Raw genomic sequence first — 72089 nt, 5'->3', positions numbered from 1 at the left:
CAGGTCGAGGCTCGGATGACTATCCTTGGCGACTACATCTTCTTCTGTTGTCATAATGTTTTTTCTGCCTGGTGACAAGGGTTAATACTCCACCTGCCCATGGGGCGTAAGTTTAGTTTGGTCATGCGCTATCCAAGCGCACCCAGTGCACTCTATGCGCACAGTTCCAAAATCTGGGCGCGTTCCAAAAACGATACCAGGGCCTTCAGGGTCAGTGTTGGAAATCATGGTCCACCTATCACTTTTTCTTACTGCATGCTTTTAAAACACTGCTATAATAAATCATCCTAATTTGTCACCTCTCTTTTCTTAAACTCACACTTTCTGGCCACTTTCTTTCTCCAACCCTCGTGGAGCTGTGTTATCATCTCCCACAGAGAATTGTTTCCAGGCAAGAGGCCAGAATACAAGCAATTGAGGGTATTCTTCGAAAATGTCTCTTCACCTCAATTTTAGGAAGCTCAGACTCGCCTCTGGAGTCAGACCTAGGAGGGGGAGTCACTGTCTTTGGCCCACAACTCTGTGACATTGATGGAAGCCAACACATGTACCACTTTGTGTTTGGAACCAAGTGACATGTGGAAAGCTGTCAGCCTGAAGACTGAACAAATAGTGAAGGTGGAACTGGGAATATCCAGCAGATGCCACTTTTCAGGAGATCCTGATCTCACACCTTGGTGGGACGTGGAATCTAAGCGGGCTATGTTCACCTCATCCATTGTGGAAGTTCTTGAAGACTTGAAGTCCATTGAGGACTTAATTCCTTTGGCGTCAAGGTTCTGGGAAACCCACTGATGCCAAAAATATTCAAATTTAACAATTAGAAATCTGGTCCGGTGTATTTAGCGACAGCATTGCTGAAAGTTCAGGAGTTCAATAACTGTGTCGGACCAGAGTCTGTGCTCCGGTCATGCAGGAAGGACTGAACTCATCTTTTTAATTAAGTGATTCTAATGATTCAGTTACACTGAAAAGAGCCCATAAAAGTTTCTGTCTGTATGTGAAAACATAAAAATGGTTTTATTTTTAGAATGGATGGATTCATGTATACTTGATTCTTGTGTGTATTTTAGTGTGGGTTAAGTGAGTGTTTACTAAAACACTGATTGATATCCTTCAGTGTGGGATGGTGTTATATCTCCAGGTTACTGTCAAAGCACTCTATTTATGAGACTTCTAATTAGTTGTACGACTGCCCTTGTATAAAATATGTTTTTTTTTTCAGGGAAAACCACTTTGAAAGTGCCCAAGATTTATTACCTTTCCAACTTAATTATGAAATGCTTTGGAGAAGCTCAGTGACCGTGCAGCCACTGGAATATACCAGAAAAAACAACAAGACAGGTCATTTGCAGAAAATTGTAATTTCTTTGGGGGGGGTAATGGGAACCCGTTTTTGATTGGATTATCATTTTCTTTCAGCACTCACCACCTGATGTACTGAGAGCATTAACCTGATGGAACATGATGGTGAACGGGGGAAAATGACAACTATTTCAAACCACAGAAAGAGATAACCACATATTAATGATGCAATTGGTTTTGAATAAAAACAGGCCAGGCATTAAAAAAATCACAATTATTTAAACTTGAAATTATACCTCCTCAAAAAGGCCTGACAGGACGACGTGAATAACGAATGTCTCTCACATTCAGCCTCTTGGGAGGAACGGTCGATAGCTGGGCATACAAAGTGAAGATCGCACCTTATCACAACATTGTGACAGCATTGTTTTGCATTTTTTTTGGCCATCTATCTTTCACCAATCACAGCCAAGTAGACATAACACTGGCAGATCAAAAGGTTTGTAACGTGTGAGCCAAATAAAACGGTCACATCACCTCACATGGGTCGTTTGATTGGTGCAGACAAAACGGTCTGCTTTTTATTCAAATCATGTGAACCTATCTCTTCTGCCTTTGACTCTCAGAGTCTCTGGCGCACTCCGTGTCCTCCACACGGTGTATTCCCTTTAGAAAAACTCCTGGCACATAACTCACACCGCAAATGAAAAACTCCTCCCCTAAAAGTCCTTCATCTTCTTAACCACCAAATGCCCTGTCTCTTTCAGAACACACACAGTAAAGCTATCCTTGTGAGGACGCTACATAAAAACCTAGTGCTTGTCGACGGCACAATCAAAACCTTTTCATCAGTTTTAACCATAATGAGTTCACGCTCTAACCTTTACAATTCACTTACGCCTGGGTCATACTTTTCCAAGTTCTGTATCTGCAGAGCACACCTATATATATTTCCTGCAAGGACATATATGGCTGTTCTTCCATCCATACTTAAATAACATCCGAGTGCTCCATCTCACATTCCGCTCCAGCAGCAAGGCGTTTGCTCTCGTTTTGTATGTGTGGTACCCACCGGAGTGTCTACAGTTTCTGTCTTCTTTATTGCCTCTCGAGACAAAAGAATGCACCACAAACTGGACTTGAAAGAGCTGTGCTACAGTGAGCATGGACAGATAAGGACATTTATGACGGATCATACATGTGGACAAAAAAAGTGGCATTTTTCCACTACCCAGTTCCAGCACGGCTCAACTCGGCTTGGCACAAAAAGCTTTTTTGCTTTTCAATTAGCGATAGCACCTGCTACTTTGTCAGTACCTGCCCTCACGAGGGTCTAGGCAACGTCAACAGAGTGTCTGCGTTGGAAGTTCCATGAGCACGACATCCAAGACAAGAATCAAACGGAACAATGCCGAACTGTAGATCAGTTAAAAAGACTTGAAAATCCTGAAAACTTGCGTTAATCTCCAACATTTAGCAAGGAAATGTCTAAAATCTCAACATTTAACATTTAAGAGTCTGGTGTATTTAGCGACAGCACTGCTGAAAGCCTGTAATTGCAAGCGGCGAGCTATAATCACATCTCCTTCCACTGTATTTCAGTCCAGTGACTGTGTCTGTGCTCCGGTCATGCAGCAAAGTACTGAACTAATCTATTTAATTAACCGAGTCTAATGAGTCGGTTAAACAGAAAATAACTGCTTTACAAGTCTATAGTCACTAGTCCGTGTGCAGTCATGGAAAAGCAACCAAGCTGGATAGAATCGAGCCGTACCGCGCCATACCGTGGGGTACGTAAAGTGGAAAAGTGTCATAAGGGACCAGGTGTTGGACCTGCATTCCCTGGCCCATTACCCTAATCTTAACCATCATGACTAAATGCCTGTAAAAACTGTAACTAGAGCTGCAACTAACGATTATTTTTAGTAATCGATTAATCTGTCGATTATTTTCTTGATGAATCGTTTGGTCCATAAAATGTCATAACATGTTAAAAAAACGTTGATCAGTGTTTGTCAAACCTGGACATGACGATGATCTCGAATGTCTTGTTTTGTCCACAAACCAAAAGGATTTAGGTTTAATGATTTCTTTGTTACTTGGAGCAAAGAAATGAAGAAGCTAAAACAATCAGAAATCTTGTTTTAATAAAGAAAAAAAGCTTCAAAATGAATATCAATTACCAAAATAGTTGAGGATTAATTTAATAAATTATTAATAGTTGATAGATTGTTTCAGCTCTAACTGTATCCTTGTCATCCTAATCCTTACCCTAAAAACTAAATATCCACACTTTCCCTTCTGATGGTTTTTACTTGTGACATATACTGTACACACACACACACACACAGAGACACAATCGCACAACAGCAGCACACAGTCTTTTGCAAGTTTGACAAGGGGCTCAGCAGGAGGACAGAAGGAAGCAGGGAATGAGAGGATGATGTGATGGAACAGTGACGGGTAATGCTGGGAGCGAGATACTGTGTGTGTGTGTGATGAAAGAGCAGCAAAATTAAAAGAAATGGAGACAGCGCAAAAGAGAATAATAAAATGGGAATAGCAATGGTATCGAGGGCCTGCTGTGAATCTCTACACAGAGTGCTGATGTTAGATGGGGTATGGACATTGTTTGAGAGAAGTTAAATGATTTAAAACAAGCCTACATAGGTACCGCCTGACAAGATAAACCATCAGGCTGCAAGAAACATGAAAAACCGAATCGTAGATTCCCCGATGGTGACAGCACAAACTTAATAACCTAACACATCCTTCTCTTAGGCGAGCAGCATCAGAATGTCAGTCCCTGTTGTCCCACTGCTTCAGTTTATCTGATTATCCGTGCCTCTCAGTCATTAAAACAACTGGCTCGTGTGATTTCTTCGGAGAATCTGAATCAGACTGTTTTTTAAGGCTTTAGAGTTGACTGGAATACAAATGTGAAAATCCAAAACCCTTCCTCGCAGGTCCATTTACAGCCTTAATGTGTGTGTTTATGTTCCACTGGAGCGCAAACTCACCATGATCATATCTATAAAGGTAATCACAATAATAAGCTCTGCTCGCTCGACAGCGCTCTTGAGGGTCTTCGCTTTGTACGGCATGTGGTTCCTGGTGCAGTAGAAACTGTTTAATAGTCTTATTCTGACATAACACACTGTAAAAACTTGCTTTCCAGCTTGGCTTTGAGTATGAAAAAGAGGAAGGAGATTAGCAGAAGGCAAATAAATATTTCGGCCCAATAATTAGATTTATGCATTTCACTTCATATTATACATACTATAAAACAATTCAATGTGTTTTGAGTGCAGTCACATTACCTTGAACTCATGTTTTGAGTTTTAAAACTGAATTAATTGAGTAAAAACTCCACTAAATGATTATTTTACACAATGTAAATGGAGGAGCTGTTTTCAGACAGTTTGGAAAGAAGCAGAAAGAAATTGTCTGCACTGTCGTGTTCTTCACAGCAGGAGGATGTCTGAAGGGCTTTACTACCCGTCAGTTATGACATGCTTTACCTGCTTTGTTTTCACATGAGCTCACATAAGCAGACATTATCCAGAAAGGTAAACTTGAGAGAGCTGGTAGTTTGAGGGAACCAGCTTTTGCAGACATGCATTCTGATTTAAAACCCCTCCAGACAGTGTTATGAAAATGTCTGCACTTGACTTTTTGGCTTTAACTTGTTGTAATGATATTAGAAGTATTAAAGGGGACATATTATGCAAAATCAACTTTTAACATTTCTGGAAATGTTGTCTCGTGGCGCTCCCCCTTTGTCCGTAAAACACGCGAGAGTGCTGGCAAGGGCAATAGTATCCGAAATCCGGAAGGCCCGCAAAAAGTTCTATTCTTGGCTCCACAGTGCAGCACAGAGTTCTACACAAACTTCCAGCCTCGGAGGATTTATCTGTCCAGTGGATACATGTTACATATGACGGCAATGTGCCTGCTAGAGCCTGCAAATGATCACTTTTTCAAATGCTAACTGCTGTTAGCTCCCAGTAGCCTCTGTGGCTGATGTCATTTCCTGTCCCTTAAGGTTCATTGTACTTTTCTTTTATTCATTAGGACACCAGGGAACTAGGTTAACTTGGAGAAATGGGATATAATACGACTGCTCTAAATTGTGTAAAATTAATTGCTGCTGGCCCCCTAAGTCTTCACCATGCTATATCCTCTTGACTATACAGGAATGTAGTTTTGATTGAAAGACCTCTTACAGGCTGCTTATCCGTCTGCTTCCCTTTTGATAAAATTTGTTGCTGCTCGACTGCCTTTCAAAACATTGATATTCAAAGTCTACCAAATCAGTATCTGCTCATTGATTCTAATCTACATTTGCAATTAATTTCCCCTCCTGCTCGGCTGCATGTATTTCCCCATCACACACGTTATTTAAATAGTGCTCAAATGATCCAATCTGAACAGGATAAAAGGTGGTTGCTGTTACATTTCATGTAATGAGATTGTGTTTTTTTTGGTCTCTGGCACAAAGCCGACTGTTTCCTCTCTGCCCTCACATCTGATCAAATTATGCGGGAGGAACAGCTCACCAACCTTCAGCGTATTCTGATCAGAAGGTGGTTTCAGATAAAGTCAGTCTGCCTGATTTATTGAGTTTAGGGCAGCGTTCAAGTGTTGACATTTCAGTGATAGGCTTTATAGACTCTGGAAAGTGTGCGGAATAAATACTGACGTCGAGACGCCAAGTTCAGTTTGAGTCGAGCGAGAGCTTTTGAAACAAAAAAACCTAACCAATCTAAATCGAAAAAGATTTTAATGTGGTGCTTATATTTCAATAATGAGGCCATTTGTGGATGCTTTAGTATTCACTGAATCAACTCCATGACACTGGACGGAAAATAAAATAGAATATGCCGAAGAAAACAGAATATGCCGTTGAAGGGATTTTGTAACTCGGAAAGTTACCCTGACACACACAAAGTTATATTCTGTGGCATTATCTTTTTTTTTCTATTATATTACTGTGTCTCAGTGGTTGTCTTTTTCCATTTTTCTGTCTCAGATTGAAAAGTGGCCCCCATGACAAAAAAATGGACGATTAGATTGGTGAAGGGAACATGAAAAGGCAGAGATGGATGGAGAAAAAAGACAAAATATGAGAAAGAAAGAAAAACTGAGAATGAGACAGCACGGGGTTGGGGGTGATGTGTTGACAGCAAAATGAGGATTCATTTGCCTGTTAATAAGAAATCCAATCTCCTGTGCTGTCCACTGTGTGTTTGTTTGCCTGACGCTCAGGGCAACAGGACACGCGTGCTTCACCATCGCTCTGTGTTTAAATACAGAATCACAGAGTCAGATCTTATTCTTCTGACTCTGAACAATCAGATCATGTGTAGATATGAGGTTTCACACATCGGGCACATTTTGATACAACGCAGGGCCTGCGGGATCTTGGGTGACACACAACCTCTGTCAAAAGGTACAAAGATATCAAACGACGGCGACGACAGGATAATGATTGACCTGACTCTGCACAGAGGAACGATGGCCTGACACAGGTGAAGACAAACAATTGGATTTCCAGAAGCTGTGTATGATACGATTTAGAGAAAAGATGAACGAGTGTGGTGACAGGAGACAGTCAGTCATCTCGCTGTGCATCTGTCCCTCAACAAGGACAGGTTGAATAAATCTCTGGAGGTCAGTATTGGCTCTCTCTTAGCTATGATAATACTGACCTGACATCTATGATATGAACTATCATCACTTTATCAGCCTTTTTGCTTTCACACACCTCATAAAATGTGTAATAGGCTACATTAAAGGTGCCATATGTAAGAATGTGGCCAAAAACGGTTACTACATTCAAATTCAAAAATACCGAGGTTTTTGGTACAACCCGTGGTTGCTCGGCAGCTGAGACTCCACTGACTGCAATGATTGGTAGACAGAGGTAGGTGGCGCCACATGCCAAAACATGATTTCAAAACATAAAAATGATTTTTCAGTCATTTGTTTTAATGCAAATATTGTGGCTGTACTGTTGTTGTTGGTGAGTTCAGTTTGTTATATGAACATTATTCCTGAGTCTCTGTGACGTATTAGGAGGATTTTATAGTCAGTTGCTTTAGATTTATTACATAATGCACCTTTAAAGTAGTGAAAGAGACTTTGAGAAAATAATATTTTTGTAATTGCAGTAATATTGTTGGTTAATCGCACAATAAAACTTATGAGTCAAAGACCATGGAGGAAACAGAACGTCAAGTCCGACTCCAGTCCGATAAGAGTATACATGCAGGAGTAACTGGACTATGAATCCCATTATCTTGGTATGTTAGTCTGACTAAGGTTAGTCTGACTAAGACTAGCTCGATTTTAGTCGGACTAACGCATTTACATTAAGAAAACCAAATTGTCCTTTATATTGAAAATTTGACTTTTTCTGACCAACTTCCTTTTTGGATGCCTTCAGTAAGTAATACGTAATATAAAAATTTAGAGGTTGTTTTAGCACCAACCAGCAAGATATAGCAAAAAAATTCAGAGCCCCTGTGTTCATCACACACGTTATTCTCACTATTCTGAGTAAAAACCGAGCTTTATGCTCTTACTGTTATCAATCCTGCGTATCCTGTTGTATGTTAACACAAGTCAATATTTGCCTGCCATGTCTATTTTGTTTATTAGGCTGAAGTTGCATCCTAAACATGCAACTCAAGATGGTGCCTGAACACAAGCCATAAAGCCCCACATGGCAGAGCAGATGCACATGCTGCTTATGAATGCTGCTCACCTTTTCTCTGCAGACAGAGTCAGATGCTGGCATCTCTATAACAGCTGTTTGTGCGCGAGTGATGATAATACATGTTCACACTGACAATGCAACCAATCAATATGATCATGTTGAATAAATATAACGTTTAACCCGTTCAAAAACGGGAGGTAATTTGCAATAATGCAAGAGAAAAATTACTGTGTACATCATTATTGTGGCTGCACACACACACAATATGAATTTGACAGTAAACTAACAAAACAAATGAGAGAAGCTCTTGTTCAAACAGCCCATTTAACTTTTTTGTCATGAAGAACAATACTGAATTTTGACTCGATACACACAGAGTGATTAGTAGCTTAATTGAAAATTCATTGCAACAGGAAAAAATCCTTTTTATCTCGACGAGCAAGACAAAGCATCGGCTTTGTCCACAGTGAAGATTTACTGCAGTCACAGTGAAGACGAATGGCAGAAATTAAAGAGGACATTGATTTTCACACATGCTTCAGCATGTATGTTACATGTAACCCTCCTCTACACATAATGCGAGTATAAAAACATGTACATACACAACAGCTCTAAAAGTGCAGATGCATGTTAATAAATGCACAAAGAAGTGTGTGACCTTGAAGTGTACTGTGCTCAGGGAAATGTGTTAGCAGCGTTGTGTGTGTGTTGAATATCAACAGACCACTAATGTCTGTCACAGGCGGCTTCACGTCCATACCTTTGTTGATACTATATTAAGTGAATGTTAAAGAAAGCAGCACCTGCTCTGCTGTCACACGCTGCAGACGCCACATTTTTACTTCGCTCTTTATGGACAGTAGAAGTTTCCCCCTCAGAGTAAACGGTCCATTAACTCAACTAATGCTAACTGGCTAACAGTATATGCTGTGCACTGGGAGCAGCCGCATTGCAGTTGCAGCTGAATCCAGCGTGCTACGGACAAAATGGAGACAAAAGCAGAGATTACAGACACACTGGGAGAAGACATTTTCAGCAGTGTTGGCCCAGAGACAAAAAAAGAAGAAGCCTCGTTTCACCATGTCGTCACTTCACACACAAGCAGAAGTGACGTCACCTGTAAGAATTTGACCTCGCATTTTGAAGCCTTGACATTCGTGATTTAACAAGCACCATGCTGATATTGATATCGGAAATTCATACATTTCCTCTAAATGGGAGCTTAATTTACAAAATTGACTCAACGCATCATTGAAGAAGACCTTAAACGAGATAATGAGACGATAAACTCCTCCGAATGTTAAAATAAACGGGAAGTAGGGTCATGTTCCCATTGACCTCCATTCTAACAGACTTGGTTTTGCAACCAGTAAAGTCTGCAACCCTGGTGGCTTTTCATTTTTACTTCCAGATAGGCCTCCTCCAGCAAACTATAATACTACGTTCACTTTTTAATATAAGACCTATCGACTGTCGGGAGCGTAGTTAGAATTCACAACGCCTAGCAAGTCAGAGAGTGTAAAAAGCACAGCAATCCCCTGAAAGTAGAGTAGTATAACTCAGCTTTAGTGAACACTGCTAACACTGACTCAGAGAGGTGTAGCCTGAATTCACTCACAGGGTTTAAATGGAACAGAAAAAACTGTGTTTTTTAAAAAGGGAGTCAGTGAAAAGCACCATAATGTTGAATTGAACACCGTCAACAGAATTATAACCCTCATGAAGTGAATTGCGACGATGTTTGTTGCAAAGAAGGGAGCAGCCATCCACAGAGAAACCATAATCAAGACAAGTTAAGGCTCCAGTATTTCAGGTGCATCGCTCCACTACCATGGTTTCACGACTTATTACACAATTAAGTGCACACCTACAATCACAGTATGATCTGGCGAGATAAAAACACATTTATTCAGTCCATTCTCCTGCTGTTGCATGCGGAAGCAGTGACAGTTAAGATGTTTTAATTAAGTCATTTTTTACTTCTGTCAAGCTCAGAGAGCCAATGTCGTCTTATCTAAACGTAACAAGGAAATGTCACCGGGCGTTTAAATTTATGCTCTGAGAAAAAGGTTTTCATTTTGATTCCTGGGTTGAAAAGAGTTCACCCATGACTCGACTGCAGTTTTTTCTGCAGTGCACTTTTGTCCAGGAGATAGTGCAGAGTGTAGTTGATAATTGAACAGGTTGAGTGCGCCTTTGAACAAATTGTATCATTCATGACTTCTCGGGGAGAACAGGCCTAATAAATCGTTTGAAGTGTGGCTCTCTCTCTCTCGCTCTCTCTCTGAAGGATCACATGAATCACCACAGAGAAAGACTTTCCTGTACCATCCTGGGTTGTAGATTATTATTGCCAAAATTTAACCGTGGTTCTAGAGTGAAGTGTGGGTAATATTTTTTCTTCAAGGGCTGTTTAATTAGAAGTAACATGGATGCCTCCCTCACATGGAAAATAGCAGCTTGTCTAATATCAGCAGCTCTGCAGCATCAACAAAGCCCCTTCAAAAATGTTGTTTCTGAACAAGGTTTTGGCTTCTAAGCTATTCACTCACCACAAACTGTGTCATACGAGACTGTCTCTGTCTTCAATTCCAACTTATCCAGTGTTCAAGGTCTTTTTTATCATGCTATCACAAGAATATTTGCCACAAGATGCATAAGCCAAACTCCGAAGAAGTCAGTGTGTCAATCTGTGTGTTTAACATGCATGTTAAAGGTCTGATTTTAGTCAGACTAAGACAATAATTCAGTTTTCTTAATGTCATGTATACATGTTAGTCCTATTACTCCTGCATGTATATGCTTAGTCGGACTGGAGTCAGATTTCTGCACAGTAATTCAGGACTTAGGCAATAATTCAGTTTCGTTAATGTCATGCATAAAGGTTAGTCCGACTAAAATCGAGCTAGTCTTAGTCGGACTAACATACCTGGATAATGCGATTTATAGTCTGATTACTCCTGCATGTATAGGCTTAGTCGGACTGGAGTCAGACTTCTGCACATGCACCAAAATTTCCTCCCCCAGTCTTTGACTCGGAAGTAGGAGAGGACGTATAAACTGCAGTACATTTGCCAGAAATCACACAACACAGCAATCACAAGAGCCATGCTACGTCTAATTTGTATCACAGAGAACATGAACAGCAGACACAAAACATACAGAACCACAACACAATCCATCTCACCGACCCAATCTCGCCGTTCGCTCAGTCAGACGTACGCGGCCACTAAATCGATTTTCTCCTCTGCACGTATAATCACACTCAGCAAGTTGTCCGAATGTTCTTGTTCTTGCCACCGCGAGAACAAAAACAAATGTGAATCTGTTCTTGTGGAGTGCGTTCAGACCTTTAGTGTTTGTGTAGGCATGAATACAAGCATCTATCTATGAACATGTGCCTGATTTGTTAATGCTGTGATTCAACAAAAGCCTGTGTGCGCATCTTTTATGTCCCTATTGCTAGTGTTGCCATCTATTATTCTGTAGCTTCAAGCGCAACATCAATGTTTGGGAGTGAACCTTATTTAGTCAGCAAGGCTTGCTTGTTGCATATGTGTACGTGTGTATTTCTCACAGAATGATCAATAGTTTGACCTGAAGGGTAACTGCTGCACCTATGGACTCAGCATTCGGCATCGAAGGTTTGACAACCTACAGCTTCCACACACCTTTCTCTATGTCTGTGTTACCCCTTTAGTACCTTTTCTGGTATAAACAGTGAAAGGGCCAGGTGTCCTCATGAAAACCAAAACCTGGTATTATGATTTGTTTAGGCTGTCCAAATGAATAGAAGTATCCTGAGATGAATACCTACATCAATGATGTGTATACGTGTGTGTGTATGTGTGTGTTATAGTATATGTAATTCTACTATTCAGAACTTGATCAATCCTTAACTGCCGTTGTTCATCACTGTGGATCAAACAGCTGAAGAGGTGGAAGGTTCATTAAGAAAGAGAGCAGGAAACAAAGGGAATGACAGAAAGAGAATTAAGACAATTTATACCCTGCCGGAATTTGATTTATCATTCTACAGCAGTTTTTGGAGTCTGAGTTTACCGGAACCAGACTAACCCCCGATTTCCACCGGGTGCAGCACAACGTAAAGTGCCGTGGTCACCGGAGCTGACCGCTGGCTGATCATGGCAGCTGGGTAGAGGATATCGCAAAACCGCAGGACTGACTTTCTACACCACTGACATGCCTGGTGGAAATTTGGGGTAATCCTGTATCTCATCACATACCCATAATCCATTAAACTATGCCGTTTCATCCCATTTGGTTTGGTTGCTTTCACACCAGAGGAACCGTACCAAAGTAGGGCAGATAAAGTGGTCCGAGACCACCCCTTCAAGCAGGTCTCAGACCGGTTACTTGGTGCGCACCAAAGTACCGAGATAACATTCACACCTACGCAAACGAACCAAACCAAGAGACCAAACACGTTTGGTGCGCACCAAATGCTGTAGGTGTGAAAGCATCGTAAAAGTGCTTATTTTTGTCAATAAATGGTTCAGATTGTTGCTGTAAGAGTCTGACATCATTACTGAAGCTTAAGTCTCACTCTGAATGCCCACTAGAGGATCGTTTATTTACTTTTCGTCATGACTGAATATGTAGCTGAGAACATAGGGTCCAGGTAGAGAATATCAGAGTTTATCTTTAATTAAAACTGCCAAAAGACACACACACGTTTCCGCTTTCAGACACAAAGACACACACACAGGAGGATTTCAGTTGTAGTAGTTGTCAAACCAGGACTGCTAATAAAAGCCTATGACATGGAGTCCGAGGGGACAGATGAAGCAGGTGAAGAGATCTGTGGGAAGTGAGGTGGAGAGAGATAGAGAGAGACAAGGGGAGTAATTAGGAGAACTAATGTCTCCTCTTTCCCTGATGACACTCAGGTGCTCAAATGACAGCGACAAGGGCAGAAGCTTTCCATGACTCAATCACATTATCCTTTATTTCTCTATTTATTCCTGTCCAAATTGACCTTCTTTCATGGGTCCCAGAGGGAAAATTCAAACTTCCATTTATTCCGGTTGCTTTGAAACAAGGTAAAACCAGAGTGGACATGTCATAATGTCTTTAAAACGATTCCCCACAGTTCTTGGAGTTTATCTCTCTCTCTCTCTGACAGGTGTCACTAACATCAGGGTATTTGATGGTGTCTCTCATTTCATCATGTCACTCTTCATTCAGTTAGGGATGTGATGAAATGCCTCACTGAGCAGGCGATGCTCGGTGTGCTGCAGCTACCACGCAGACACATGAGGAACAACAGGAGTGGTTAAAGTTTGGACCATTTTCATCAAGTCTTTGAAAGAACTTTTATCAGAGCGGCAGCACCAATACATTTTCCAGAAAGGAAGACAAGAAAAAAATCAGAGACTACGTCCAGTGTCCAAGACCTGTGAGATCAGCTTGGGCGTGCTGTTGGTGCCAGAGTGACCGACACAACCACATCGGCTGACTTGCGACAAATGCAGGTTGAAGAATGGGATGCCATCCCTTAGCGGTGTCTGCTATGAGGAAGAGGTGCCAGGCTGTTGTGGCCGTGTATGGCTCTTCAATCGTTATACTGCCAATAATTATGTTGTGACTTCAATCATCCAATCCAATAAACGTCATCAAACAAGAGTCAATCGCAGAATAAGCTGTTTGGCATTGGTGGAGACAATTTGGCAAGTTTTCCTTGGGCGCAACAACCCACAGAGGCATTCTCCTTACAAATGTGGCACCATTTAAAAGGGGAATAAAGAGGCTTTTCAACAGTATGAGATTCACTGCCAAGAGGCATTTGTTACAACAAAGAAATAATCCACCAAACACAAACTTCCTTACTTTTTGTGCTAAGTTTAGATGAGGCGAAACCTTCATCACCTACAAACTTAATTATCAAATGCAGTAGGTTATTTGTGCCATACCATAATGTGAACGATGGGGGGAGGAGGAGGAGGTGTGTGTGTGTCCTTCAGTCTAATTTGTATCTTCATCATTTTAAAGTGGTGTCTGTGCTGTGAGGTTTTCCTGCCTCCATTGTCTCTTTTTTCATTGGCAGCAGAGTTAGTTGTTTGCTTTGTTTCTCTATTTACTGTTTAAATAATATCTCCTATCTTTTGTCCGCACGGCTCCTCTCCATCCTCGTGAAAACACAGAGACAATAATGTCCCTGCAACCCGAATCATCATCATCATCACCGTCTCTTTCTCTTCCCCATCCATCTCCCCTTTCTCATTTGGCCGTCCTTCCCTCTCTCTACCATTCTCTCTCTCTCTCTGTCATTAATTTTACACTTTCATTTTCTTTTAGCAACACACACCAATGCCGTCGCATCACCCTCCTCTCTTGGCACAGTCTGCATCACCCCTAAGTCCCTGTTTCCCTCCCCATGCGTTTTTATCTCTATTCCCTCATCCCCGTGTCCCTACAATCCCTCTGGCGCATGATCATTTGGCTACAGCAGATGTGCTCTTATACTCCAGGTGTGTGTGCTTCATTGAATGATGGCTACAGGAGGAATGCTCTCTCTCACACACACACACAGGCTAATAAACCCAACATTGCATTAACCTTCCTGTGTGCATTTCCTTTCCCCTTTCCTCTAGTCATGTTTTGCCAATTATGCTGTGCTATAACACATTATGGGCCTGTAAACACATACACAAACACATACTGTATGCTGCAAACACACCCACATGGGCCTCTGTCAGCATACAATGAATAGGTTTAATTATGGATTTGTGAATCTGCTTTTGTTTATTAAGGTGATTAACACCATTGCCATTGCCAGTGATTGGTCTGCCCTAGTGTTTTCAAAGTCAGAGGCAGAACATTTTTGTGTCTTTTACTGTAGTTTTTATATGAATCAATCGTTCCGTTTGATTCAAGATTGATTCAATTTAAACTATTGAGTGATGTCTCAAGTTGTAAAAAAATAAGATTTGACATTGAAAAGATTTGATTTGAAATATAATGGCAATAAAGTTGGAGTTTTATGAAAACAAAGTCCTAATCTTATGAGAATTAAAGGTGAAGTAAATAGTTTATAGTGACATCTAGAGGAGAGGCTGAAATTTACAACAACAAACTGCTCCTCTGCTCACCCCCTCCCTTCCCTGAGCGATACGGTATCCTCAGCCGGTCAAATGTCGTCCTCGTCGTCTTTCTCCGTGTCAGCAGATGCGGTTCGTGAGGCGAGGGAGAGGGCGAGCTACCGCGGCCGTAGCAGACGAAGCGGAGAGAGTGGAGGCGGGACTTCCGCTACAAGTAAAGCGACGCTTGATTTGTTCTCTCGCGTTTGTCTATACAGGCTCCCGTAGAAACATGGCGTCTCGCTGCCAACAGTGGCAATGCAACAGCGGCCCGCGACCAAGTTATTTTACATGCCTTTTTGAAACACTACGAAAATGAAACAAAAACTATCATACAGCGACTAGACAATGCAGGAGCACATATGTTTAAAAAATTGGATTTTGGGTCATATGGAGTGGAAAAGCCGTAATGTTATGAGAATAAAGTCGTAAATTTACGAAATCAAAGTCGTAATTTACGAGAATGATGTCGTAAGAGTAGAAAAGTCTTAATATTAAGAGAATAAAGTCGTAATGTTATGAGAATAAAGTAGTAATTTTACGAGAATAAAGTCTCAAGAGTGGAAAAGTCGGAAATTTACTAGAATAAAGTCGGAATGTTGTGAGAATAAAGTCGTAATTTACGAGAATAAAGTCATATTGTAGAAAAGTCAAAACATTAAGAGAATAAAGTCGTAATATTACGAGAATTAAGTCATGATTTTACTAGAATAGTCGGAATGTAAGATTCTTTATCATTATCTAATTAAAAGTATTATTATAGAACGCAGATGTAACAGCGATAGCCTGAAGTCGACCACTAGCAGCCATTTCCTCTTCCACAAAAGAGATGATTTCCTCCAAGTCTGTGTTTGTGATTCTTTCTTCCAAACAAACTCAGTTTCTTTCTCAATCTTCTCAAAGTCCTGATGCTCAAGATAATGTGGTGCTGATGTGACAAAAATCTTAAGTATTTATTTATTTGTGAATAATGCTCTGCGTTTCTCTTCTTGACGGAGGTTTGCTGCTGATCATCTGAGACTTTGCTTGAATAATAATTATGACTTTATTCTGAAAATGAAAATGAATGTGCATGAAAAACCTGCTTAAACTAAAGGTTTTTGACGAGTGGGAATGGGTCATCTCGTCTGTGCACACACACACTGAAGCACAGTGCAGTGTATTTTGAGGTTTTAAGCTCAATGTGGCAAATATGTATTCTATGCCATCTCCTCATCCTACGAGTCTTTGCCAAGCCATTACTGCTCCTCCTCCTCCTCTGCTCCTCTCCTCATTCCAACTGGATTAATTCCTCAAGCTGATTAAAAAGACAGCGCCATCAATAGTGTCCAAAAGTGCGCTATCATAATTTAGCCTCTGGGTTCAATGAGGTGTAAAAATGGCTATTATTACGTGTTGAGAAAGACAGAGGAATGACTGTATCTGAACGTAAGGTTCGTAAGGTCTTTCATGTTAGACGTGTGACTGCCGGGGAAAATTATGAATTAATTACTTGTTGTATTGATGTTTGTGTGTTGAGCCAGACTGGCGGTCAGATTTATGCAATTTCTACATTTATTAGACAACAAAAGGGAAATCGGTCGAGAAATAATGACTTTAATCAGATAAAAGGCTTTTAGATGGGTTAGAGGAAAGCAGCGAAACAATGGAGGCATAATATATGATCTCATTTATCATCCTTTTACCTCAGCTAAACAATAGTTTATCTCATGGCATTTATATTCATGTAGCAAATGCTGTTTAATGTTTGATAATGTATTATCAATGGTTACATGCCAACGTTTAATGTTTCCCAGTTATTCATTGCAACTTTAGTCTTCAGGACATGGAGTATCCTAACAAAACTATAGTCTTTGGGCTACATAAATAATGTATTAATCATTTATATGCATAGTCCATGCCAAAATAAAGCAATGCAAAGTGTCTATAGTGTAGTATTCTGAGAGCACTGTGCTCAGTTGCATATGAGGGTTCAGTTCTGTCTCGGTGAGCAGCTGCAGCAGTGTTTTTGTTTTGTGTTCCAGGGACTTGAGTAATAATATGACCAAGTTTAAGTGAAACGAATCACTGAGGTGTCCTCTCCCACTATGTTGCTCCACCGAGCAGAAAATACATCTGACTTCTGGATGCTCCACGTGTCAAGCTGCAAACAAGGCTGAGACTGAAAATGACAAGCTACCTATGCAGATATAAATAGACATTTACTGTTGAATAAATAACAAAGTTCACTCCTGTTTTAGCAACAGACGTCTGTTATTGTCATCTGGCCTGGTTTATTCTCATTCTCAATATTATATTTGGTTTCTGTATTGGAATGACAGGAATTGATTAAAAAAATATCTTTATTATCGACCGGGCAAAAGTTTCAGGTGTCGTTTCGGGGCCCGAGCCGTGGTCCGACCTTGACTTTGACGATTGATTTTTGTTTGTATTATGTTTATTTGTTCGGCGTCACCATGAATCCTGGATGCTGCAGGGTCAATGACTGTGATCTTTGTAATTCTGTCTCTTTTATGTGCTGCCTCATCCTTTTTTAAAGCTTGTGTTCTATTCTACAGCACAACAGGGAAGAGAGAGAGAGAGAGAGAGAGAGAGAGAGAGAGAGAGAGAGCCCGAAGGCCACGCTGCTGCTCAAACAGTCAAGGTCTAGCAATCCTCCCCATCCCACCCACAAGCATGCATGCAAGCAGTGTTGCAGAGTAGGTACTGCACAACTGAACATGCAATGAAGCAGGCTTTGTCAGTACTTTCACACACAAGTGCACACATGTAAACGTAAATGCAAATACAGACACACAAAATCTTACAGAGCAAGAACAAACACGTACATACTGTCGAGTATTGCATGTAAAGCCACATATGCATTTATGAGACTATTCAGACAATTTAGAAGCTAAAACAAGAATGAATTCATGCTCATAGTCATACTTTTCCCAATTTCAATAATTTCCTGTACTACTCTGACTAGAGATTAAGTGTCTTTAAAGTGTAATAGAACCACTGTGTGTGCATGCGTGTGCCTCTAAAAGCTTGTGTCTCCCTCGCTGAAAATACTGCAGTCTTCGTCATGCCTGGCCGGCTCACAGCAGTGTGATGTAAGGCTCCTTTCTTTTTTTTCTTTTTTTTACTTTCTACTCGGCTGCTTTAAAGCGATCGAGTCCAGTTTGGCCTTTTGCCTTTCGTTTAGGAAAATCGCTAAATCAAATGAGACAGACGACGGTCGTGCCAGCGTTGTTGTTTGTGCGTTGCGTTGCTGCTGCAGCGGCACTTAGGGCAATCCCTCATGGAAATTGCTTGATCCTTAAGTAAATGGGGTCAGAAAGAGTCAGCAGGGACTTTTTTTTTTTTGCAGGCACAAAACTGAGGAGGAAAGGAGAAAAGGAGAATTCCAGGAGCTGAGTGGCAGTCTGACTTGTTTCCTTGATTTGAATGAATGAATGACAGATACTCTCTTTAAAAGGCACAACCTCTTGCCAATAAAGAGCAACATTTCACCTCATCAGTACCTCAGCCATCAGTATCAAACGTGTTTTCCTTGCCAGGAGATGAGCAGGCCCTTAAGGCAGATGATGGTCCATGCAGATAAAATCTTTGTCATAATTCATAAGTGATAATCTGTGCAGAGAATATATATTTTAAAAAAGGCGACAGTTGAGAGAAGTTTCCAAACTTTCCAAAATGCGGTGAGGAAGACTTCCTTGACGTGCAGTGACAGTGAATGCAGCACTTTGCCACAGACTCCTCCCTTGCACCAACATCTTGATTAGTGTCAGGATAAGTGAGGCACCTGCGAGCCGTCGTTTCACCCTCTTTTACTCCTGACCTTACCGTTTCTGGTGATTAGAGATGTAATCTTGCATAGAGGGAGGCTAGGACACACATCACATGAGGTCCCCGCACCTACATGCATGCATACGTCTAAAAACTGACCTCAGCTCATTTCCTTGATTTTGATTTAAGTCATTTTTATTTGATATAGAACTTGCTGTGTCTCCTAATCAGCTGCGGCCAACCCATCGATTAGTTTGATCCTAATAAACACTTTTTCTATGCTTGGTATACAAGCCTTTATATCCAAAGTGTATTAAGGAAGGTTATTTCAGCTTGGGTTTAAAACTTAGCATACTTGGCAAAAAAAGTTATTAAGGAGATACGGGGTCTAGTGTAAGTTTTTATTACTTGGCACTATGGGAAACACAAGATCCAACAAATGAGGGATTTGGGCCATGGAGCCGCAAAGTTTTCCCCCTTCTTGATTTGACAATTCTTGTTTTAATCTGCCATTTGTGACTCTGTGTCGTGTTGATTTACAACTACTGAAACGCTGCAAAACACGGAAAATACCGCAGTCAATCATGGGTGAAATTAACTTATAAATCACAACCTTTGCTGCATTACGACAACGCTGACCTGTTAATCCACTCCAGCTCAACAAAATCCACTCTCTCGTCAGTGAGCGCTAAACACGGTGAAGGTAAAATATCTGCCTGGTGTTTTAAGAAGAAGCTTAAAGTTTTAGTCATAAAATGAATTGCATATAGAAGCTTAATTACCGCTAGTTTCATCCCCACCAATTTCTCCTCGTTTACTATTGTGCTGCACATGAAGCTCTTGTTGCGAGTCAAGGAATGCGTTTGCTCTCAATGACTTGTACGATCTTTTGGATAAAAGTCAAGGCCTCGTTAATCAATACTTTATTTTGATCATCGGATAGAATGATTCACTGCTACCAAAACCACTGCATATAATCCACACTGCAGCATTATGCAGATTTCACCATCTTCTGGGCATAAGGTCCCTATCGTCACCAAATCCTTTATAAAAATCATCTCCAGTGAGATTCGATATGCATTTTTACCTTTTGTCCTTCTCTATCTGTAGTCTCCTCGTTTCCTATATTCATCAAATATTCATCCATCTCAGTTTGTCTCTACTATAGTGTGTGTTTCTACTTAACCACCTCATTATAATTATGTGTCTTTTTCAAATCTTTGGTGCTACACATTCACTCTCCTTTCCCAATCTCCACTGGACTGGAGCATTATAGGCAACACCAAATAAAGAAAGGAAAACACCATTTGTATTCTGAACCACGTCTGTGATGTGAGTGGAAAGAGGAGAGGAGGAGGGAAAAAAGGGAAGGGAAGAGGGGAACGATGAGGAGGCAATGTTAAAGTCGCAGCTTAAATTCATTAGATACAGTATGAAGTTTGATTGTTTGGGATCATTTTTGCGTTCATTGTCTGCAGATTTGTTTCTCCTTAAAGACGTTAGTTTGACCTTGAGTCAACAAGGTTAACAACTGTAAGAGAACATACTACACCGTCTTCATCTCATTATTAAAGAGTTTCTCTTCTGCTCCTACTTCTAATTAGACATTCATCTTGAGTGTTATTAATTCATCTAATTTAACGCCTTGTTACAAAACTGGCGTGTGTGTGTGTATTGACACACGTCTCGTCTGCACTGCGCTTGAGTGCGATGGTGGACTAAATATAGAGCCGCTGTGGATTCTTACAGTTGGTTAATGATGCGTTTAGCGGCGTCGCAGACATCACAACTCAAGTCCTCATCAATAACCCCATAGGAGACGTGGTGGCATGCTGCGTGTATGGGCCATGGGAATCAGTTGTCTGAATGAGCAATGAGCACACACACGAGTGTGCACGCGGACGTCAATTTGTGCCAGTGTGAGCCCGCTGCCCTGTTTTCCTATAACCCCAGGAGTGATGCCTGCTCAGCAGTGACAACGGCTGATACTCTCTTGTCACTGACGGCAGCTCCTGCAGTGCTGCAAATACAGCGCGGGATGAGGGGATGGCTTTCCGTTGACCTTGCAGCACAAAACCCTTACAGTTGCAGAAGTAGTTGTAGCAGCACACTCTCGAGTGCTCATACACAATGCAGGACATGCACAACACATACCCTCTCTTCCTTTGCTCTTACTCATCATCATTCTGGTTGCCTGGTCCACACTGAAGTACTCAGGACTTGCCTCAGGCCCGTTTCCCAGGACCAGTATTCTTTTAAGAAGTAAGAGAAAGAGTGGGGTGGAAAATGGGATGGCTGGGTGGGTTGTTAAGGAGGAAAGTAATGTGGAATAGAGGAAAGAAAATGTGCAGTAGCCCTGCACATATTCTGTGAGGGGAAACATGATAGAAGAGAAAATCTTATTGCGTTGGTTTACCGAAAAATTTCACTGAAACAAATTTCTCAAAGTCAGACTACCACATGTATTTGGAAGTAGAATTACTATTACATTTATACATTGAATCAGATCCAGACTGGCCAAGGCACCCTAGCTTTGACCTGGAAATAATAAGAAACTGGTGCAGAAGAAGAAGAAAAAGCAAGAGGCTGGTGTATTTTATGAATGATCAGGAGATTGCATTTATGCTCTGCAAACTCAAAGAATGGAATATTTCAAAAGTTATGGATAAGACTTAGTGCTTGACAGGGTACCAGCTAAAGTAGTTTTGTTCTGTGATATAATATGTTAGCCAGCTTCACACAAACAAGCTTAGACAGGGACAGGTTTCCCCGTTAGTGCTTGCATAGTTGAAAAAGGACAATATAGTTAAAAAGGTGTCAACTCTGCATGGAAACATACAAGTGTTACCATTTGCAGAGGCATTAGAAGTCCAAAGAAATGGCTTCTCCACGTTAGTATTATCTACACATTATATTACATTAAATCTCGTTATGCACCCAAACCCCACTGACAAAAGTCTGCTGCTGCAGTCCTTGTTCCACACTGGTGCGTTATGAAAGTGAAAATAGCTTTTTCCTCGCAGCACTGTCCAACTCAGCCGTCTCATAACACTGCCTCAGACTGGCACTGCGACACTGACGTGAACGACAGGCCTCGTGAAGGAGTTTAACGATGGTTTAAGATCACAGATATGAGTTCTGTGTGTCAATATCTCAGCGTTTATCTTGTTTATAATTAATTGCATCATGCAACTTATCGCAAAAGATTCAAGCCCACAGTGAAACATTGAGACCAACTGTACAGGGACAAAATAAAAACTCCACAAACTATTCAAAATCTACTGTGAAAAGCGGGATGCAGATGAGAAATAGAACTATTCTGTTAAAATGTTGATACAGTGAATGCTTAAAGCAGGGTGGGGAAAAAAAATGAAATATCAAAGCAAACTTTTCAGAATTATTCGATGCAATGAATAGTAATAAGAACATTCAGCTTTTCCCTCTACACCATTTTCACTTCAATATCTTGTTCTAGTAACATGTTACGATTGCATAAGCAGGTTTTTCTTCCTCCATTCATGACAATTTCACATTAGTTTGCACCCATCCAATACAAGACAGACAAAGGAAGAGGGGAAGTCCAGATTTGGGTCATGAACAAGGCCCTGGCTGGATTGTGCTGGACCCTCGGGCTCATACTTTGTTGGGAAACTTTCACTATAATGACACAGCAAGTGATAAGAGCGATAGAGCGAGGGAAGAAGCAGTACAAGTAGGTGAGGAGATAAGGATTGTGGATTAAATGAATTGGAAATGAAGGTCAGATGAAAGGGGAGTGTATGAATAAAGTGATACATGGAAGGAAAGGTTCTTTACCATCACTGGCCTTTGTTCCTGAGGGGTTAGATGTGGATGGGGATTTGACACTCAAGAGAGATTGATGGATATTGTTCACAACGAATGCAGCTTTGGACGAGCGAAAGCTACGGCGGATCTCGCCTAATCTTTGCTATTCAGATGAGCTGTCATTCACTTCTGGGAAGGATAATGCAGGCCCTATCTGACCACTGACAGTTCATTGCTCCACATTAGCTTGAGCTCTTTTAATGTAAGTGTGCTTTGCACACAGGGCACTGGCTCTGTTCAGCAGCTTTACCTTTTTTTTTTCTCCTACTTGTTCTTTTCTGTTGCGATGGGAGCCAAGAACTGCTCGCACACTTTAAATAATCATTTGTGAGTCATGTTAAATTGGCTCGCCGTCCCATTTCAAAGTCGTTCCATATCCAAGCAAACGAAGAATCCTACAGTGCAGTGGACGTCACATGATTCAGTTTTACACCAGCGTGGTGACAAGAAAAGCTTCTGCACAAATATTCCGGCGACGGGTTTCAAGCTGTCACAGTTCACTGAACACTTTAAATCCAGGAAGATCTGGAAGAGCAGTACAGTATATCTTAACAGACTGCATATATCCGACCCTTGTAATGCACCTGTGGTGTTTCACAAGTATGGAAACAGCTGGAGTGGACATCATTCCACACTTCAGCCCTCCAACTTTCTCTCATCATTCACTGGAGAACAATTACACGACTGTGGGTTCTCATCGCTCTGTCTTCTATGTTCGCTTTGAGCGCTTTTTAGGGCAGACACTTCTCAGGATCCTTCAAAGTTTGATTATCCCCTAAATGTTCAGGCATCCCAGAGCACAGCAGCTATCCACCGTGATCACTCTTTACGAATACAGCCAGTGAAGAGGAGTTGCCTGGCGTGTTGCCTGGTGTACTGTATTTGCTGCCAGTTACATAATGTACATCTCTGGATTTGGACAGTGCGGCTTCCTGCCAAAATGGCATTGTTTTTATTCCAAATGTTGCATTACGGGAATTGGATGAACCAACCTATCCCAGGATGCACTGCCCACCAGAGATGAACATTTTGAAACTGTGAGAAAACATTTTTAAGAATAGTACTAGAGTGAATTGAATCAATTATGGTAAACATAATTAAAACATTTTCGTTAAATGTACTTGTTTTTACACTTGCTGACTGAGTAAACATCTATTACAGTCACTGTTCAGGGAGCTGTGTAGCTATTCATACCACGACGTTGTTCCCCAAAGACAGAGGCTTTAAGTGGCTTTGAAAATATAGGTCACTTCATCATCCTTTTTAATTCGACTGAAAAAGAAAAACCCAAGCTCTAAAATAGGAAAAGTCCCAATCCCTCTCTGCTCGGCCTCTCTTCCACCTGACCATGTGTTCGTTAATGATTTCATTTAAGAGGTCGCGTGTGTCCTAATTGGAAGTGGACGGCCTCCTGTTGCCGTGCTGACCTCAGTGACAGTCAAAAGTTAGTATCGACTTATTGACCTTGGCAAAAAAATACTCACTTCTGACACCGCGGAGCACAGAACCACATCCAATCCCCTCAAACAGCTCTAACAACCTTTGGACCCAAGTTCTCCTTCAAGGGATACAAGTGCTTATCTTTCAAAACACTAGAAACGATCCATAAAAACATCTGTCTACTTGTACTGCAAGTATATCAGGAAGTCAGAAATGCTTCACATGTGATTCTGTATGCTGCATGAGAGAAATAACGCATGAACTAAAGGCATTTAAAGCAGTGTAGATATTGTAAATTATCCATGAATGAGCAGCATAAAACCCATGTCCTTTTCATTCATTGTGACGGTGTGTAACATCTTCATATGACTGCACAAAAATCCAGCTGAGCACCCTCTGCCAGACCACCACACTCACACTGCCACAATGGCAGTGGCTTTAATTTATTCCAGTATTAGCCACACCACAGGCTCCAGCGCTTCAATAGATTATCTTCATACTCATAATTTCATATTAGCAGGTGTCGCCCTGTAAGCAGTGGACCAACCACACACACACAATAATAATAAGCCTCAAACCTGCAGCATCAGGCACATTTTTATTCTGATCACCCTGCGCGCTAATCAAGCGCTCTCCAGATGCCACCACATGTAATCATTTACAACATCTGTCCTTGACCATGGCAACGAAGACTCACCAACGACGACTCCTGAGAACAAGAGTCTCTGTCACAGCCCTCTTTAGGGCCATTGTGCTATCAGAGTTTTTACACCTTGTGTTTGTGATTGCGACTGTGTTTCAGTGGGAAAATAAGTCTCCTTCTATAACCTCAGTGACAAAAAAAGTGACACCCTATTACTTATTAGAGAGCTTTTTAGCAGGTGCCCTGAACACTGGGTTAATTGTGCTTTTCATGACCAAGTTAGCGCAAATGCAAATTCTCTCAGTGACTTCAGTTTCGAGGCTAGGAACAGTGTTTTAATTATCCAGACAACCTCTTTAGAGCAGGAGACGATGTAATGTGGCCATATGCTCAGCAATCACCGTGCTATAGCTTCAGCGCACAGGTGGAAGATGATGGGGAGAATGAGGAAAAGAAGATTATAAATGATGGATTTAAGACAGATTATGAAAAGCAAATGGGTCCGGAGAAGGAAAACGATGGTGGTGATGCTAAATAACAAGGACATTAAGTTTAATTAGCCACGTTTCCCCTTGACACAAATAACTCGACTCTTCCCGATACTGTTTCACCTATCATGACAATATCCTGACAGAATGTCTTTGCCACCCACTGGCAGGTTTCCAACCTACTCACAGTCTGCAGAGAGCAATATGCAGCAGAGAGAAAATAGACAGAGGGCAATTAAGTGATAGACTTCCCATTGATACAATCATCACCAGAACCACCGTGCACTGGCCTCGCTGAAAGCAGGGTGTCGTTTCATGTAAACTCATGCTTGATTTATGGCTAATTAGCCAGATAAACATATGTGGTGTAAGTGATTAACTTTTTTTAATTTGTTGTAATATCAGAACAGATACCTGGATGGCCTCGTAATGAAAACCATTTAAGCTGGCGTATGCAATATGTTTGTGGTTTTATTGTGCAATATTTCAGGATATCATAACTAGACTTCTGCACCTTCTCCAGCCTCCGTTTATAGCCTTAGAGAACTCTAGAGAGACAGGATGCTCCTCTTGGCTGTTCTACCAAGAACAGCATGTACCACATCATATACTGTAGGCTACTACAGTGCTGTGAAATCCACACTGTGCTGAATCTTTGAAGTTGTAAACTAATTTACTGGCATTGGAGAAAACTTCTCGTTTGATGTTGTGGTAATTTTCACATGAGGATGTCAGACAGTTTGCTGCACTTTACACAAACACAGCATGGATATACGAGCGCAGGGATGTTAGTATGGAGGACTTCATGCACAAACACAGAGATGTAGTTGTTTCCCCATTTCATCTGAGAGGCCACAAGAGCACCCTTGAACATAACTCAGCAGCACTTCAAAACTCACTCTCACTCTACCGCTCTATACTCCACATGAGGGTCGTGTTGGGGGGGACGCTGGTGCCAATCCCAGCTGAGATGGGGCAAAAGGTGGGGTACACCCTGGACAGGTCGCCAGCCCATCACGGGCCACACAGAAAGATAAATAAGCATCCAAGAAGCCCACGCACACACAAGGAGAACATGCAAACTCCATGCAGAAAGGCCCTTGTTACGACTGGGTCGCCAACACGGGTAAGTTTTCATGCACAGTTAAGTCCAGCTACAGTTGCAGCTCGACTACGTCATAAAAGCTGACCACTGTCTTTGTCCCAGTATCAAGCACTAGTGGGGAATCAATTTATTGAAGGAAGTGTGTGTACATCTCTACAACGCCAGGTGGAGCCAGCGTGTTAGTATGACCCTGACCCAAACGACTGTGCAGAACATTATTATATTATTATACGTCGTTCAAACGTTCATTCTCCGCATAGGACGACGTATTGGAGTGGAATGGAATTGGGTATGAATGTGAAATGGAAAAACCGATGCTAGCCTTTATTCTAGTGTGAATGGAACCAGGAATCCATGAGCAGAAATTGGAGCAACTCTCTGCAGACATGGAACACAAAAGATGGACAGGCCTGAAAGTGCCCTCGCATGACTAGCACATAACAAGTGAATACAACTGGGGACTACTCACTTGAAGCTAACGCTAAAAGTAACGAAAAGACAACCACCAAGTACGACCACAGTTTCAATAAAGGCCCTTATTAGATGCATCTTTTTGCTAACCCTTCTCTCTTGACCCAGCTTAGTAGGGGACACACATACAGTGCATGTCCTCCATTACTAGCACAAGACATCGTATTGCATGGACTTGTATTGCATGGAGTGACTGAAGCATACGACGTGAATCAACTTGTGCCATTGCATTGACTTTGTATGTAAATCAAATCACATGAAAAAAGTGCATTACATGTTGTGTGAACATGCTATTTCAAGGACTAGGTCAATAAAATAAACTTACCTCATGTTTACTTCTTGTGAACGTTTGGAAAAGTCGTTAAATGTGTATAATGCTCAGCATATTCATGATTTCCTGACATTCATATAATTGGATTCTGCCTCAGTATCAGCGTTGTTTAATCCTCATCTGCATTCCTCTCTTGTAACTCTCAGTGCTCGCATATTAAGAATTTTTAATACAGCTGAACTCCCAGTAAAGCTGTTCTCATCCATGTTTTTTTATGTTTGTGTTGTCAAACAATGGAATGAGTGTGAATTAATGGACTGCAGCATGGACGGCTGCTGCTCTGCACTGCTAAAATCTTATCAAACCACAAGACAAATAAGAAAATGTACTCTGAATTTAGCTATACTAACCATATTTTGATAATTAATTCATAATGTGTCTGACACTGATGCCCAATGTAAAATAACTGACATCTATTGAATGGATTGTTATGACATATTCACGGTCTCAGGAGGATAAAGCCCCATACTTCTGGTCCAGATCCAGCAACAAATCAAATACGTGCCCTTCATTTGCCATTTATTTTGAATTTCTAACGGTATCTGAAGTTTTCCTCATCCCTTTCTCACCTGCATCCGTCCAACTCCATCTCTGCAATCAAGCGCACCAACCCCCAGCCTCCAAATAAAATGTCACTTTGTAATTGACCAGCATTGGCAAATCAGGAGACCATCGCTGTTTGGACAGCTGTTAATCTGGGAGGGCTGAACGCGGCAGCGAGATTGTGCCAGTGACAGAGGCAGGGAGAGGGGATGACAGTTTGGAGCAGCACAGAGAATGACGCAATCAGAGATAAATTGTAAAGAAAAAAGGGGGTAAAAATTTATTTGAAGTCTGGTGCAAAGTCACCAGTCACAGCCCCGTCTGTGACCACATCTGGCACCGTGTCACTGTGGTGTTACGCTTTGAAAATGGAAAACTAGAATCACGGATTCAAATGTCTTCATACGTTCGCCATCTCTGCGTTATTTTGTGTACAAGAGCCTCTGTCATGCGGCTTCATTCAAATGTCTACTCCTAAAATCTTCAGCATCGTGAATGTAATGAGTCCCATCCATATCACACACATTGAAGCACACATACACACACACATACACACGGAGCTCAGGGAACCAATCACATCCCCGGTTTTCAGGTCCTGTTTGTGAATGGGATTTTTTTTTTTTTACGGGAGAGGAAGAAGCAGGCACCGCTGCGTTTGTAGGCATGCAGCTGTTACAGCGGGGGGAAACATCAGCATCCCGTTATCAGGTTTATTTCTCCTGCACTTAAAATATTTCACTCTGGTTCATTGTCAAATCTCTTTCCTTCTTCAACTCTGTCAGACTCTTTTTTTCCCCCTGTGTCTTTTGATGCTGCAGCTGAATGCGCCTGCTGCATCAGAACAGCTGTTTTTTCACTTTTCCACAGACAGTCATCATGTCACTTTCTCATTCTAAGAGGAACAGTCGACTGATGCAGGTAAATGACCAATGGACAGATGGACACACTAACACACATACAGAGAAAGAGAGACTCTTACCTCCAGTGGCAGAGTCTTCGTCCCAAGTGCTTCTGAATCCTCACTGGTTTGAAAGAAGAGCAACGAGAGCCTGCAAGCTCCTGACAGCTGAAGACAAGTGGAGGACAGACAGAAAGAGAGAGAGAAAGATAGCTAATAGACAAGAGACAGCAGAGAGAGAGAGTGAGGGGTTTTGGAGTGAGAGAGAAGAAAATATAAAGTGAACGAAAGCAGGCGGGCTGTGTGATCCAAGAGGAAGAGGAGGAGGAGGGTGCTCAGGCAGGCTGGAGGTGAGATGAAGGGGAGAAAGAGAGAGGGAGGGAGGGGGAGATAAAGGGAGGAGGAGGGAGGAGAGAGACAGTGAGGGCGCACTAGATTGGGATAGCAGGGGATTGTATGATGTTTTAGAAGAGGAGGGATTGGAGAGGAAAGTTGGAGGCAGGAGGAAGGAGAAGAAAAAGGTGGATGAAGGTGAGGAAGAGTAGTGACGCGGGGTCCAGAGGTGAGGGAAGAGGACAAAAGGTGGAGAAGCAAAGTCAGTATAATATGATTAAGAGAACAACATGTGTGCGCTCATGATTTGATTTGGTGAAGAAGAATCCATCAGATTCCAGAACAATTTACTCTCTTACATCTGTAACCTTTTACATTCCCCAACAAAACTTGTGTCAAGCTGTCTACGTGCTGACAGAGCCCGGATACAATCAATTTCAGACCAGGGGCAAATATCTGTCCATTCAATAAACTGTAATACAACACTGTTCTGGTGTGTAGGTCCTGGATGGACAACTGGGGGAGGAAAGGAGAGGGAGAGTGACGGACAAAGAAAAGAAAAGGAGAGCTATTTGAGATTTAAGAGATGCTCGTGAGAAAAATTAAATCAGGGAAAACGGTAGCTCAAATAAAATGTGATAATGATCTTTCATGGCAAAGGACACTTGTCTGGCAAACCAATCTCAATGCTTCTGTTACACAAATGAATAGACCTACAACCAATTAGAGTAATGATCCAGATGACGTATGCACAGCAACTTGCTTGTTGTAGTTTTCTATGAGTAATGGCTATCTAGTAAAGGTAACGACTTATGTATCTGATCTGCGAGACGCATTAATTCCCTTCTTAGCATGCCAGTGATTTATGATCGTTTCCCTTTTTTTTGGGGGGGGGGGGGTTAGATTTTGGTGTTTTTTTTGGACGAAACCTGCTTCCTTGCCAGACGTGTCTGTAGAGCGAAACAAAAATGGCTGACACACTCGGCAGAGTTCACCCAGGCTAACAGGACACATGACGAGATGAGAGAGGAGCTGATTGACCTGTGGCTAAGATGCACTCAGGGATGAAAGGGTGGTGGCAGAGAGTGAGGCAATGAAGCAAGCAGGAATGAATGAAGGATGACGCCATTGTGAAAACCCGCTTTTCTCTCGTGTGCCTTTAGAAAACTGAAAACTTGAGAGAGCGTAATGGTCAGATTGGTACACGGATAGTGTGCACGCAACCTCAAAATACAATACACTCTTGGGCACTAATGAACTAACAGGCTGCTGGGCACAGACCTCCACCTTCTCCACACAGGAGCAAGAAACCAAGATTAATAATGATGGATGCATCTTTTGAAATCCACATGGTTTTGTGCTTCTTTGTATTCATGCCGCGTTCCTTTCCTATAAATAACGTTAAGGGGAAATTGTGTTCTTGAGTTTGATTCATTTTCCCCAACCTATAAATGCACAGTATGTAATTTTTGTCTCAAGCGGTCTCTCAATCAAAACAATAGCACAAGACTGACTGATGATGTGGGGAAACGGTGCGGGATCAGCGGTGTATTGTCGCCTCGTTTGGTTTCCCTGTGCATTTGAACACACAGCAAATGACAAAGTAAAGTAGATGACATCACTCAAAGTACGCAAAACTACTCATAGTAGTACGCAGAGAAGTGACCGACAAGATTTGGCATGTGCACTTCTAATTATCATAATTCCTAGACCATTTGTGGTATCAAGAAAACTCAAAAACTATGGACTGGCGACGTGTTCAGGGTGTGACCCCACCTTTCACCCCAAGTAAGCTGAGATTGGCACAGCAGTCCCCGTGACCCTCATGTGGAGGATGAAGTGGTAGAAGACGGATGGATGGATGGATGGATACCGGAAAGCATAGAAACAGCTTTGCAACCATATACTTGTCATTACGGTACCCCCTCAGAATGACCGTCCAATCACAGACAAGATTCAACAGCCCATCACAAGTATGTGACGTCAGCTTCACAGTACCGTAATTCCTAAACGGTTAAATAACTGTGCCAGATATCGAAAGTGAAAGGATATCTTGGAAAAAGGAGCAGAAACACTCACTCAGAGAACTATTTTTAACAATTCTACAGCCATAAAATCTAAATAAATCCAGCATTGTACTTTTAAGTATAATATTAATCGCTTCAAATTTCCCTGGGTGTAAAGATTAATATACTGAATGTTATAAAGTCTATATTCAATGAGAGTTTGTTCCTGTCGTGACTTTGCATCAGTGGTCATGTTGCCTCTCCTTTTTGTTGTTTTGCACATTTACTTTGCCTACATTGGATTTCTGAGTGTTGTTGTAGTCCTTGTGTCTTGTCTGTGGTGATTTTATGTTTTTTTTTCCCCACAGTCATTTTAAATCTTCCCAGTAACTTCAAACAGAGGCTCTGAAAAGTGTGCAGTCATATGTGCATGGCCCTGTTATGACGCTTGTCCTGTTCAGGTGAAGTAAATTAATCTGTCAATGAATTGTGCTGAGTAATACAGTTTCCACCGACTTCAGATTAGGTTCGAATCTCATCATCGTCATAGTATCTGAGGGTCAGATACAGGTAGAGAACTCCTGCACTTGAAAATCTATTTTTGGTTTTCAGAGGCTGAGATCAGCTGTAGTCGGCAAGTGTGGAGCTGACAGGGAAAATGTGTTTGTCAAGGCGAAGACACCAGCAGAGAAATGATTTGCCAATGCAGAGTTTAACTTAAAGTGCTGTTTTCTCTGTTTAAAAAAAGGGGGTGAAAACGCTTTACTCAGCTGTTTAAACACATTACTGACTGTGAAAGTGGAAATACAATGTTGGAAAGGAGAAATGTAAAATGCCCCAAGGCCTCCTTGTTATGTGTTGTTTTCCATGCACTAATGTGCTGCACCTTGGGATTCACCACTATGAGACACTGTGTGTGTCTGTGTGTATCCGAGTGTTCATGGATTTTATGTTTGTAAAATAAAATGGATAGCACAAGACACAGATGGTGAGAGAGAGAGAAAGAAATACAGGCACACAGGGAATCCAGCAGCACACCAGGCGTGCTGCTGGATTTCCTTCCTACCACAGAGTTGCAGCTTTTACTCAAGAGAGACCAGGGCTCTGGCTGCCAGTCCTGCACAAGCACCATCACTGCCTATAAAAGTGGAAGCGACTGCTCTGCTCGTTCTGTTAAGTGTAACCTTAGAAGTTATTTACACTCATTTTTGGACACTGTAACACTTTATCTGCATTATCTGGAGGAGAATCAAAGTGACTGAGCTATCCTCACCCTTAGGTAGTCTTAATTGTCCTGGTGGGACATCTGCCATGGACTATACAGTGTATATAACAATATAACAAATACATACATCTGACTGAGGGAAGGGGCTCGGGGTGAAGGACATGGGTTGGGTCTGAGATGATCTTTTGGACCAGTTAGGTTTAAGTTTAATGCCGAGTTCCAGAGTCCATCCAAACCAGTTGGACGTGGGACTTAATCTACCCCCAACTAGAAAAATGCACTGGAATGCCTGTCAAAGTGGGACATCCTACTAGAGAAGTCGGGGCTGATCGGCCTACCCCGACTTCACCAAAATGAAGTCGGAGAACAATGGCGGCGCCCACAGCACACAGCAATTTTATCACAACTTGTTTTTCATGTTGTGGCATGAAATGATGTCGTATGTCGTTATCTTTTAGCATGAAGATATGTAGGGCTATAGTAAAAGTATACTCATGGCGTCACATATCGATATGTACCGCTTTTACATACACGGCTTGCTTGTAGTAGACTGAATTGCTGACAGTCAAAATGCCTCTTCAAACATAAAGCGAAAGCGCCACGATCGTCCATGTTTTCCAACATTTGACTTCAATTGCTGGAATGCTTTGAAATAGGAGCTAGTACAGTTCAGGTAGAATAAGTCCCACATCCCATTTGTTTGGATGGGCTCTGGAGCACACCATAAGCATTTAGTTGTCACGGTTAAGTTTATTAGGGGTGGGAATCTTTTACTACGTCACAATTCCATTCCGGTTTATGGGGCTACGATTTGATTCATGATGACTTCTGCTTCAATCTATAGGTGTGCAAAGGATGATCTACTCCAGTCTGCTCTGCAAGACAGAATGACAAATGGAGACGTTAAAGTGTCTTTTTCAGATTAAGTTTTAAACATTTATCCATACTTAGATAGTTGTTGGAACTGTTGCATAAAAGCAATATCACATAAGCTACAAAAATAAAAGTGCCTGTATCAATAATGAATCGTAGTAAATGTGAATCGCGATGTGACTCGATCTTTTGGCACACCCCTAAAGTTTATGGTAAGAGACTGAAGAACTCATTACATCTATGGGTTTTCTCACAAAGGTGGCTGTACAAGAATGTGTGTGTGTGTGTGTGTGTGTGTGTGTGTGTGTGTGTGTGTGTGTGTGTGTGTGTGTGTGTGTGTGTGTGTGTATGTGGTGACAGAGTGAATGACTAAGGATAAAGAGAGACAGTCACGTCTCCTCTGTTTATCAGCCCACAGCACTCTGCCCAGATTAAACCACAACTACTCTATAATTACTATAATGTATTCTTATTGGACTGGTATGCCTCTCTTAATAAACACCAGTAATTAACTCTCTCCCCTCTTCCTCGCAACAGCCCCCCCCCCCCACTCCCACCACACACACACACACTCTCATTGATCTCATTAATTTACATTACATTCTCATTAGCCCCCACAAGTATTTCAGAGTAGCAGCAGGACGATGATGGCCGTGCAATGGGAAAGCGACGCCATCAGTCAAATACAGCAGGTCCAATCATTCGCATCGTGCTGCGTATAAACACCATTGGCAGTGATTTTTCTTTTTCCTTTCACACCCAGAATAATAAGAATCGTTGTTTTAATGGGGCCATTTTTTCTCAAAAACCAACAAACAATTCCAGAAGCCAGATGTCTCTTGCCATGTCTTGTCTGTGGAAATCAATGGCAATACTTTGAAAATTAGGTTCCTTGAGTGTGATCAATTATGGGTAAAAAAAAAATTAAAAAAAGCCATCAGAGTTAGAAACCGCACTAATTAGACCAGATGCCATGTAGCTTGTTTTATTTCGGGCTGATGCAGGGCCACACAGATTTCTTTTGCCTGGGGCCACCGGAAGTCTCTTAAAACATTCTGTATAAAAAGAAAAATGTTTGTGAAACACATTTCCCCTTAAGAAGGAAAAAAATAATCAAAGCCAAGTGTGTCGTACACATAAATGGAAGGAAGTAAATGTTTTTCACACACATGCAGCCTTTCTCAAGCTTAACACTGTTTTAATTATTTCAAAGTGGGTTACTTTATATTTGATCAATTCTCTAGTACAAGTTTCACATTTCTATAATGTATGTATATATAAAACTTCAAAAATGGCTCTGATTCTCAAGGTTGCTGACACCTGACCTATGCAAACTAAACTGGAGTTTTTACAGCCACTAGGTGGCAATATTGAGGTTGAAATGGCATTAAAAGTGGCATTAATTTACCAGTAATTATTAATTGTACTGATATTTCATTGTGTGATGAAATAGTCTCAGCCATACAGAATAGTAAATAGTAGAGATTAATCCCTTTCTGTACTTTATCAGCTTATGTTCTGTCATTTTGGAACCATGACCACAAAATGTAGTTCCTTTGCAAAAATAAGAGAACAAAAACTCAAACGCTGAATATGACATTGTTTCTGTGAAAAACAGGAAGTCTTTGCCAGCTTCTTATTTAATTCTCTAGAGACGGAAGTTATTCTAGTCGTACAGAACTTGTGCTGTTCTTCTCAAACAGATTTAGCTTTAGTTCTTTACAGTGTCATATTATTGTTATTATTTTTTTCCTGTTAGTAGTTTCATCTGGAACTATAGGTCATATTACAAAAGCTGCTCATATATTATGTTTTGTCTATATTCTGTGTGTAATATCTCAATTTGTGAAACAACTTTCATAATACTTGAGTCTGAATGTTGTATATAAGATATGCAAGGCACAAATATTTAAGAAGTACAACTCCTCCTAAATGTACCATAAATGGCAGTCAAATCTAATATGATGTATTCTGGATTCTGCCAAAAAGGTCGTGAAGATGCAGTAAGAAAAAGTTAAAGGTACAAAAGACAGTTTAATTGAATGTTGCTCTGCTTTATCTGTTAAGTGTCTTAAGGTTTCAATGTAGTCTATGATGTGAAATTAAAATAACGTGGACCTATACGTACATGCATATACACAAATATATATATATATATATTTAACATCTGAGCAGATGTTTCCAGCCACATGTGGCACAGCTTCACAAAGGAAACTCTACAGTGATTACCAAACTAAGCGGTTGATTGTAGCTGGTAAATCGTGAAACGATAATGCATCTTTTCTTCGACAAAAAATTTAAATTCGTTTGATATATCGGCTATTAAATGCTGCAATTCAGACTGTTATTAAGCAAAGTGACAATTAAAACTCAACTGTGGGAGCTTTTTTGTGCGTTTGTTGTTTCAGTTTTCACTTTCTATACGAGAGACATTTCAAAACTATAAAAGGAGACATTTCCAGAAAGTTTAGCTTACACACACATTACACATTCCAAGGGCCTTGTTTTAGTCAAATTATTCCAGCATTTTTATACAATTTTTGATGAGAAAAATATTGCTCCCACGTACAGCATTGTGGACCATGCAGGTGGAAAAACAGCTGACCGTACAATAAAGCAAAAATGATCAAATGTCACCTTGGACAGAAAGGGGAAACTGAGCTTGTGTGAGAGAGAGCGAAAACTCCCTCAGCTTTCTCGACAGTGCACATGAGGAGCTGTCAGACAAGAAGGAAGCCATGGTGGCAGACAGACGGGTGGACGAAGAACACGCAGTGTTCAGCATTTAAGGCAGGTTAGTGGAGGCTTTTTTTGATATACATACATCTACATACTTAAAGCACATATTAGTATACTAGGGTTGACAGTCATATTTCTCACATTGACATTCTTAAAAGTAGAACTTATCAATCCCCGGCATAGGCATACAAAACAGAAGACTTTCATTTAGCATTACAAATTGAGATAATAATCATCAAACTAAGGATTCAGAGTTTGGTCTCGCTTAGAAACTAATGACGAAATGTGCCGAGTGAATGAAATCGTGAAGTCTTACTCATTTACATCCTCTGACTCAGATGTTACAGTAAATTTCCATAATCACACAATGTGTCTGTCAGCAAGGCTGAAATAACATAAAGTTCATTACTTTTCCATGTCTGTGCTTATATTCGGGTTAAATATGTCTGTCTTTGATTTCACGCGTGTTAAATCTACGCAAATCTATGCAACCTGACACACCCCAGAACACAAACTGAGGTATTTACATTGTTTGTTTTGGGATTCTCACATTAAAATGGTGGGTTTTCCTATAACATGGTGTAAACACCAAGAGTGTGTGATTCCCTAGTGGCCCTTAAAATCCCCTCCTTGTGTTGTTGCACTGAAAGAATCAACCTCTTTGTATGTACTTCATTCCTTTAATTCTTATTCTATACTTTAAGTGAGAACACTTTGCACATGGTTTGTCAAATCAAATTCTTTTTTGATTTTTTTTTTACAGAAATCTATATTCTATTTATCTTTGCAACACTGAATATTTAGTTATTTTAAGACGGGAGAGCTATAGAACTATAGAACTGAGAAATGATTGCAGGAACTAACAAATAAGGAACTAAATGTATGTCAAAAGTTTGATATTCTTAAATCCGCCAAGTTTTTATTTCAAAATGTGTGTTTATGTGCGAGACGGAAAAATCATCAGAATCCAATTAAATCATATCTTCGACAGCAATTTATACAAAATGATTTTATTTTAAAATATGATCATTGTAAAAAGGCATAAGCACTGAGCTTTTAGAGTCCGGCTGTAGTCATAAACCAGCTCTGTGTTAGTTTAATGCATGTGATCCACAGTGACAGCATGTGTGTTTTTTTTTTTTTTTTTTTTTTTTAATCAGAGCCAATGTGAGAGAAAAAGATAAGATGCAGGCGGACGCATGGTGACACACCACAACACATAAAGCAGAAGTGGTTAGTGCCGCTGTCATGACTATTTTTCTTCTGTATTTCTAGTAAAATGCCTGCCATCTCTCTCTCTCTTTCTCTTGCTTAATGTTGGTAAAAGGTTGTTGTGAATACACACGTCACTCTTTCTGAGACCAACTCAACATATAGGCCCATTATAACCGTCTCTGTCCACAGGAATGATGTCTTTATTCTGGGTCATGCTTTGGACAACACTCCTTCTTCCTGCTCTCGTCTCTGGACAACTCTGTAGCATTGATGAAAGCAACACTTCACACAACAGTAAGTTAAAGGATTTAATAATATCCTTTCGGGTTTAACTGTTCCTGATCACTGCTCAGCTGCATGTGGCATCAAAACAACAGCACTGTGAACTAATAGCTTCCAAAAAGGTGTAGTGCAGTGAGTATTCTTAGTGCTCCGAGCTTTAATCGGGCAGGATTGCCTTTAAAGGTTTTGTAAATATCAAGTTGTCCAAAACAAAACCGCTGAAAATGCAGATTTCACAACAAAACATCCCATACGTTTTATACAGTATGCAAAACTGGGAAATCATAACAACCAACAGACACTTTTCATAGGTCATTTTTAAACGACTGGTTACAGTATACCAAACACTCAACAGCCACTTATGTCGTTATATGAAAACTAAATTGTCCCTCTTTATACCCAGCATCTACATTGCTGCAGTCCTTACAGTGCTACAACAACTATCAGTCCCATGTCCACTGCAACTGGAGACAAGAAGGAGACACGCCGCTTCAGCTCTGGTTCAAGACTGAACACAACAGGTAAAGTCCAGAGAGGAGATGAAAGTGAAAAGAATGAGATTTGGAATAACAACAAAAACGACCGTTTTTGTCCGTGTCCTTTGCAGGACGCTGTGCATGCCGTACAGTTTACCAGCCAAAGACAACGAGCAGGGAATGGAGCAGTGCAGATATAAAACGCAAACATTTTCCATCGGCGCCCATCACACCGCCTTCTTCTGGAAAAACAAAATGTTGACCGTGTGTTCATCTGCCCCACACAAGCCTGTGTTTCTCTCTCAGCACTGTGAGTTTCAACCAGAGGCATCACTGTTAATGTGATCAAGGAAATAAAATAATGGCGCCAAGTATGAATTAAAACAATGACGCTGTTCAGACTGCTGCACTTCACTTATGCGCGTCTTTTGTTTGTGTTGTACAGTGAGGGCACGCCCACCCGTGGACCTGTCCACTCATGATTCAGGTGATGGAGGCCAACGGCTCACTTGGTCCAGTCCCTACCCCTCCACTTCCTCCCTGAACACAAAACTCACCTACCAGCTCAGTTACCGACCGCACAGACAAGACCACTGGACTGTGAGCATTAAACAAAAACATATATCCTGTACTGTACCTCTCTTTACCCGTTTAAAACTACAGTGTCTTCTCGACAAAGGTTTAAAATGCTAACCATAACCAGAAGCAGAAGGAAAATGTGTGCATGCTGTATGGAAAAGAGTAATAAGAGCTATGTTGTTTGAGAACTTAAAAGTTTTGAATTTAGTTATTTTAGTTTCACATCATATTATGCAGAGAAAAACTACTGTACAAGTTGTAGGAACTCACAACATTGTGACAATAAAAATATTAATAACCTAATTAAATGAGTACATTAATCACAGGTTACAATATTATAATAAAAATACACAGAGCTATCTACTGCTTTATCCTCCACATGAGGGTCACAGGGCCACCGGTGCCAATCCCAGCTGACACAGGGTGAGAGGTGGGGTAATCCCTGGACATGTAGCCAGTAAATTAACATAATGGCGTAGATTATTTGATGCATTTTAAGTAAGTACTAGTAATTAGAGCTAGTGTCAACTTTAGGGGTCACAATTGTCAGCAAAACAGAGAGAACTGTACAGAAATACAGGTATGCAGAAAAGTTTCTGATACATCAGGACCCAAACTGTTAGGCATCTTGGATATGATAGTTTAGCAAGGTAATATTAGGTAAATATTTGACATAGTCACAGTACTGTACTTGTATCCCAGACATTGTGTGATGTAAGCCATTTCAACTGATTGGACTCACGTGCATCATTGTTCACTCTGCAGACTATGGACGTCACAAACACCAGTGTCAAGCTACAGAAGCATCTGTTGCTTCCAGGTCATATGTACGAAGCGAGGGTCAGGGCCCGGGCCAGCGTGGGCCAGTGGAGCCATTGGAGTCCTGTCGTGAGCTGGAGAACGGAAGAAAGTGAGTCAACGGAAGAATAACGGGCATTAATACATGCAATTACTCTGAATCATTACCAGCTTTTGTGCATATTAGCGACACCATTTAGCCACCATGTAATATACGGTGGATATTTTTTAGTAGTCCTGATACAAACTGTGCTCATAATCTGTTATATTAAATGTTTCTGTACAAGAAAAGATTGTAGTTTTGCTGCTCTTTCTATTCTCTCTCTGGGACCAGACACTGGGCAGTTTCCCAGGCTGCATTGTGTTCTGGACAGCGAGAAGGTGGTAACATGCAGCTGGGAGGTGAGCAGAGAGCTGGCTTCCTTCATTACCTACCAGCTGGCCTGTCGACGCGACCAGACTGCACCGTAAGTCAAGCGCCGCATTGACAATAAACCACCTGGTTTGGGTTGAATGTGCCACAGATTCAGCCACTGTTCAGTCAGTCACCTAACATCCCTGCCTGCAGATCTGAGAGGTGCTGCGTGAGCCCCACAGTCATACCTCACCACAACAGAACACTGAGGTTCAGCTGCTCACTGACTGTGGCAGATCCTGCACGCCTGCTAGTGGAGCTCCATCCTTCCCACACAGCCAAGACCTTTAAGGCCCACCAACACAGTGAGTGGACACGGGGAGCGGGAGAGTGGGGGAGGATATGCTCTGAACAGAGCAGCAATAACATATCAAACCTAAGAGCCTTGATGCTATAGATTGTCTCCACCTAGTGTATGAATGCTACTACTACATCTCTGTGTGAGCATGAGCACATAATATATTAAAGATATTTTTCACTAGGTCCTTCTTCCTTCAAAAAGAATTCTGAATTCATGTTGATTAAGAGTAGTAATGTTGACATAATATTGGCTTACAACTAGAATACATATGGGGCTGGGAATCACTCCAGCAACTCTAATGGCACTGGAAGGATAAGTGGTCAAGGATGGATGGATCCTGCGGGATAGATAGATATAGATAAAATGGTTTACTTTGTTGTACAATCAGCTGATTGTATGTCGTTTCCCCAGAATGAGCCGTTTATGTTTACATCAGGAGCTGATGCAGCAATTTGGGGCCTCCATGTTTTTACACTGGCCTAAAATGGACAAACTCAAAAAGATAATTTTGAGTTTTTATGGCATCACCACACAACTTCACTAATACATTGGGCTAAATTTTACACAATGTACATGATGAAATAACTAAAGTGCCATTTTATTTGTATCAAACACACAACATTCATGTTGTTACTGCTTAGAAAGGACATTGAAAACACAATATAGGTGTTGTCACTTCTTCTTTTAATGACAATTTAACCACAGAGTTGCCAAAATAGACCAACTTCTTATGAGTTGAAAAATTATTAGGGACAGTACCATGTGTTTGCTAGGTATTCAAATATACTACTACTACTTTTAACCTCAACCACCACTGCTAACCTTCTGTTTTCACTGTCGCCATCGTACACATTAGTACAGCAGTCATTCTGGACCAAGTATCTTTATTTTTACTGTATAATAAAGATACAGTATTAAATGTTCACATTTATTTATTTGGATAAGGCCGTTGAAACAAAAAAGTTCAGTAAAAAACAGCAGAATTATACAGGAACTTACACTGAGAGAACGCTGACGAACGAATGACGGAGAAGTAAGCTAGCTGTAGGCACAGGTGATTCTAATCAGCGTAATCAACAGCCGGAAGTGAAGTGCTCTGTAACGAGAGAGGAAGGTGAGTACAAAATAAAACAGGAAGTGGAATACTAAATACTTTACCATAAATGACAGAATAAAACACAGAATAAAAATAATCTCATCTGATTTGAAATAGAAAACTAATGAAAGATTCTAAATGGAACCGAAAAGACCAATTAGTGTTTACTCATTATTCATTATTCTTACTTATTTTGCTCCACAGTTCGTCCTGAACCACCACAGCAGGTAAATGTGAAGAAGAAACACAGCAGCTGGATCGTGGAATGGACTGAACCGAGCAAAGCTGCAAAAGTGAAACTCTTCTATCAGGTCTGTTACTACAGGTCACAGGATCAGGTAAGAAAATATCATGATCTGATGAAAACTGGTTTAGAACTAGTGATTCAACTGATACAGACAATCATATATGTGCCTTACATTATCAGGGATGTTCCCCTCTGAACATGTCAGAAGGTTCAACATCACTGACCCTCCAGGAAGCATCTCTGGAGCCGTCCCAGCACTATAAAGTCAAGGTCAGGTCACTGGTCGTGCCCGGAGATGGCTCCAAGTATGAGGGACTCCCGTCAGAATGGACTCATCCTAAGGACTGGACGTCAAATGCAGGTACCACGTGTGCCTATGTGTCTGAGATGCATGACTCATATCAGCATTTGTTGAGGGAATAATAACAACATCTTTGTTTTTTTTTTTTCTGGAGAAAGTGAGAATGAGTTCACTCAGAGGTAAACAACACAACACAAGCCTGAATATCATCATTTACAGTGTTGGTCTCTTTTTTATCTGACAGCCACCTGGTCCCTCACCACAATGATATATGTTCTCATCGCTGTGGTTGTGACCACAGTCTTCTTCGCGCTCTACTTCACCATTCCAGCATGTCGCAGGTATTTTAACATCTATGCTATATTTGTGCTGCTTTCAGTGATAATGCTACATATGGTTTTTCACATAATGTTATAAATAAATAAGCTTGATGGCAGAGATGTCAGGTGCTAAATATTTCACATTTGGCTCCCAGACTTGATCTATTTTTGGATGAACCGCACATGTAAACACAGATTAAAATCTCAATTTCTTAATATCCGAGTGCAGTATATAATCCTGTACACATTTTAGATTCCATCGCTATATGTCCATATGTTTTTATTACATGTTGAATTACGTATTCCCTTTTTTACTGCTGTAAAATTGTCTAGCCTGTCTGATCATATATGGATAAGAGTGCATTCACTTTTTTAGGAGGATAATCCTGTGGGTAGAGTCAGTACCTTCTCCAGGTAAAAGCAAAATCCTCTCTGAAATCCAGGTGAGCTGTGATAATCCAGTTATTGACAATAATTCACTACCTTTTATTTATGTCTGCATGATAGTCATTGCTGTACTTTTTTTATCTGACGTAGGCCGCCACCATGCGCACGCTGCAGTGCGAGGACACATCTGTCTGTAAAGTGCTTCACTTTGACACCGTCTTTACATGGTAACGTGATTTCACAGCAGTTCACGAATCATAGATAACCGCGTTAAACAGAGAGCTCATACGGCATCACTCTCTGCTTTTTCTTCGGGCCTGCAGCTCCTCGGATGCTTCCCTGTTGCCGAACGCAAATAACGGCAAAAAGTGCGTGGAGCCAGACGAGGGCTTCTGGAATGACGGTCACTCTCCCGCCCCTGCTGAGGAGGAGGAGGCTCACACCTCTGGACTGTTCTCTGTGAGTTTCAGCGGACCATATATCTTCTGTCAGGTCAGGAACTCTCAGACACTGACCGGGTCATTTGTCCTGTGTGTAACAAAAACATTTTTACCAACAAACAAAAAAGCTGTGAATTTAAAGGTGCATTATGTAATAAATCTAAAGCAACTGGCCATAAAATCCTCCTAATATGTCACAGAGACTCAGGAATAATATTCATATAACAAACTGAACTCACCAACAACAACAGTACAGACAAAATATTTGCATTAAAAAAATATTTTGCAGCCTGCAAATCATATCACATTTATGTTTTGAAATCATGTTTTGGCATGTGGCGCCACCTACCGCCGTCTACCAATCATTGCAGTCAGTAGAGTCTCAGCTGCCGAGCAACCACGGGTTGCCAGTTACGTCAGAAAACGAAACCTAAAAGACCTCTGTGTTTTGAATTTGAATGTAGTAACCGTTTTTGGCCACATTCTTACATATGGCACCTTTAAGTTTAGCACTCTCAGCTTTGAGAGTTGAATGAGATATATGAGAGTTATGTTCTGGATTAGTTCTGGGTTTGATGCAGTTTTAGGAAGCCAACACACAGGCTAAAATAATAGTACACTCTTAGAAATAAAAGTACTAAGTAGAACCATATAAGGTTCTTTGGCTTGTCCTCATAAGAGAACCCTTTTTGGCTCCAAAAAGGTTCCACCAAGAACCCTTTTAAAACCCTATAATCAGGAACAGGGTTTTAAAGGGTTCTCTGGGTCAAAATGGTTCTTACTGGAACCATAAGTGTTACCAAGAACCCTTGAAAAACACTTTCTTCAGGAAAAGGGTTTTTCAGGAGCAAATGTTTCCAGGTAGAACCTCAGTCCCTGTAGAAGGACCCTTTTTCGAACCCTTATTTCTAAGAGTGTAGGGAACAAAGCAAGAACTGCAAAACGTACAAAGTCCACAACAAAGCTTCCCTGAAAATATAGCAAAAATTTAAAGTTTTGTATTTTTTCCTCTATTACCGATCAATGTCCATAAATTATCCTATTTACCATTTGGGCTACAGCTGAGAAGTATTGATATGTGTTAAATGTATATACATTGAAGCATCACATTATGTCAACCATGTTTACAGACTTTATAATATTCAAATATAAAATTCAAAGAAGACCGTTTTACAAAGCACTGGTCTACAAATTAGCAAAGCTAACTGTGTCAAACAATTATTATTAACTGAGTTTCAGCCATTAATATTCACACTGTGTCTTTCTGACAGGGAACATCAGAGTCCAAACATAAGCCAGTGGACGTCGCGTACGAAGAGGAAGAAGACAGAACCAGATCACATCCGTCCGTGTCTCCTGTGGATTTCTCCTCTAACAGAGGAGCTTATGTGTGTCTACCAAACCGCTCCATCTCCAGATCCACTCAGGACCTTGTATCCAACACACACAACGCAGACAGGCACGACAGCGCGGAGCAGGGCCAACAACAGTGTCCAGACGCCACCAGAGACGTCCAGCCGGGCCTCAGCGAGGTCACGGGCAGAGATCGACCTCTGGCCTACACCTCTGGACCTTTCACCTCCTGGCCTCATGGTGGCACCGTGCAGGCCTCGGGGTACTGCCACCTCCCACAACACCAATGAGAGCAGCAAAGTGCAATATGTGAGGCAAGAGCAAGCAGGACTACTCTAAAATGTCTTTTTCTTTTCTTCTGTTTTCATTGTTGTTCAAATTTGCGAGAACTATTTCTATTTTAAAGAAGAAGAGGAATAAGTTTGTTTGTTTTAATCTGATCTGGGATCAGGTTGTTCTTCAGACCAATGGAGGGCAGTAGTGGTTTGAGCCTGTGGTTTCTAAAAGAATGTGATAACATCCTCACACACAGAACATAAGATCCACAGCCTCTTTCACTGTCTTTGACGTCGTCTGATCGTCTGAGACATTTGACATGACGGGACAGGACTTTGCCTCAGGTTAATTCACTTGAGACCTACATGATTGTAATAGCTGAATGAATAAGTGTATGTGTGTATAAGCCTGCCATGGACCATAAGTCTCGTCCAGGCTCTTACCTGATATGATCTTCTTCCTGTTTCAGCCTATTAGCTTTTGATTAAAGTCTGCACACCACTGGAAACAGCAAGATTCTATACCAATACCTTGAAAATGACATGTTTTCTGGGACATTTATACTATGCTGTGCAACCTTAATGCCTCATTTTTGGTCTCCACAAGGACTACTGGTCATATCAAGGTCAGTGTTTATGCCAGAAAAGGTCCTACAGAGGTAACAAATACAAGTATCTGATTTATTGCTCTGTTTACCTTCTGTCCAGCCTCACAGAACTGTACACTGTGAGTTTCCTGAAGCAGGTGTGAGTGTGACATACACAGTGTGCGGTGTAAAGCTGTGGTGTAACATTACTGTGAAACATTGACATGTATATCGTGAACATATTGCGGCCGAGTGATTCACACGTCTGCCATGTTTCTTCTGCAAGAGCAGAACGCTGAAATTCCAAGGCATGCTCATATTGACTTCCTGCGTCTGCAGCCATTCGCTGCAGGTACAACTTCCTGTCTGACGAGGCCGAGGAGCAGCGTGACATTAAGCCACTGAGTCACGATGCCTGTGCAGGTGCTGAAGTGCCTGTCTCTCAAGGCCTTGACCATGGCAGTGGAAGTGGTGTGTTTTTGGTGTGCATTCGTGCCTTTTTTTTCAGATCTTCCACTCCCAAATAAAAAGGTCACATTCCACCGTCAGGAAGACCACAATCTGGAGGAGGCAATCTCACGTGATCCTGAGTAACGAAAAAAAAAAAAAACACAAGGAAGAGCAGATTAAACCGCGTATGCATCATAACGGAGTGGACATGCGGTCGTCTCTGTGTACAGCGTGTCCCTGTCCCTTTGTCGTACATCAAAACAGGAAAATAAAAGCGGTGGAAGGTGTAGGGGAGTACGTGGCTCTACACGGATGCTTGTGTAACCTCCTGTTCAAAGACTTCCTGTTTCCTCGCCACTGTACATCAGGGAATGCAGCCGTAGAGAAACACAGATACTTGTGAGAGGCGGTGTGGATGATGATTACATTGCTTTTTTTGGTCATTTCAGTTCATTGTCACCCTGTATCTGTGTTTGTTTGTTGTATATTGTCTACTTATGCTATTGTAACTATAAACTAATGTCCTGTTTCCGTCTGTGTTTATTTGCAGATGGAGAAGATTTGAAACTGTGGTGTTGACTGAAGTGTTGAAATAAAGACAGAATTTTGACATTTGGACACAAATAAGAGGATTTTAAAATCAAAAAGATGACTGTAAAACCATAGAGGTGTCACCCACTCGCACATCGATGACATGAGATTACATGGAAGAATAGAAGTGACACTAAAGCTGCTCCTGCTCTGCATGGATGCACCTTCTCAGAGGTTCACTATGTGTTTGAATGCCTGGTTTCACACACACACAAACTCAGTAAAGGGGGAGAGGAAACTCATTAAGACTTAGCCAATCTTTACCAAACCCAGGCACCACAACCGGAGGAGAAGAAGATGTCGAGCATGAACATATAGTTACACTCTTAGAAATAAGGGTGTAAGTCCACAAGGGTCCTTCTACAAGGGCTGAATTTCTACCTTCTTCTGAAAAACCCTTTCCAGAAAAAGGGTTTTAAAAGGGTTCTTGGTGGAACCCTCCAAAAGGTTTATAAAAAGGTTCTACCTGGAGCCAAAAAGGTTTCTCCTATGAGGACAAGCTGAATAACTTTAAATATGGTTCTACTTAGCACTGTTATTTCCAAGAGTGTATGTGCGCATGTGTACACAGCTTTGTTTAAGTAAAGCTTTATTTTGAAGTATACATTACAAATGTATACAATCACAGAAACAGAGACAGAATGAAGGAAGTCAGAAGTCAGGACAAAATGAAGTGAAAACAATCTCCAAACACAAGGAGAGGAAGAAGAAAAACGAATATGAGTGACAGTGAATGCAAGAGCAAGAGAAAAGAGGTTGTTGTTTTCCCTAACTAAATTGTTGGTTGCCTAGATGAAAAATATCTAGCATTTTAGGGCTCCTTCAGTGTGCAAAGACACCAAAAGATAAGATAAAAAAAACTTGAAAAACTAAATATTTTAATACAGAAATGTCATATACTATAATATAGTATATCTTTAACTTCATGCTAATGCTACTTATGTTAAATTAACAGGGTTTTATGGGAGCTAATGCTAACGTTTGGGTCAGGGTCTATTATCAGAGTCATTTTATTTGCTGCTAAGGGTACAGTGTTGCCCTAAAGGTCACTCTAAAGGTCACTTCAGCTCTGAACCATCCTGTGTTTTTGGTCACAGCTCCTCAGAGACACTCCCACACTGTCGCGGTGGCCGACCTCTGTGTATTCCGAATGTGTGCGAGCAATGCTTCTGTGTGTTTGTCACAGTCAACAAGCCTCCACGCTTCTCATCTCAGCCCTGGTTTTTGTTTGAAGTCCACGGGGGGGCTGGGGAACGGCTCGGTGATCCCACCTCGACGCCGAATTTGGAGAAGGTCTGCTGTTTAGAAGTGGGACGCCTGTGTGAGATTGACAGTAGGGCTACAGGAAGTCATCCATACACACTTGAGTTTAAGGGGATTGATGACGAGGCGGCGAAGCTAGGGAGACACGTTAATATGAGATCAAGCCTAATTTTATAAAGACAATTAACCAAGTAGTGTTAAGACGGTAATCACATCGACACAATGGTTTAAATGTGATGATAAAAGCATTTATGGAGCTTCAAAGCCATTCCTCGTCTGATTCCATTTAGACAGGAGACTGCTTGACTCGATTATTTAGCAGACACAGCAATGCAGCCTCATTGCTGACTTGGACATTTTGCAGCCAAGAGTCTCGTTGGTAAATGTGAACAACAAACCCACACAGAGAGTGTGTGTGAAAGTGTGTGAGTGTGTGTGCTGGAGTTCACCTACAGGACATCAAACCTCAGCATGGCTTTTCTGTCTATGTCAGACTAAATAAACCCCACGACATCACTCAGCGTGAATCGGTGAACGCGAGGAGTCGAGGGGAAGTCTGCGGAGAGCTGAAGACGCTCTGTGAAGACGTTCAAACGGGCCTAGAAGGAACAAACCATTGTCAGGATGCAACGTCAAACAGGGTAACATTTGTGTGACCAAAGCGTGAGATCTTACCTTCATGAACCTGAACCTTCATGTGAATGGTCCATGGTTTATAAATGTCTAGGACATGATGAGCTAAGGTTCGTTTTAGCCACAGGAATAGCTCAGTGGATGACTATGTTACTATGTTGACAGTTGGATGGTCCAACGCCAAATTTGCTCACTGGGATTGGTCGCATCTGCCCAAACTTCAAAGGATAATCAGTTTGTATGGATGGCCATGAAAGCTGTTACAGATATTCATGGTGCTAAAGCCGTGTTCCCACCAAGTGGAACAGTTCTGTTCAGTACAGTACGTATATTTTGTGTGTTTCCATTAGGAATAGGAAAGAAAATAACAGGCCGCAACCATTCCGTTTTTCGATATCCTTCCCTTGGGATACCAGAGTGATGGTACGGATGGAGCTACACCCACGACAGTCAGCTGATCAGTCACTGTCCCTTTCCTCGGGTGTTTCTTCAACATCTGCAGTCTATTCTCACACAAAACTTGACGTCTTGTTGAGACAAACCGAGTTGCTGGATGTCCTCCATTTGTTGTCTGCGTCAGTAAACGGTCAGATAGTGTAGGGGCAGTGACGAAGTTGTACTGCCTTGGTGTGGTCATGTAAATAAGTCCATAAAATGATCCAAATTCTAATGATTTTTTTTTTTTTCAAATCTCTACTTCCTCATATTGGAGTCCCGAGTTCATGTACAAAGTTTGGTTTCTATATGTGAAAGCGTTCCTGATATATGAGCTAACCCCCTGTTTGGCGGCTATGCCGCCGATTTCGTCTAGCTGCGACTGGCAAATGCTTTTGTGAGGCTTGGTCCAAGGATCATGTACGTCAAGTTTCGTGAAGATCGGACACGATTTGTGACCTGTGAAAGTTTAGTTTCACTTTCTATTCAATCCAATATGGCACAGGAACACTGTCTTCAATTTCAACACTACACCGGTTCCGGCTGGACATTCCAGAGTTGGACCCGTGGAGATATCTCAAAAGATCTAGGAGCTGACCAAAAATCTGGCTGACAGGAATAAGAAAACTTAAGACGGACAATAGTGTGCTGCCTTTCAGCAAGTACACTAATGATAACGAAAACAGTTAAGCATCAGAATTTTACTTTTACCATTGTGCAATTTGGCTCAAAACTCAACGCTGATATGACATTGGTATCATAATCGATCTTTCCATTGCATTGTTTTGTACTCGTGACACAATCCAGTTGTGCATATGTAAACACACATACTTGTTTTTAAAGATTTTAAATAGGCTAGCACCTCTTTATTTAACCATGCTATCACATCTTCATACTCCAGATCACTGCTGTCATTCAATTGAGACAATTCCTCATCATTATTATTATTATTATTATTATATAATTATGCAATATTTGAATTCTGTAATAGTTAAAGTTTTTTGCTGCCTTTTTTAAGGTTTAATATTTGTCTGTAAAACAAATTGCACAAGCTTATATTATTTGTACTTTAAGCTTGTTAAGCACTTTGGGTAACTGGTGTGTTAAACATGCTTTACAAAGATTGTAAAATGTAATAGCCACCTTCCGACAGCCTGGAGAACATTAGTTTTGGATTTGGCTGAACAATGTGGGAAAAGTTCTGAGCTTCCAGTTTACTCCAGTGATTAAGCACTTTGGTATTTTACACTGAGTTCACACAGATGATGGAATTTGGTCTTCAAATAAGTTTAGTTCTTGTCTTGCATTCTGTAATCTTTTTTTTTTTTTTAGAAGAAAATCCATATGAAAACTGGTAGAAAAAAAAAGATATAAAATCACAAACAAATGAAGATTTAAGAACATTAGCTTCTTATATCCATATGAAAATAGCATTAGATGGCATCGTTATCACAAACATGTCTTTTTATCCATCAGATCACAGAGTAAAACAGATAAAAACCAGTAACAGTTGTAAGCTGACACAAAGAACATACAGGAAAAAAAAAAAAGGTTTTTCAATAAGTTAATAGTATGACTGATTATGGAATATTGGATAGTGGATGACATCGCCAGTCTTCTTCTGTCTGTTGTTTCTAATGGAAACAAACACACATTTCCATTTGCAAAGTGTGTTTTCATCCCTATTTTTCTATTAAAACATTATAAAGTGCTGCAGGAATTATGCCTAAAACCTGAATGTGTTCACTCCTGGTTCCCTCTTTATGAAGTCAGTGGGCTTTTAATGACACATTTACCTTTAATTCAATGACATTTAAACTATATGTGATCCAGTTTTTACTTTGAGTAAATACCTACTAATAGTGAGGACGACAAGCGTCATCACACCAAACACAGACAGATATTATATTAATTTTTTGATTTCTTTTGACTGTATTTAGGCTGTTTTTGTAGAAAACATCAGCTTTCTGTATAAAAAGCGACCGAGCTTTCTGCAACAATCAGTGGAAAGCACATCATCAACACTTTAGTGAGGGAACCAGGCTGATGTTAACTTCAGAGTTGGTCTAAAAAAGTAAAACACATCATTCCTGCAACACCGTATTCTTAAAAAAGAGAGACGTCTCTCTATCAAAGAGAGGCAAACAAAGAGAGGACTGAGACGTGTAGATGTGGGCACAGACCCAGTATACACACTGCACCAATTTTCAGTTAATCCACAGTAATGGTAGAGAAAAAAATAAATAAGAAACATAAGCACACAGTTGGGACACAGTTGTAATAAAAAAACACGACATATCTTGTTCAGAAAGCACCTTAACTCTCTTCCCCCCCCACAATCTTCTGCTCCCTAATTTTACATCTGTGTAATTCCAGTGTTTGCAATGAGTTAAATATACTTAAATATGGGTAAAAATAGACAATCACTGTTTTTTTTTAATGAGATAATAAATGATATCAGACGTCGCTATAGTGAAACACGGCTTCATCTCCCCCACAAGAGTCAGTACGTGGGTAATATTTGGTTGTTTTTAGTCAGCATTATTGCAGTCTATTGAACGATCCAACTACAATACAACAGTTTATTTTGACACGACACAGAAGAGTTACGTCCATGTTTCATATCCAGAGCCGCTTCGTAGTCCAGTCCAACTGCCGGTATCTCAAAAAACGAGTCTTTAAACCCCACAGAGACTTTTGTTAGTCCATATACGCGAGTGCGGTTTCCCCCTCTTTTTTTGATATCAAATCGTGGTTCGTGGTAGTTTAGAAATTGCACAAATATCCACAGTTCTACAGCGATGCAGTTTCAGTCCTCCGGATGTTACTTTGTGCAAGTGTTCTTTCAGTTGGTCTCTCTCTCTTTACGGAAAAGAAACCTCACCATCCCAGTGTCCTCCATCCAGGTGTAATTACAGGTTCACCAGACAGTCATTAGTAGTGTTACTAAGGAGATCTCACAGGACGAGCAGGTTACTGAATGAATGAATAAATACTTGTATGTACTTGAGTCACTCTGGATTTAGCCGCAGATGCAGCTCACCAAGTTCATAGAGAGTTCCTGAGGGAAGGGGGAAACGAGAAAGGCACACTACATACGACACATACTGTATGGCACAGTTTTTGTTTTTTTTCTGTTTTCCTCAATGTGCAGAGAACCCACCTGGGTTTGTTGTGTTTTCTACATGAGCATTGCTCTCATAGCTGCCTTGCTGATGCGTTTGCGGTTCTTCCTCATCTTCCTCCTTGTGTGGTTGGGACGAGCTGGGGGTCTGGGGCCCGCTGGAGCCAAGGGTCGCTGTGTTGTAGTCGTCGACGCTGTGGTCGTCATCAGCGTCGTCGTCGTGGTCGTCGTCAGCGTTGTCGTCTCTGTAAGAACAGAATTTAGACATTAAAGTAAGTATATGTAAATAGACATAAAATGAAAGAGCATTCATTCACCTTTAGTTCATATTTGACAATAAAAGTGTTTCATTACCTGGTTTCTGTGTGGTCGTTTGCAGGTGATGTTTACCGTGTTGGTAATGGTGACCGTCTGTCGCCTTGTCTCTCTGCCTCTGCTCTTCTGTTCGTTTCATCTGCTGCTGTTTCACGATCTCCTTCTCCTGGTCCAGGCTCTTATGGAGGAGCAGCAACGCTTTCTTCTTCTTCTCCTCCTCCTCCAGTTTCGTCTCCTCCAGCTGTAATATCCTCTCTTCCGCCGGAGTCTCGTTCTGTCTCCGTCTGGCCTGCTCTTGAGGCTCCGGATTTGGCTCTTTTGTCGGCCTGAACCTGTTCCTCACTCTCGGATCGATGGTTTCCTCTGTGGGGCTGAAATTGACTCGAGGGGTCTCCGAAACAGACTGTGAGCTTTTGTCTCTGCTCCCGTTTCCCTCATTAACGTTCCCCTCAGTATGGTTGAGCAGCAAATCGTTCCCACCCTGGACCAACGTGTTCTTTACCTCGTCAACAACATTATCCACAGAAGAAACGGTCTTGTTGCCATCTGAGGTCCAACTGTCCTTCCTCTGCACGTCGTCCGGATTCTCAGACTGGCCTCCGTCCCCGTGGACTGCACTGGAGTTGTGTGCCCAGTGTGGAGCAAAGAGAAAAGCCTCTCCAGACCGAGACATGTCCTCCCCAGGGAGAGTGTAGCCTTCTCCAGGCTGACTGAAGGTGTCTCCTCTGGGGCTCCAGTGCTGCTCGACCAGGTCCTCCAGGTGGGCCCTCTGGTTCTGTTTCAGCTCATCCCACTGATGGAGCTCATCCTTGGAGTGCATCTTGACCTTTTACAGAAAAATAAAGACAACTCAGTTCAGTTATATATATTAGCATGTACATTTAGCATATATTAGCATGTACATTTAGCATATATTAGCACGTATATTAGCATTCGCGCTGTACCTGTCCATGACCATGTTCCTGGCTGTGCGTCTGGTTTCGATGCTGGTGGTTGTGCTGTCTGCGTGAAGGTTTCTTCTTCGGCGCTGGAGAACGAGGTGCAGGCTGACATCGGCACTCCACATGGTCCACCACTGACACCACGGCTTTAGCGTAAGTAGGTCTTTTATTTATGTATTCGATCTTCATGACCTGGAAAAAGATGTGGTGGAGTTTTGCAGCGTAACAAAACACCAGAGCTCTATTTTTTGTCATGCGTTCACATTTTTAGCTTACCTGCAAGTATCTGATGTGCGTGACAAACGGGACACACTGCAGGCTCTTGGTGTTGCAGCAGCCAGAGCAGCGCTGCACCTCCACGCAAGGCGGCCATAACAGGAAGTTAGCGTTGCTGCGATCCAACATGGCCCTGGTGACTTCAACCACTTCTGTACGAACTTTACACAGAGCCTGCTGGGCCGGCTGGGCATCTGAGGGACGAGATATGACTGAGTATAAGTACTTCTGTTAGCTGTTAGCATCTGCATGAGTATAGTGTGCAGTGCATACTGTACTAATCTAAGGCTACAAAAAAGACATTATTTTTTATCTTAAAGTGATTGTACACTTATACAAATTGCTGCCATTAAACCTGGTAAATGATAGAACCTATGTACGATTGAAGTATGGTACTACTTGGGATATTTTGACAGGAATTGCGATTGCGATTGCGATATGATTCAGGATATCAGCGGGAATAGTCATATTTACACGATTATTCTCATTTTCATTCGAAAAACAAATTTAAAATGATTGTGTGTGATATTTGTGCAGATCTGCGAGGAAAGAATGATGTTTTCTTCAGTCTGTAGAATAAGATGTGTAAAGATCAAGACAATTAATCTAGAATGATATTTTGGTTTTAAAAAATATTGCACTTGCTGCGATTTGAAAATTGCAGTAGGCCATATTGCGTTTTATTTTATTTTTTTGAGTCAAGCAGAGGTGAGCGCCCACTGACATCACACAGGGAAGGCGTGGCTTAGTAACTCATACAAGGTCAAAATGTCTTTCAAGAGGACATAAGTTTCATGGGAAGAAAACTGAAGACGCCTCTTGGATGAGACCTGAAGCGTCTCCAACTCAACTCAAGCGAGACCGTTCGTCTACAGCGAACCACAGACGATAACCGAGCCCAGACAGCGACAATAAATAACTATTCTGTGCGACTGTAAGCTGACATGTGTCTGACCTCTGCAGCTACAGCTACAACTATCCTGCTCTAACACTATAATTTAGCGCAGGCTGTAGCTGGATTATGACATTAGTGAGATTAGTGTTGACATACAGAGACTTTTAGAAGATGTTGGTCACACTTTAGATGAGGGCTAATGTGACACAGTCACCGTAGGGAAATCCTGCAAAGTCACAAGACTGTTGTGGATTGATGTCTCGTCATTTTAGACATCTGGTTTATCATAACAGCAAAAAAAAAAGGAAGGCTGATGGATGACAGAGTGGGAGGGGTTTTAGAGTGTCGTTAAAACCAATTACTGTCACATCAATCAACTCTGAGCACGGCTGTCCTACACTGAGAGGGATGGAGTGGTGTGTGTGTGTGTACTTTCACAAGGAAAATCAGGAGTTATTTATGCCAACACTACAACTTTGTAGTAACTCACAGAGGGAAGGATGTTAGGAAGGAAAGGAGGTGAGGCTTAACTCACCAAGGCTCCTTGGTAGTCTGTGACCTCCATTGGCTGCAGAAGCCCCGTCCTCCTCATCTGAGACGAGACCATTGAGAACAAAAAATATATTTGATTAAACATGTTCAATGATGTAGCTGTATGTTTTACTCTGTGGTACATATATATATATATATATATATATTTATATATGATTCAGTTCGACTAATTCTGCCTGGCAGAGAGCTGGCAGTGAATTGCACAGATGTTATGAATGTTGATGTTTAGAATTAAGATCTATCTATCTATCTATCTATCTATCTATCTATCTATCTATCTATCTATCTATCTATCTATCTATCTATCTATCTATCTATCTATCTATCTATCTATCTATCTACATATCTGCGTATCTATCTACGTATCTTCGTATCTATGTAGCTATCTACGTATCTGCGTATCTATGTAGCTATCTACGTATCTATCTATCTATCTATCTATCTATCTATCTATCTATCTATCTATCTATCTATCTATCTATCTATCTATCTATCTATCTATCTATCTATCTATCTATCTATCTATCTATCTATCTATCTATCTATCTACATTTATGCATATCTGCGTATATATCTACGTTTCTGCCTATCTAGAATTAAGATCTATCTATCTATCTATCTATCTATCTATCTATCTATCTATCTATCTATCTATCTATCTATCTATCTATCTATCTATCTATCTATCTATCTATCTATCTATCTACATTTATGCATATCTGCGTATATATCTACGTTTCTGCCTATCTAGAATTAAGATCTATCTATCTATCTATCTATCTATCTATCTATCTATCTATCTATCTATCTATCTATCTATCTATCTATCTATCTATCTATCTATCTATCTATCTATCTATCTATCTATCTATCTATCTATCTATCTAGCTATCTATCTATCTATCTATCTATCTATCTATCTATCTATCTATCTATCTATCTATCTATCTATCTATCTATCTATCTATTTATGTAAAAGCAGAACAGAGAGTGCCACCGTGTTCACATCCATAATAAAAACTTTCAATCTACTTTTAGATTTAGAAGTAACAATGAGAGTAGAACGCTCTGATCTTTACCTACGGAGTCAGAGAGCAGCAGCAGCTGGAGGTCCTCGATGGTGGAGATGGGGCTGTTTCTAACCAGCTCCACCAGGGCTGCAGGCAGAGGGTCCCCCTGAAACACACACACATGCATTACTTTGTACCATTTATTAAATAAAAAGAGGATACACAAAACACTTTAACAGCATAAAATGCTGTAAATATATAAATATATGTTGATGGGATGGATAAAGTCATCTATAAATTGAGTTGTGTGTCATAATGTAGGAATGGGGGTAGGTAGATATAAGTCTATTCTTCTGCCTACTCCTTCAAAACATGTTAAAACGTCTTTAAGGTGCCACAAAGTGTGTCGAGTGTATAGATGCTTAGCTGAGTCACAACAGGTGAAGCAAAGCAGTATTTCTTCCTTTTAAAACCCCAAAACCAACAACTCTCAGACAATATTTATCCATTATTGGTTAAATCTAATTTTACAAAGGCTCTCCGAGGCTGCGGAGGGTTTGTTTACACCCATGACGACTCAAATTCAAACTGCTGACAGAGGCTTTCAGCAACAGATGGTGCAGCCTTTGTGTTTTAAATCAAGGATTATATGACAATGCGGAAAAATGGTAATTATATTATTGTGGGTTTTTTTTATATATATATATACTTTTATTTAAAGACATTGGCTTTGATGGTGTAGCCAGGATCTATTTTTTGATTAAATATTTCCACAACAACAACAACCAAGCAACAGCTCCTCATTGTCTTCCTATGGTCTGAATGTGAGTTTAAACACACACCACCACTACCACCACGACCACCACCTCCTCCACCCCCCCGGCATTAAGCTGGGGGCACAGGAGTATTAGCCCAGGCGGACACACAATGGTCACTAAGAGCAGGGTGAATGACTATTGGCGTTGTCTTCTCATCTGCTAACATTTAGGGGTCAAAGGAGTCAGGAAGGAGTCAGGAAGTGGGGGAAGGAGTGATATCGAGGAGGAGGAGGAGGAGGAGGAGAGAGGTGCATCTGAAAAAAAAAAGAGAGGAGGGATAATGGATGAATAAAAGACGGGCGGTTTGAAACGGAGGAGGATCAGACGTGGGTCGACACACTTCCTCGCATTGAATCGGCCGCGCGGTTCATTCGCTTTGTCGTCTCACAGCGGGGACGAAGTGGCCAGTGGTGGAAATGTGAGCGTTTGGAAACAACATAAGTTGTCATTTTTAAATAAATAAATAAATAAAGTTTGTAGTTCCATATAGTGTTAGAGTTCAGCCTCGTGTGTAATTCCATTCAGGTTGTTAAAGAATATAATGAAATCCCAGGGCAGGAAGCAAGGTTTAGCCAAAGGAAGTAGCCATCCAAGCATGAGCATGTGTTCTCACCCTGCCCACACTGTAAGCCTCTGACTCCCCCCCTCACAACCATTGTCTCCCCTCACTTTTTCATCGAGTCAAACCATCCAGCAGGGAAATGCCTGCTGTATTACACTTACACACTTACATCTCTGCTGCTGCTGCAGAGCCGTGCCGATGCCCCTGAGGAGTCATCAATGATTATTTCCTCCCTATTCGCCCCAACGGAGCAAACCGCCCGGCTGCCCTGGCTAATTGTGTCCGATGTTAATTATAGGATGTGTGCCTTTTGTTTCACGCTGGTGCCGGGGCCGTCATGACGATTTGCGTCTAAGCGGGAAATATTAAATAAACACTTTGGCCTGTGATAAACAAAACAGATGTAAATAGATTCGAGGCGCACAGACGGAATCATGTGAACACGCATGGACGATGTTCGGCGTGGGAGAAGGGTGTTTTTTTTACACATTAAATATATCAAGACACCAAAAAATACGGATACTGGATAACATACGTGTCCCATAAATGACAACTACACTACTAATTATGGCTGTTTGAGCCACAAACTGCATGTCTTGTTGGACCGGTGTGGCAAAAACTTAAAAATATTCAGTTAAATAACCTGGAAGTCAAAGAAAACCGACAAAATATCACAAATGAAGCTGAAACTGGACGTTTTTTGGGGCATTTTTGCTGCAGCAACTGATTTTTTCAGCTCCACTCGCACACAATGTCAAAGGTGGGCCGCTAGTCTAATGTCCAATGTCATCCTTCTTGACAAAAGATGATATCATTTCTGACCCTGACCCTAACTCACTTCTGCTGATGAAGCTGCGAGATAAGGAACTATGATGATGTCAAGACATTCCGCAGCATCGCTTCCTTCAGACGACACTTATTGTAAATTTTGCCGCTCTAATTATGTCAGATATGGGGCTCGGCAACATGGCCGCACTTAATATGTTTGGTTCATTTCATATCAATACTTTTTACATTTACTATGTCACGGGTTTAAAACAAGATGGAGCATTGTCACACGATTGCACCAGATAAATATTAACTACTATTTAGTTATCGTTAGGTCTGTAAAACGTTAAAAAAATGTCGATCAGGGCTCTCGAACGTCTCGTTTTGTCCACACAACCAAAAGTATTCAGTTTTAATTGAATTCTTTGTCATGTTGAGCAAAGAAACGTGAAAATATTCACATTTAAGAGGCTAAAAAAAACAGAAAACTGTTTTTAATCATTGAAACACACACACATCAAAATAGTGAGCGACTCATTTAGTCGTCGATTAATGGGATAATCGTCGGAGCCCTATAGCAAGAATGGGAACGCTTGACAACACATTATATAACATACAGAAATAGTAAAAGTTGCCGGTTCAACTGCAGCCTTTTCAATTTTGCATCATTTCCATATGCTCTCTCGACATGAAGACGATTCATCTTTCAGCCTGAATAAATGGCAGATTAAAGATTGAATTTTGCTCAGTGACAGTGAAAAAAACGGATAAATATCGACCTTTACTCAGCTCCAGTTGCTGTCACTATATTATTTCACTGTACAACGATCTTAATCTCATAGCGTACGACACTTTGTGCAGGATTTATCACCTAAATCAGACGTCCACCTCCCTGAAGGCTTTTTCTGGACATGTTGAGGAACACCAGGTACAGGCAGGGAGGAGACAGAAGGGCTAATGGTACATAATTAGTGGGTCAGCAGCAGCAGCAGCAGCACATGTCGTCGTTGACAATGTGCCCACATGTGTGCGCTGCAGGAATGTGTGAATAAATGCGACTTTAATCAACTCTTTGTCATCGTTTACTCCCGAGAAGAAAAGAAGAACGTTAACCCAAGATAATGACGGGGTTTGTTCATCTCTGAGCTAATGTCGAGATATTCTTCTCTGGTGGTCCACTGCTGAGTCTACGTGGCTTTTTCATATATGAAACATACTTTACTAAATGGATGCATTCTCTTATACCCTAACGTTCTTTATTGTAGCTACAGGTTGTAACTTTAAATTTAGATATGAATGAGGGGAATTCCTGAAAAGCCTAGGGTTCTCACTCTGACACGCTTGGTGTGTCAAACGTTGGACTTTTCTTTTATATGCGGTGTCTGCAGAAGCCGTAAAAACCTAAAGACAGGCTGTGTTTTTACTTTTAACTATACATTTACGTGAAGTAGTCACATAAATGCAGAGTTCTCCAGGGAAATCCCAGTTAAAAACGTATGTAAACTTTACAGTCGGAAAACCTTTATGGGTTTTGTTTTTTGGTTTTTCTGTTCCAAAGTAATTGGCAGCTGATTTTTTTTTTTTCAGTCCTGGGGACAAACCACACCGACTCATCTGACTTTTCTTCTGTGTGTGTGTGTGTGTGTGTGAGAGAGAAACACTGGTGTTTCATTGTGAAAACAAACAGCAAAGGCCTGAAATTCACATTCTCACATTCAATCTGGAGAGAGGAAGAAAAACCACTCACAGCCATTTTTGCCTCATCAAACTGAATCTAGGGTTAGAAACAGGGTCGTTCTTTCTTGTTTTTTTTTTACAAAATTACACCAGCACTTATCATCAAGCCTCACTTGACCTGGACCAGACCCTTGGTTAAGTTTGGTCTTCCTGTTTGACATCGGCAAACAATCAGACGTCTCCCACCAATTTCACAAGTTCCTTTTTGAAGGAAATGTCATTTAATTCATCCAGAGCAGCCTGGGCAACGTCTGTAATACTCTTTCCACGCAGGTACACAGGTGACTGGTGTGACCTAGAGAGCGTGATGCTGCAGTATGATGATGATGATGATGATGATGATGATGATGATGATGATGCTCAGCTCAGCATCACTTAAAGCACGTGCGTGCATGAAGCGCCCAGTGTCTGTATCGTGACAGCTTCTGATTTTTCCTGCAGACTCATCATCAGAGGAAGACCACCTAGGATGTGACTGTCCCTGCAGGGCATCCATCCATCCATCCATCCATTCATTCATTCATTCATTCATTCATTCACAATGCCAGTTAATGGCAGGAATGAGGGCTATTATTTGTAAGGGGGGTTCATCTGAGAGGCAGTGAGGCTGAAGCAGGTGCAGCAGAACTCCAAGGTTACGAGGCTTGTACATTTGCTTATAATTGAGGTCAATAAAAATACAGCATCATTTTATTTCCCTATATACTGCATACTTAAATACATATATATGTGTGGATTTACTCTTATTTTTGATGCAGTCCTGGGGAAATAGTTGCTGCAACATCATCAACTTTAATGTTATAGAATAGATAGAATAGATGTACTTTTTAAATCCCAAACTGGGAAATTATACAGCGCAGCAGCAGCAGCAGCAGCAGCAAGACACAATATACATTTAATAATATGAAATAATATACACATTATGTACATAATAAGGTATGGATGAGGAGTGTAGTGAATACTAAAAGTGTAGTAAACTGTAAAACAGGGTGCAGGGTGTAAAAGAGACAAAAGGACTATGCATTTAAATGGAAATTATGGAGCGATATGGCACGTTTTATTATTATTTTATTATTTCTCACTATCTATTGTTGTTCTATTGACTTTGAGGCTTCTGTACGAGATGTGCTTTATATGCACACATTATTCTTATATCTAGTCTCTGACATGTGTTTGGTGTTAGAAATAAGGGTTCCAAAAGGGTTCTTCTACAAGGGCTGAGGTTTTACCTGGAACCATTTGCTTCTGAAAAACCCTTTTCGCGAAGAAAGTGGTTTTCAAGGGTTCTTGGTAACACTAATGGTTCCAGTTAGAACCAATTTGACCCTGACAACCCTTTAAAACCCCCTTTCCTGAATAAAGGGTTTTAAAAGGGTTCTTAGTGGAACCCTCCAAAAGAGTTTCCAGGTGGAACCTTTATAAAAAGGTTCTACCTGGAGCCAAAAAGTGGTTTCCTATGAGGACAAGCCGAAGAACCTTATATGGTTCTACTTAGCACTTTTATTTCCAAGAGTGTGGTGACAGTGGAGTGTATGTGTACATATATCAGTAGTTGACACAGTGACTGACTGGTGCTCACACTCACCTCGGCCACGACAAACCGCAGACTCTGCGCCAGCAGCACGAGCAGCAGCTGTACCCACGAGCTCATCTTGCTGCCCAGCATCGAGCCTCTTCGACGGACCGGGCATTTATGGAAGCGCGAGAGTGTCTCTCTCCTCAGCGGTGCGCGCGTGGTGGAGGACAGCGGTTCGCTCTGGATGAACTGGCGCGCGCGTAAATACGCGCCCCGTCCACGCACACACACGCACGCGCACACACACACACACAGTGTGGTCTCCCTGCAGCGATGTCCGAGGCACAGGCAGAGGAATGCGCTCGCGCTCCGTCAGCAGTGTTGTTCTGTTAAAATAAAGTGATGCGCACTGTCTCCAGTTTAAGTTCACACTCGTGCCCCAAAAAAAGCGCACAAAAATCGTGCTGATAAAGTGAATTAACAAGCGACTTAATTACATTTCAAAGCAAAAAAAAAAAAAAAGCGGTCCAGACCTCACAGAACAAAGCTATCCAAGAGACTCTGGAAGTATTTAAAAAGAAAAGAAAAGTTTTGAAATATTCCAAAGATGCTCCCGGTAGTTTCTTGTGTTTTCTTCTTTTAACCGTGATGTGTGCAACAACAAAAAAAGTGCAGAAGTCTGCGCTCCCTCTTCTTCTTCTTCTTCTTCCAAAGAGTCTTATCAATACGCAGCGCTGTGTGGCTGTGGTGCGCCTGAGTCCTGGACCTGCCTGATTACGCAGCGGTGGAGCTGGTGGTGACGCTGGAGGAGGAGGAGGAGGAGGAGGAGAGCAGGTTGTGTTGCTCTGCTCAGCACTATCTCTCTCTCTCTCTCTCTCTCTCTCTCTCTCTCTCTCTCTCTCTCTCTCTCTCTCTCTCTCTCTCTCTCTCTCTCTCTCTCTCTCTCTCTCTCTCTCTCTCGCCCCCTGCCTGAAGAACAGGCGCTGATCATCTGCGCACAAAGGCAGAAACATTTTCCTCTGCGTGAATCACATGATGACATACTTCTTTTTTGTTTTCAGTTACTATGAATATGTTTTCTTTTTACCATTACTTTATTAACCCAAGTAAGAAAATACAACTTTACTGACATGTAACACAGATTTACAAGGTCACACAGCAAGTTCAACTGCAACACACACACACACACACACACACACACACACACACACAACCTATGCACAATATGCACATAATCCATACAGATTGCGATCAAGGGTGTTGAAAAGCCTGCCCTAAGAAGTATAAGTTTTAGTGTGTGTTTTTTAAAAAAACAAACAAACATTAAACTAGTTTAACAGATGCAGTGGAAAGGAGGAGATAATTCCTGAGTGGAGGAGTCAGAGCAGCACAGATACAGCCTCTGCCTTTGGTTCTGAGGTTTAAGTATGTTTTGATATGATCAGTAATCTTTGGGTGGAGGATCATCGCTGATTAAGCTTAAGATGATTAATGCTTTGAAAGTGCAGAGAGGAGAAGACAAGTGGAACTGATCATCGATCAGTTTCCCTCAGCTCCTACAGTGAGTTTAAAATGATGTAAAAAAATAATAAGATAATATAGAATATTACAAGTGATGGGATGTCTAGCTCTTTTCAAAGATTTGGTTCTTTTGGCTCGGCTCACTCTTATGCCTCTTCACTTCACTTGGAGCCTTTCATTTTAGCCTAATTTAGCAATATGAATGGTTTGTGTGTTGGTAATCAGTTTTTTTTATCAGTATTTACATAAAAGCCTTGCCGTCTCCAATATCTTTGAGAATTATTTTTCGTTTTTTGCTAATTTATTCACCTTTTCTCTTACGTACTTGTATTTAATTCCGGATCTCTGGCTCTCTGTCGCTCTGTGTGCTACTACCTGGTCTGTGCCACTACACTGGATGGCCTTCTTTTACATAATGGTATGATCCTACACTCTTAGAAATAAGGGTTCTTCTACAAGGGCTGAGGTTCTACCTGGAACCATTTGCTTCTGAAAAACCCTTTCCTGAAGGGTTCTTGGTAACACTAATGGTTCCAGTAAGAACCATTTTGATCCAGAGAACCCTTTAAAACCCCTTTCCTGAATAAAGGGATTTAAAAGGGTTCTTTGTCCAACTGGAATCAAAAATGGTTCTCCTATGAACAAGCCGAAGAACCTTATATGGTTCTACTTAGGGCTTTTATTTCTAAGAGTGTAAGGGAGCCGAGACAAAATAACCTAATCTTGTTATAATCTATTATACCCTCTCTTATAACCCCTTTGGAGGGCTCCACCAAGAACCCTTTTGTCATTTGCTTGTTATTTCAGAACGAGACACGTTATCTTTGAGCTTGTTTGAACTTTGGACGACTAAAACAGCAGCTTTTTTTTTACGACAAAATAACAGTTTCTATCTGTTTCTGTCGTTAATCTCGCTCCACACCTGAACCTTGGTCCTTGGGAACACTGTGAGAAATGTGTGACTCAAAAACTACCACAATTGAGCCCAGAAAGTGGATTTGAGGTCAGTGAAAAAAGCAGATGTTTGGTGACATCTGTTTTTTTCATGGTGTTTTTCTACAGAGAAAGCACATTTTGGAGTTAACACAACACATACACTACAGTTCAAACGTTTGTGGTCACCTATAGAATTTTTTTTTGCATTTTACATTAAAAGTCACACTTTTATTCACCAAAAGAGTTGTGAAATGAATAGAAAATATAGTCAAGACATTGAAAATATTAGAAATAATGATTTTTAGTCCAAATAATAATGTTGCCCTTTCGTCAAAGAACCAGCAAAACTGTTTTCAGCTGTGTTAACATCATTGCACAAGGGTTTTCAAAGGTTTTCTAATCATCCAATAGCCTTCTAACGCCATTAACAAACACAGTGTACCATTAGAACACTGGACTCTTAGAAATAAGGGTTTCAAAAGGGCTGAGGTTCTACCTGGAACCATTTGCTTCTGAAAAACCCTTTCCTGAATAAAGGGTTTTAAAAAGGTTCTTGGTAGAACCCTCCAAAAGGGTTCCAAGTTGAACCTTTATAAAAAGGTTCTACCTGGAGCCAAAAAGGGTTCTCCTATGAGGACAAGCCGAAGAACCTTCTATTGTTTTACTTTTATGGCACTTTTATTTCTAAGAGTGTGGAGAGATGGTTGCTGGAATAGTTGTTTACCACACTAACAATGTATAGAGTGTATTTCTGATTAATTTAATGTTATATTCATTGAAAAAAGGTGCTTTTCCTCCAAAAATAAACGTTTGAACGGTAGTATTAATATTTCTGTTATATAATATATGACACATTTGTGTAATTTAGTTAAGGTTGTGAATGTAGGACATTTCTACTATAACAGGTCTACTATCACTAAAGCACTGTCCGGCCACTTTATTAGGTACTCCAGGTCAACGCAACTGTCTGCTCAGCCAATCACAGAGCAGGAAAAACTCACTGCATTTAGTCATGCAGACACCAACTGAGCATCATTATGAGGAGGAAAGGTGATCTTGAACGCTGGTGCCAGAACAGCTGCTCAGAGTATTTTTAAAAAACTGCTGATTTACTGAGATTTACGCACACAACCTTCTCTTGGTTTCACAGAGAATGGTCCAAAAAGAGAAATATCTGCAGTTCCCTGGGTGAAGATGCTTTGTTGATGCCAGAGGTCAGAGGCCTTGTCCACACAGAAACTGGACTTTCTCTAAACAATATTCTCCTCTAAAAAAAAAAGTTTAAAATGTTCAGAAATCCTTTAATAATTGAGGGAAACGTAAACAAAAAAAATGCTTTAAGCAAAGTCATCACTCGCGAATAACCCATTATGCCAAATGTGGCCTCTTGCATAACAGGCCTTTATGCGGCTACTATTGCTGGATAGGTCACGAGGATAGTTACCATGTCAACTGACTCCTCTTATTACCTCAGCATCATTAACGGCCCCCGGCTATCAGGAAACAAAAAGGTGTTTCTAAATATCACAGCAGTTATTCTCAGACTTTTGACCTTTGTCGCTCAGCCGTGTTTAGGGAACATTTTTGAACAATGATGGTGACTCTGCATATGCAAACTCGACCCTGGCCCCAAATATAGACGAGTATCGGAGTATCAGCCGGGCCAGTGGACTTAAATGACACAATAATAATAATCGTAATACATCACAGGGGCAAAGAGCAGTTTGTATCATAGAAAAACAGTTGAAACACAAGAACCAAACTGTTATTTCTAGATTCATAAAGGTTTTCAAAACAGCAAATAACCATAGAGAAGAAGAAGAAGAAGAAGAATGTCCTTCCACTGAGTAAAAAGCCCTTTCTTCCCACTTCAATCATGGCCCAGTGAATAATAGGATACCATTGTTATTCTAACAAGACTCAATGGAGGAAGCGGCGTATGAGCTACGGAGCTATATTTACACCGTTTCATTTTCGCACGTTTGGCCAAGGCCACTGGCGATGTAGGGGAGCGACGGACTGTGACTTAGGTAGAATTCAAAAAGTGAGGAAACACGCGTGATGAAAGTGGAACGAACGAATTAATGAATGAATGAATGAATGAGGTCCAAACTTCAAATACTGTAGATATAGATATAGATATAGATATGCATTTTTTTGATGGTGAAGTAAACTCGAATCTTAACTGACACCTAGATTTTCTTAGCAGGAAAGACTTAGACTTTTAAGTGTTTTATGAGGGTCTGTCTCTCTCTTCCATTGTTAACTGAGCCTTTTTCTCACCATTTTTTATAGAAACACAATACTTTCTGCTGTACAATACTGTTCAAATAATGCTCACATGGGTCTGCTACTACAGTGTGTTCCCAACACTTATTTAATGCAGAACATGCAGGCGTGTTCTAAAACATTTATATATATATATGAATATATATACATATATATATGTATATATATATACATATATGTATGTATATATATACATATATATATATACACATATATATACATATATATATTAACTTGAGTTCCAGTGTATTTTTATTTCATTTATTACTCTGGAGGCCCATTGTTAATTAACTATTAGTTAACAGTTAAAGGTGCCATATGTAAGAATGTGGCCCAAAACAGTTACTACATTCAAATTCAAAATACCGAGGTCTTTTAGGTTTCGTTTTCTGACGTAACTGGCAACCCGTTGTTGCTCTGCAGCTGAGACTTTACTGACTGCAATGATTGGTAGACGGCGGTAGGTGGCGCCACATGCAAAAACATAAACATGATTTGCAGTCTACAAAATATTTTTTTAATGTAAATATTTTGTCTGTACTGTTGTTGTTGGTGAGTTCAGTTTGTTATATGAACATTATTCCTGAGTCTCTGTGACATATTAGGAGGATTTTATGGCCAGTTGATTTAGATTTATTACATAATGCACCTTTAACTAATAATCCACCATTAAGTAGCCATTGACTCCTTATTAACTAACCATTAATTATACTTTCAACTTTCCAGGTTTGCCTGTTCACAGAGAGTTGGGTTAGAGTTTTGTGAATTAGCGTAAAATGTTTACCATGTATTTTAGGCTATAATTTATGAATTTCCTGTTTCCTGAAATACACATTATTTTGTTTACTTCAAAGTAAAACAAAATTATGTCTGTTGAGAAAGGTTCAAGTTAAAAATAGCATTGCATGTGAAATATGACTTATACTTCATCTCTTCAAAAGAGAATATAAGGCGTGTATGGACTTGTGACAGGTAAAAAATGCGATGCTAATTTAATACAGATTGTGTAATCTGTCTCCAAACCAACAGTGGAATCAAGTTTTAATAGAAGATGATATGATATAAAAAATATTTTGAGGATGATTACTTTCCTATCTGTGTTGACTTTTATGTCTTTGGTTGTCAAAACCATTTTTTTTATTATTATTATTATCATCATTGTATGTTCTGCTTGCGGCGCCCAGACTGTGTGTGTGTGTGTGTGTGTGTGTGTGTGTGTGTGTGTGTGTGTGTGTGTGTGTTTGGTTTCTAAGGAGAAAAGGAAAAGGAGGAGAGGGATGAGGAAGAGGAGGGTGTTGAGGGGAGCAGACAGGTTCTTGACTAGAGGTAGGGATTTTCCCACCGGGAACTGCATTCATATTACACACAATACCAGAATGTTTCTCACACACACACACGCACATGTGCACACACACACACACACACACACACACACACACACACACACACCTGTGCCTGGCACATCACCACAACCCCTCAGAGTAATGTCCATCCACCATTTTCTACAGTGATGACAACTTGATAAGAAACATTCATAAAAATATAAAAAAGTTGATATGCACCTGTACCTCTGTGTGTGTGTGAACACACCAACAAACGGGGGACTCCGCGTTGAATGGGGACATTTTTCAAGTCCCCTGTTAGTCATGCTTTAAATCATGCTTAAATCATGCTTAAGACGCTCTGGTGTTTTGTTTTTTTGTTAATATTAAGCAAAGTATGGGGGACTTGCAAGTGTGTAAGTGTTAAAGCCAAATATTCAGCAGTGCCCCCTGCTGGCTGGAACAGGGATTTTAACACTGTTGTTTCTTAACGCTCTTTCATTGTCTGACGTGACAAAGTGAGGACATTTTGGTTGGTTCTCTCTACTTTAAAGGGCTTTTTAGGGGGTTTTAAAGTTAGGGTAAAGGCTATGGTTAGGCATTTAGTTGTGATGGCTACGGTTAGGGTAAGGGGCTAACGAATGTCATTCTGTCTATGATGTGTCCTCACTATGAATGAATTGCAAATGTGTGTGTGTGTTCTTGTACTTGCGGCATACCGAGGACCAGTGAGGGTTTTTAACCAACAAAGTGAGGTCATTTTTACAAAGTGAGGACATTTTGGCCGGCCCTCACTTTGTCTTCATTGAAATCACTTCCTTTGGTTGTAAACTTGCCATACTATGTTTTTAACAGAGGTACAAAAACCCTTTTTCCAGCCCCGGTGTTTCACACACATTTTGCTCTGGGGCTCCACCTGCAGACATTTTATAGAACTGCACCCCGTAGTTCTTTATAGATGTCATTCATGAAGTAGATATTTGTAAATTTTGTTGATTTATAAAGTGGAAATGCTGGTCCTCACTTTGTCAGCACTTTTACCTGGTCCTCAGTATGCAGCAAGTACAAGAGTGTGTGTGTGTGTGTGTGTGTGTGTGTGTGTGTGTGTGTGTGTGTGTGTGTGTGTGTGTGTGTGTGTGTGTGTGTGTGTGTGTGTGTGTGTGTGTGTGTGAAATGTCCTAATTTCCTTTTCGAAAAATTTGGACAATTTGGACACATTCTGACACCCCTAAAAAAATGGATTTAGGGTTGGAAATAGTTTTAGGTTAGGGTAAAGAATAGGGTTAGGCATTTAGTTGTGTAGTACACACATACATACATACTCTAGCCCCTTGTGCTAACCTTAACCATCACAAGGTTAGCACAAGGGGCTAGGGTATGTATTATGTCTATGAGTGTCCTCACTAGGAAAGCTATACAAATGTGTGTGTGTGTGTGTGTAGATGTCCATCTCAAATATCCACTTTACTGTACATGTATGTCAGAAAACGAAAATTCTTACGCATGGATACGCCGTGACTCAACGACATGGCACATGAAGACTAGAGCATTCAAACACGTTAAAGCATACTCTTGTCTCTGACAAATTACACGCCCTCGTATGTCGGCATGCACACACACACACACACACACACACACACACACACACTAACACACACACAAACACACACACACACGATCAGTGTCCCAAGCAGACAACTGCTTTCAACCATGAATGAGGAGGACAGAGGGCCCCTCTATGCGTTACAGTCGAGTGAGAAATGACAGCACTCGCTCAAATATTTAAGGGCTTTTCAGAAGTTCCGGAGAAGGTCACAGCTCCCTGAACTAATCTTCGATTTGAACAATGATGGCATTTGATTTCACACATTTTTTCCGTGGCTGGCTGAAAAGCTTCAGTGGTTAATTTGACGCAGTAATGGCATAGTTGGGTCTTTCTCCCCACCGTCAGCTTTTCTAGATGAAAAACATGAATCTACTGTATTTGTGTTGTACAAAAGGCCACGGATGTGTGCATGTGCACACTCGCACATGTGCGAGTGTGTGTGTGTGTGTGTGCACAGAAGTGCACTTTTGGCCACTGTCGCATGAACCGGAGTCAAAGGGGCAAACGATTGACCCTCGATTAGTCGCGGGGATAGACTCTCTCCAGCGCGTGTCTCTGCGATTATGGAGGATCATGTTGACCAAATGGACTAATGGGAAGTCATTAGTTGCCCCTCAAGCCTTCGAGTATGACCCGGATTCTCAAGTTTCACAATCCCAGAGACAGGAATGTGGCTGAATCGCGGCAAAAAGAATGTGGAAATGGGTAGATTCAGGTGCAAAGAAGAAAAAGTGGACTCTACATCATAGTCATAATATATTACGCATCAGAAAATGGACTTCATGGATTCTCGTGAAACAACGTCACGCTTCTGTATCGATTGTTTCAAGGTTTGTTGTCGCAGATGTCAAGAGAGGCTGCGACCAGTTTGTCAGAGTTGAGGCAGCTCGCAAAGTTTTCATGTCCCAGCAGGGATCTGTCGACGGCAGCTCAAGAACCAGACTGAATGAGACCGAGCGAGAGACTGACGGGGAAGAATTACTGGAATGCACTTGATTGAAACAAGGACGGAGAGAGAGAGCGAAAGAAAGAGAGACAGACAGACAGACACTGAGATATGCAAAGTACCTGAATAGATTGGGACAAAATAAGGGAAATAAAAGAAAAATGTTGGGACCTAAAGGCGTATGTTATTACTATAAAGGCATAACTGTGTGTGAGTTTTCAAGGGAAACTTGAGTAAAAGTGCAAGTATCTTACCAGAAAATTACTTAGGTAGAAGTTTAAGTCACTATTTACTATTCTTAAGTATCAAAAGTAATTTTCTGATATAAAACGTACTACTAAAAAAGTGAGGAGTTAGGATCGAGCTATGGTGGCACAGTGGTAGGGTGAGTTGTCTTTCAACTGGAAGGTTGTGGGTCCAATTCCTGGCTCTTATAGTCTATGTGTGTCCTTGAGCAACACACTTAACCAGATGTTGAAGCGTGTGAATGGGTGAATGACACTTTAAAAATGTTGTATAAAAAGAAATCTAAATAACAGAGTAAAGTACAGATATGTGAATTGTGTACTTTACACTTAAAACCCTGATGATTTGTGGCCTTTTTACCAAGTGAAACTGACTGTAATTAGTTTAGAATTATTATGCCATGTAATACTTTCACAAAGCTAACAGATGTTAGCTTCTGTTATAAGTATATTGTGGACCAAAACACCAATTTTTCTCTTATCTTTTCATGTATATTTGTTGTCTGGCGTTTCATTAAATGAATGTAAAAGCAACAGATTGTTAAATATGAAAAGAAGGAGTGAAATGTTTATTTCTCGCAGCTTTGCCACCGCCTGTACGTACGTATGTTCACTTTTCCTGTGAAGTTTTTCCCAACGTGTCGCCACTCTACATAAACAGTGTGTTTTTATTCCTGCTGGATGAGCTCGCTGCTGACAGTGACATAATGAAGACACTAACAGATGCAGTGAGGATGGACCACACCACACTGCAGAGTATAAACACCTCCATGAGGAATGCGTGATTGTGTTCAGCTCCAAGAGGCTGAGAGGAGCCGCATTCCTGCACCAGGCTTCTCCTCCCTGTTCTAGTTCACAGGGGACTTCCCTGCTCTATGACCCCATGACTCCTACTATGTAGCCCTGTACTCTACGCTACTGTAAACAGCTGTATAATCATTAATGTACCACATTAAAAGTGGAACATGTCCTTTTTATGTTTATTTTCCGACTGTGACAAGCTTCCCTTTTATTCTCATGCTTCACCGAGTCATGTATGTGTCTGAGTCTTTATCTTACAACATGCATGTGTCAGCCTGTCAATCAAACACAATGACTTGACATGCAGGTCAGATTGCACTGATAAGTCATGAGTGCAAGTACAAGTGGAAAAGTTCTCAGGAGCAAACACACAACAATGGATATGTACGACGGAGTATTTGGGCCAAACTTAAGATTTTTTTTATTGATTTTTTTAATCCTTCGAGGACAAAGTCATAATAATATGAGAATAAAGTTCTCATATTATGATAATAAAGTTGTAACCTTTCGAGAATAAAGTCGTAATACTATGAGAATTAAGTCATCCTGGGGGTGTTTGTTTATAGGTCACATATTGTTTTACATATTTTTTATCATCTTTTTATGTGCTGCTGTTGTCAAAGTTACGATTCATTTTATATCACATTTTGAGTAGTGACATAAAATAGCAATAATTGTGGAAAAGTCACAAAACAGAGCACTTTTTTCTTCTTCTCTTTTTTTTCATAAAAACGAGCCAAGTGAACTTTGAACTGTGACGAAATTCCAAATTTCACAAATTAAATCCGATTTTAAACATTTTGAGTACCTTTGGCTAGGTTGTGCTGAAAAAAAGGATGTAAAACACTCTATATTGAAAGCAGCCTCAATGCTCTGTGTCCTAAGGGTTAATGTAGGTTATCCGATTTGAATATAGTTTTTGTTAATTATGTCGTAGCAGACGCATGATGTTATTGTGTATTGCATGACCTTTGACCCACTTGCCGCCTGGAGAGCGAAGGAAGTGAGAAGGAGAAGGTGAGAGTCACGCTCGTGAGGCAGTGAAGGTTCAACTGTATCACTGAACAAGAACAGAAAGGGAAGTAGAATGGTGGGGAGGGGGTTATAGGGTTAGGGGGTTACAGGTGTAATTGTAACAGTCAGTCTAAAAATGCTTCTGTTTCTCAGCTCCTCCCAGTCATTCCTGTTTACAGTGTTGCTTCCTAATGATGTTGAGCTCTGTGTGTGTCATAGTCCGTCATCTGGTATATCTCTCAGAAGCCACAGCTTGGGCGCTTTGCATCCTGCAACTTTGTTTTCATCATTATACTCTTATTATTTGCAAAAACAGACTCATATTTTCCCTTTTTTTTTTTAAATTTATTGACATCTTACTGAGAATTTCCATAATAGTCAAAGCCCTGATGGAAAGGTTTAGTTTAGTTCTTCTAAACTTCAGCGTCTCAGTTACCGGCCGCCTGTCGTGTGCAGAGGATGCACGGGTTCACATCCTGGCACAGAGGACATGACACATGTATGACACAGAGCTTTTAAAACATTGTTTGTGATATGACATCGAAACGCCGGCCTCCCACACATGATATGCATAATAATCCACAATAAAGTCGAAGTCAAAGCTATTTTTAAC

General features: G+C 40.9%; 1 protein-coding gene across 1 annotated transcript; it reads right to left on the bottom strand.

The window, feature by feature from the left end:
• Positions 1-49727: 49727 nt before the first annotated feature.
• pdgfbb (platelet-derived growth factor beta polypeptide b) lies at positions 49728-61412 on the bottom strand. The gene is made up of 7 exons (XM_083895997.1): positions 60866-61412; positions 55465-55561; positions 54369-54425; positions 52939-53132; positions 52666-52854; positions 51761-52547; positions 49728-51651 (listed from the first exon to the last, which is right to left on the bottom strand). The coding sequence occupies exons 1-7, from the start codon at positions 60944-60946 to the stop codon at positions 51464-51466; spliced, it is 1593 nt and encodes a 530-aa protein (XP_083752123.1). The 5' UTR covers positions 60947-61412; the 3' UTR covers positions 49728-51463.
• Positions 61413-72089: the final 10677 nt, after the last annotated feature.

Source organism: Microchirus variegatus (genome assembly GCF_963457635.1).
Source record: "Microchirus variegatus genome assembly, chromosome: 10".
NCBI classification, from domain to species: domain Eukaryota; kingdom Metazoa; phylum Chordata; class Actinopteri; order Pleuronectiformes; family Soleidae; genus Microchirus; species Microchirus variegatus.
The sequence above is the reverse complement of the archived record's forward strand: the minus strand, read 5'-3'. Positions and strand labels throughout refer to the sequence as shown.

What these genes read in the sequence shown, in the direction of transcription:
- pdgfbb (XM_083895997.1), bottom strand. Translation starts at nt 60,946, where the DNA reads ATGCTGGGCAGCAAGATGAGCTCGTGGGTACAGCTGCTGCTCGTGCTG. An exon ending in TGCGGTTTGTCGTGGCCGAG is followed by an intron (nt 55,562 to 60,865) that starts GTGAGTGTGAGC and finishes TGTGTGTTTCAG; the next exon opens with GGGGACCCTCTGCCTGCAGC. An exon ending in AGGAACATGGTCATGGACAG is followed by an intron (nt 52,548 to 52,665) that starts GTACAGCGCGAA and finishes TTTCTGTAAAAG; the next exon opens with GTCAAGATGCACTCCAAGGA.